At 40.7% G+C, this 72,089-nt stretch overlaps 3 protein-coding genes across 3 annotated transcripts; 2 read left to right on the top strand and 1 right to left on the bottom strand.

Annotated features, from left to right (window-relative positions):
• The first annotated feature begins 19,620 nt into the window (after window positions 1-19,620).
• Window positions 19,621-28,210, top strand: LOC127773550 (xylan glycosyltransferase MUCI21-like). The gene is made up of 4 exons (XM_052299651.1): window positions 19,621-20,220; window positions 20,335-20,460; window positions 20,556-21,176; window positions 27,019-28,210. Exons 1-4 carry the CDS (start codon window positions 19,962-19,964, stop codon window positions 27,744-27,746), a joined length of 1,734 nt encoding a protein of 577 aa, XP_052155611.1. The 5' UTR covers window positions 19,621-19,961; the 3' UTR covers window positions 27,747-28,210.
• Window positions 28,211-30,908: 2,698 nt separating this feature from the next.
• On the bottom strand, window positions 30,909-39,685 carry LOC127773687 (mannosylglycoprotein endo-beta-mannosidase). Its single transcript, XM_052299822.1, has 11 exons — window positions 39,236-39,685; window positions 38,840-38,978; window positions 37,890-38,117; window positions 37,104-37,162; window positions 35,897-35,945; window positions 35,522-35,752; window positions 33,997-34,166; window positions 33,706-33,910; window positions 32,652-33,320; window positions 32,327-32,554; window positions 30,909-32,245 (listed from the first exon to the last, which is right to left on the bottom strand). Exons 1-11 carry the CDS (start codon window positions 39,433-39,435, stop codon window positions 31,454-31,456), a joined length of 2,970 nt encoding a protein of 989 aa, XP_052155782.1. The 5' UTR covers window positions 39,436-39,685; the 3' UTR covers window positions 30,909-31,453.
• A 4,946-nt stretch (window positions 39,686-44,631) lies between these two features.
• Window positions 44,632-49,047, top strand: LOC127774072 (probable glycosyltransferase STELLO2). Its single transcript, XM_052300342.1, has 3 exons — window positions 44,632-46,738; window positions 48,084-48,210; window positions 48,290-49,047. The coding sequence occupies exons 1-3, from the start codon at window positions 44,985-44,987 to the stop codon at window positions 48,764-48,766; spliced, it is 2,358 nt and encodes a 785-aa protein (XP_052156302.1). The 5' UTR covers window positions 44,632-44,984; the 3' UTR covers window positions 48,767-49,047.
• Window positions 49,048-72,089: the final 23,042 nt, after the last annotated feature.

Here is a 72,089-nt window from a genome sequence, read left to right as displayed (position 1 = left end):
AAGTGACTAATTAAATTATTATCCCTCCGCATCAGAGTCACTACTATTGTTTTAAGTTGACGCCAGAATGATTCGTACACGACATCACCTCCAATTAACTAGAGTGCCAAAGTTGGGACGATGCATATCATGCTAGGCCACATCAAGTGCACATCAGTTGGCCTGCCACAAATGACTTGAGTACCATTCACACAATCTTATCATCCTTTTCTTTTTTCTTATTTGTCTTGAAGACCGCAATATTATCATCACATCGCCAAATAAAAGGGACAAGAGCATCTACCCGATGGCATCCTCTCCATACAAACCACCGGTTCATCATCATCATCATCACAGCTAAACCCTACTAGTGCTCACTTAAGTAATGGAAGAGCGGATAAGATCAATCCATTCAATTGATTGCTACTGTTGCTAATTTTTCAGATTTCTCACTGTTGTTGGATGCAAGCTGCGCACAGTGCAACTATCCTTTTCTAAAAAGAAAAACGATGTTTCAATCGATGCCTCACGTCGCCACATACTAACAAATGTACAGATCATTTACAGAAGAGTGACATGGACCCCTGTTACTATCTCAGACTCGGGTTATATCGTGCACAACAGAGTTTTCACGAATCATATCTTTTTTTTAAATCGTTGGTTTTCGGTTTATGAAAATTGTTCAGTTTTAACGGTTTTTTATGGTGTTGACTGAAAGTCGTCGGTTTTTACTGGTTTTTAGCCGGTAGCCCGGCAACCAATGGGGAGCTGTTTTTGTTTCGGAAATGGAAAGGTAAACCATGGCGCACAACTTATATTAATAAAATGCTAGATTAGTTACTTAGCATCGAAATATTATTGACATTTTCAAATATTGTATGAAGCCTACAACTAATCTGATTTGTGTTTTGGTTATATGGAAGTGCAAGTAATGCAAGTCGTTAAAATTAGTTGAGGAAATTGGTTATTTATTAGCAGGTTGTTATCTCTGCTCCAAGGAGAGACAAAATGCAGGCTACCAAGTACGTACCAACTATGCATTCATGGGTGACTAGAAGTCTAGAAGAAGGAATCAGATAGAAAATTAAACCAAGTTTGGTGTCACTCTGGCATCAATCCCCTGTTTGTATATATCATATGCATTTTTTTATATACTCTATCAAATAAAGATGCAATTTTCTATGCATATGGACAAATTAGTTATATTGCTGCCGTTTTAATGATTACAAGTCCATATAAAATAGTCCGCCCAACGAACAATTGAGGGAGCTAATTAATTAAGTAAAGCACAGTCATTAGCCAAAGAGACGTGCTACACCGCTAAGCTATGCTACAGTTGACTACATCTATTTGAAAATTCAAGTGCTACCACTTCTATTATTATTCACGTGAAACTCCTAGGTTCATCAAGCAATCCATCTGCTTCGATCATGATTTATTGTCTGGCTCACCGCTTGGGGGTGAGGTGGCTCGTGAACACTTAGTTAATTGCACCTACTACCACTTCTTTTGAAAACAACCTAAACATATATAATATGCCATTTTAAGCATCCACATAACCCTTTTTTATTCGAGAAAACATCACATAACCTCTGAAATTTTACTGTGACTTACCACTAATTTTCTACCGTACTATGTATTATTGTTGAAACCCAATAAACTTATAACATGTAACTTTTATGCAGATCCATGCATATATATGACATCCATATATCCAATACAAATATTTATAATACGTTGTTAAGAAAAAAAATAAAACTTTGATCAGGTGTATGTCCAAATGACTCGTGACTGGAGGTAGTAATTAACAATTCCTAAAAATCTTACATTCAATACAATTTACCCATTTGCACGAACCAAATTAAGGTGCAACTAAGTGCAAGTAGCATTAACTAATCAACAGTGCCATCCAAATTCAGGGGGTAGCTTGCGTGTACATGTCATTCCTCTGTCTAAATGAGGGAGCACACATGCAAGTAGAACATAACATGCTGGCAATTCGACAGTGTGTGTGCTAATGCAACTGCAAGCATGATTAGAGACTCCTAACAAACCTGGGCCATACCCCCCCAAACTAACCCTTGATTTAATTAATTCTAAGTTAGAAACCATCTGCCGTTGTTGATAATCATCTGGGCTTTCTTGGTTTACTTAATCATCCTCTCTTACCTTTTTAATTATAGCTTTATTTTTTTCCTTTGTCTATGCATTTTCTCTGTACCTGATGCGGTTATAGCACATGCATAGGCAGGATGATGGAGTACCTTGTACAGCAATCAAATGCATATAAACAGGGTGTGATTCTTAGTGTTGACGGACAGAGATGCAACAGACTGTACAGAACTGTCCATGTTTCTCTTCTGCCTACATGTCCTTAACTAGGACACGGTCAGGACTTAGGACAGGTGTTTTTCCTTGTTCTAGTGCTGTGTGTGTCATCCTAATTGGATGATCAAGCGTGTGATGATGTGTTGACTATATATGCTTGATAACTGTTATGCATTGTGGGGCTCCATAGAAGAAGATTACATCGATCAATTATCATTGCAAAATAATACTACTAACAAAACTGTGGATTATTCTGGTGAAGATGTCACGAGAATTTGATGTGTTATAGAAGGCAAAATGTACAAGCTCTTGGGCATATGAAAGAAAAAAAAACACAACTTGATTGTCTATGGGTTAGCTATAATAAATTGTGGTGTATTTATTGTGAAGTCTATTTCTAAAGACAATAATGCAATATTGTATTTATAGTGTTTGTGATCGCTGTACAGTTGTCTTTACAAGATATATATAGCAAGATTGTCTCACCTTTATACATGTCCTAAATAGCATCGCAATCCGTATATATGGCTAACTGCTCAGATACATTATTGATATTGATTTGTCTCATTATCTGTCTTTGTTTCTGTTTTTTAATTAACCTAGCTTGATAAATCACTCACATCTACAACTAGAGGATCTTAGTTTTGTTACCTCAAAAAGGGTTAGGACTCCAACTACACCACCAACTACATAAGGTCATAAAATGTTTCCAATCTATTCTTTCTCTCGTAGTTGGTAAGCCTGAAAACTACCCATCCAATTATTGCAACCAAATTAAACTTGAATCCATTCCCTTTTGCCATTCATTTCTTTGATCGACCGACCATACTCTAGGGTATATTGTATTTATGTTCGTCTTGACTTGTGTGTTAGCTTACCAACTTTTTCTCATCGAAGTTGATTCCTAAAGGTAGGCGTGGTTAATCATCACACAGAAAAACAAGGCAAGGGAAACGGAACTTTAAGTAATTTGGTTCTTTCATTAAAACAGCACTACTTAATTATTGTTCACATACATAACTAATTTTGATTACGACATACTCCTTCCATCTACTTTTGATAGTCATATTTCATATTGACACACAGACTAATGATAAGTAATTCTAGTTCTAAACCGGGAGGTATAAGATCAATCTTATCATCTATTTAAACATGCTACTAGTCATTCCTTATAAACAAGTGATTCATTAATATTTATATTTCTTGATGCCCATGTAACCAATCTTGTGTGGAGCAATGGAAAGTCACGTATTAAATCCGAGAAAGTCATTAAGAAAATAGGTTGTTGGATAGGTTGTTGGATTAAAATATGCCTACCAAAAATAATTTTTTTAGATTTGGAAATATGGTTATCAAAAATAGATGGGGGGAATATATAGTAAGTGCCTCGTAGTATCATTAATTTGGCTAGCTGCTTCAATGGAGTGGTGCGCAACAATTTGGATATGTGATGAGTCATCTTACTAGTCCAATCGATCAACAAAAATCTACAGATAGAGCACACGGGTTCAGCTCATGGGAAAAAAAAATGCTCATAAATAGCCTATCAACATGTGCTTTGCTAGCTTGGTGAGGTAACTGAACCATGGGCACACAAGTGCATAACAATCAGAATCGTACTGTCCTAGTGTCCACAGCTTCGAGACTATATATAGGTTGACACTTAACTACATCATCCAATCACAATTCGAGTTTAACATATCACTTCTCGCACATAGGGTTTAACAGACCGTTCATCCACGGGAAGCTACTTAAAGCAGCTGGCATCCATGGCACTGAATTAATCAAGATCCGGATCAATGGTCCAACACGCTAATATCAATAATTCAATACGAATATAAATATAAATGCACATATATGCAAACATCATCCAATGGGGGCATGCAGGTACCACTGATTACGGAATTCGATCCACTAAACCAATTATTGCCGATCGATCGATGATCAATTCCTTGGGCCCTTTAATTCGTACGTGCCCCCCAGCTGCATGTACAAATCCACATCCATGCAGCAGGTATACAAGAAGGCTACAAATCCCAGGGGCAGCAGCTGATGATGAGATGTGTCGTGTGTGCTCAATTCACCATGTGACGAGGAAACATACAAAACAATACATGCAACGTACGATGCCTACGGCGTATCAAACGCACATACGCGCACGAATACAATTACATGCATGCAACCTACGTATAGTAGCTATAGCGTAGAAACGATTATAAGGGTATGTTTGGAAGAGCTTTAAGCTGCTACAGCTTCTCTAATAATCAGAAACTCTCCCAAACAGTTTAGCTTTTGGTCCAGATTTTAAGAAACTGTAGTTGTACATAGAATCCAGGAAATGAACTAGAAGCCAGAAGCTAGGAAACACAGCTTTTCCATATTCTCAGAAACTAGCTGGCTACCAATTAACCAGCTGTTTCTCAGAATCTTAAGCTTCTCTAAATAGGCCCTAGACTCTCGAGGAGACATATCCCTAGCTGATACATGTGTTACGTACTCGTACGAGATATATATCGATCGTTGTCATGCGTGCATGGATGGATGGATGGATGGATGGGTGTGGGCGGCCGACCGGATGACGGGCTCTCGCTCATCCGACGCATGCACGTACGGGGCCGATGGTGGCGACATCATGCAGAGATATCGTCCGTGCAGTGTGTTGATAATTCGATCACTATAGCTAGGGTCCCATATGTGCGCGCCTGCCGGAGCACGACGGCTCACCCGGTGGTCGATCGTCGGAGGGAAACCGCACTCTTCGTTGTGCCCTGGTTCTCTTCTGGCTGGAAAGAAAACGGAGATGGGGCTGTACTACTGTGCAGTTGTGCTTGTGCACCGACCAGAAACGCTATGTCAAAACCTAAATATTAGAGAATGACTTAATATCAAATGATCAGAAGAGATGAGGCTTAGAATCCAGATCGTCTAGCCCACCACCTTATGAAGCTAGCCAGAAAATCCCTGGTTGTTTCTCCTCAAAATGAAACACTATATCGTCGTTGTTTACTACCTCCGTCCATAAATATAAGTATTAATTTGGCAAAAATTAGAATTAAGATGAAATTATTTAATACCCTTCAAATTTTACTTAAGATTATGTCAATACAACAAGAAAAGCAGTCAATCATCATGGGTGGTTGGACATTACGAAAAGTAGTATTGTAAAACACTTATATTTATGGATAAACTGAGATATTATAAATACTTCTATTTGTGAATGGAGTAAGTAACCTTAAAAATACGAGACAATACTATCTCTTATGTGCTTTTAATAAAAAGGTATCAATTATCACTTTTTCAGAAAATGCTTTAGATCAGACATATGATCTAACCTAAAATATCGAGCGCTTCCCTACTGCCTCTGTGTACGCACTACGAGATAACATGTTGTCTCCATCCACATCCACATATGTTAGTACTATATGTACTCCCTTTCTCTCTCCCACCCATATCTATCTCCTCTTCCATATATTAATATTTTTATTATCAGAATTTTAAATTATTTTTTCTATTAACATATTAATATGATATATAATCTGGTCACAATATTATATTTATTATACTTAAATCTTTATAACAAGATATTATATGATTAATTATATTCTGATGAAAGAAAAAACGTATGTTTCAATGGTTAAAATTAATGTTTCATATGAGTTAGCTAAATGTTTTCACACGTGTTTCACAAAATTTTAAAAGTTTTAGTGGCTAATTTTTGTTCACCATGTACAACTCAATGTTTCAACGGTGTTTTGAGCTGAAATTTGGCCATCTGATTATTAAGAGAAAATCGGGTGCCTAATTTGTAATGGCCTCATACTTTTTCCCATATAACATGTCTTTGAGATTTTTCTGATAACATTTATGACTGACATGTGCCACGAATTGGCATTAGTTAGTTAGTGACAACTTAACTTTCTTTTAGATAATAGAATAAATTTTGGTCTTTAAGACCTCATCTTTTCGCTTATACTTATTAGCCAAAATTTGAAACTTTTAGATATCTAAGAACATGTATATAAAAATTTTATTCACAAATTATTTTTTGTTTACAAATATGCCTTTTTTCTTATTCCCCGAATAAGCGAAACGATGGGACCGTTTGCTTAAAAGAAAATTGCAGCTACTTATTACATAAAATAATTCAGAACATGAGGATATAAACTAATAAACACCAACATTTAAAAGCTAAAACATTTTAAATCTCTATTTAAATTTGGTAAATATATGCATGACTGTGGATTTCAAGTTTTGGTATATGCAATATTTATTAATTAGTTCTTTGTCCTTTTCACAACTTACAAATAAACAAATAAGGTTAAATCCTAGAGTTTCCTTAATTCTTAAATGAATGGCCGTCCGATTTCGAGAGAAATATAAGCAACTCATACATGTTCCATCTATATATTAGATCAGAAGGTCTGAAAGCTTGATACTAGACACAGAGTTTCAGAGAAAAAAAAAACACGAGCCAAAGTATATCCTTTGAATTTGTCTCGTGGTACTTTCAGTATTTTTCTTCCCTATGACGACTTGACTGTTCACATGCCCAACTTTCTTTCAGCTCAGGTATGCAGTGACGTACTCTTTGACGAATTGGACGATTGTTTACGATGGGATTAGCCGCGAAATTGACATGGTATGGGACCAATTAGCGGTGATAATTATTTAATGAACTGACCGTTTCTTGCTCCAATCTCAAGCTGTAGACTTGCCTAAGCTGCAGGGGTTCGATCAAAACCAATCAAGTCAAGGTCGACGCGCGTAATAACACACATTTTCCTGCAGACTTGTCTAAGCGCGGTAAAATTTATTAAAGATCACCCAATAAATTCTCAAGAAATTAATACAAATAAGCGTCGATGTCAATTAGTTTAGTGTATTTTTCACATGGCTTGTTAATAATTAGTACATACAACAACCGTCGTAGCAATGTGACAGTATTATATACTCCTATGCACATGCTGCTACATTCCATAACATTAGGGTATCAACTAAAACTATCAAATGTTTCCAGCTAGCTCTACAAGTCGTACATACGTTTGACGACTAATTAACCCTATCTCCAAGTGGTTTCTTTGTTTGTAAGAAAAGAAAAAAAAATGGCTCGTCCATGACTGAAGGCTCCCAATCCCGCTTTCACCGGCTCGTGGCATATGGTTAGGTTGTGAGCTGTGTTGCCCCCAATTAATGGTGCAAACTTTAATAGTTTGGCACTTTGCCGGTACAACCTGCTGCATTGCCATATCCCCAACTCTCAAGTATTTTCAACATTTTCCGTGTTGCTAAAGCTAATGAACATAAAAAACAATCTAAATGAGACAGCAGCATTGATGTATTGGTTTTCGCGAATATTCAAAAGGATTGCACGTCAGTATATTAGAAGAAAGCAAAATTTTAGTTACACAACGCAAATGGCTAGAAAGCCATTGCCAGGGGAAGGGGGGGAAAAGACTAGAAAAGTAAAATAAACTGAAAGCAAAACTACTTTAAGAAGAAAAAAAAAACTCCTAACACAAGCAAGGGTGGAGGCGTAGCCCCACTGAACTCCTATTGTTCACTAAGCATTGATGTATTGATGTATTGGTGAAGTTGTAGATAAATATTGTTCATTTTGGTTGATGCAAAGAATAGAAGTTTCCATTTGTTTTTTTTAAAAAAGAAATAATCTACTCTCTTCATTATAAAATATAATAATTTTTAGCTTATGAATCCGAACAAGTATCATAGCAAAAAAAATATCGAGATTCATTAAAAAAATCCTATACTTTAAGACGTAGGGCGTATGTTCTTTGATGGTGGAAGTTTCAAAGTTAATACATGAAAAACAATTTTCACTACTAAGTAGTACACCATATCTTTAGTTCAAAATCATTGTAAACAAGCATGGTGGTCCGCGCAGATTGCGCGGCTAGCATCATTATATTTTCTCTTATATAATAGCATATATGTTTTCTCATTATATTATTCAAATATATTAAATTGACAACATAATTTTAAATTTTACAATAACTTTATAAAACTACTAATGTGTAATATTCATATTATATTTTATATACGTGTTAGTTATTAATTATTTTTAATATCAAATTTTAGTTATTTGTAAATTATATATATTCCTATATGGACTCTAGACTCGGCTTTTAATATTTCTTTTTTTAATTCCGAATTTTCTGTAAATTGTATTTCTATATAGACTCTATACTTTTCTTCCAATATTATTTATTTTTATTATTTCTAATTGTATTTCTATGTGGACTCTGAACTCATATTTCAATATTCTTTAATTTTTAATTTCGCATTTCAGTTACTTCTAAATTGTATTCCTATATTTGTATTTCTATATTGACCTTAAATTCTTCTTCCCATGTTTTTCTTAATTTTGAATTTTAGTTTTTTGTAAATTGTATTTTTATACAGACTCTAAACTCTAATTTTAATTTTATTATGTTTATTTCAAATTTTAGTTTGTTTTAAATTCCTATATAGACTCTATACTCTACTTCTAATATTCCTTACTTTTTAATTCCGAATTTCTTTTTTTTTTCTAAATTGTATTTCTATATGTATCTATACTTTACTTCTAATATTCCTTATTTTTAATTCTGAATTTCAGTTATTTCCTAATTGTATTTCTATATGGACTCTATACTCTACTTCTAATATTCATTTTTTTAATTCCGAATTCCAGTTATTTCCTAATTGTATTTTTATATGGATTCTAGTCTCCTCTTCTAATATTCCTTATTTTTTTAATTCTGAATTTCAACTATTTCTAAATTTTATTTCTATATGGACTCTAGTTTCCTCTTCTAATATTCCTTATTTTTTAATTCCGAATTTCAGCTATTTTTAAATTGTATTTCTATATGGACTCTGTTTTTTCTTTTTCTCCGATTAATGTGAGAATTTCTAGGCCATAAGAGCGAACGTGGAGGCTCTATTTTCTATTCCTTTAATAATATAATAGATATGACGATGGTCCGAATACTCACCGTCTGATGAAACTGTCGCTTTACAGAAGTCCTGAAATAGCCGAGGTGCGACGACGCAGCTTCGTGTGGGCAGCAACAGATTCAGGCACGGACAGCTACCTACCGTCCAGATCCAGATGCAAGTATCATATCCCAGCGACGGTCTAGAAACACAGGCAATTATAATTAGGAACTGTGAGCTCAGCCTCCTACTGCTTTGTCCTTTTCTCCGTCTCTGCTTGTGATTGTAAAGACAAAGGAAAGGGATTTGGTGACCCAGGGAGAATAATTTACCGTTGAGAGGGGCAGCCTGACCTGACACACAAAGCGTCTACTACATGTAACACCCATCCGAAAGATGTCGCCAAATAACGGCAAAGGCTTCAGGTTGTTGGCCCACTTCTGTACAAATATGTGCAACAGGACGGGACAAGGCAAACGTGCTGCCCATTAATTTCCAGCCTTCCAGCTTTTTTTTGAATGCTATCGTTAGAAACGTTTCAGGTGGTGAATATAGTAGAAAAAGCACAATTTTTTTTTTTAGGAAGACGATGGCAGGAGTTCTGCTGGAATTTGATTAAGAAGGAAAACAGAATACAAACAGATCCTTGATTACAAAAGATAAAAAACACAGCTCAAGGAGGCTTAAACGCCCAGCTACGTAAGTCTAAGTCCTGTTTCACTAAGTGAGCCACATCTCTTTCCGAAAAAACACAATTTACGAACGCACAGCATGGGCAAGCGCCAGTTTAGAATACAAGATTTTTATATGGAATGATTCGATTTCAGCTGAACAGAGAAATAATTAATTCACGGTTTTTAAACATAGCACGGTGGGTGGCATTGGAAAGATGGGAACAGCGAGGAGAGCTTCTCTTACCGACCGCCAGTTACCGACCGTAGTAGTTGGGTGCGGTAACGGTAAGGTAGCCTAATAGCTCTACCAAATTCAAAATACATTTAAGCGATATTTATTTATTTAATAAATTCCGTCCAATTTTCCTACTATTCGTGGTGATAACTAAACGGTTATCGGGCTTATACTGCCGGGGTACGATAACCTCTACTTTTCTCCTATGTGAATGCTAATTCGGGACTAGTAACTAGTCCCGTGCGCCCTCCCCCACACGACTCGACATGTTTCACGCGCGAAGAGTGGGGGGCGGCGGACAACGTGGTTCCCTTTTCTTTTTATTTTCTTTGGCGCGCAGTTTCCTTTTTTCTGTTTTGTTTGTTCCTTTTTTATCTTTTTCAGTTTTTTTGATCTTTTTAGGCTGTGTTCGGCACCCCTTCTTCCCAACCCATATCTCTCGTTTTTTGCACGCACGCTTTTCAAACTGCTAAACGGTGTGTTTTTTGTAAAAAAGTTTCTATACAAAAGTTGCTTTAAAAAAATCAAGTTAATCTATTTTTGAAAAAAATAACTAATACTTAATTAATCACGTGCTAATGAATCGCTTCGTTTTCCATGCGCACTGTTTCTTTTGGGAACAAGGAATGCCAAACACAGCCTTAGTATACAAAATTTATACGTATGCATGTTATACATACGTATATACATCAACTAGAGGGGTGTAGCTGATTGCGCATGCACGGCTGCGCGACTAGCCGCGGATCAACGCCCCCCACGAGCCTACCCATGAAAGACTAAAAACGACAGATAAGTCATTAGCCCTAACTAGTTATGGGTAATTATTGGTCATATTTAAACTCAAAATTTAGTTTTTTCCGTTACTAATACTAGTTGTCAATTCATACATCACACGAAATACTATCGCTGGTACTATAAATATTAAAATTTTAATATTATGTTAACATGATTCTTACCTTTAAAATTATAGTTGTTTATATTAAACATAAGACTCCATATCAGTTACAACTTGCTAGTTAATACTCCATCCGTCTCGTAATATAGCAGCCTATAATTAGATGAAACATATTTTATAGTATAATGAATCTGGATACGTCTATCTAGATTATTCAGATTTGTTGTACTCTCGTCCTATTCTCGGTTACTATATTATGAAACAGAGCAGAGTAGTAAATTGGAATATTATAATTAATTTTACATATCACTAAACTAACTGAGAGTTCGAAATGATTACGATATCATATTTATTAATTACAAATTTCAAAATTAGTAAAGTAGAGTGCACACTATTTCCAGTTACGTGATTTATTTATTACAAACTCTCAACAGTATCTATGGTCACAATAATACATGAAATCAATGTGTAAGATATTTTTGGTTTACATCGGAGCGCCTTTGGAATTATCCAATTAATTAGCTGTGTTCGGCACAAGATGGCTGAGGTCCTGTTTAGTTTCTCCATAATAACAAAATTTTTTTTTGCTGTTTTGGAGTACTTTTGCTAAAATGGATCTAAACACTAGTAGAAAAGGTTGGCAATTTGGTATTTGTCATTTGGAAGTTTAGAGTAGCAAAATTTACCAAAAAAGTATGTTGGGAACCGTGCTCTCTCTGTCTTTACTAGTAAAATGGTAAAACTTTACCATGCATCTAAACACCAACTAGCAAAACTTCAATGCTAAATCTTTTGCCACCAAAACTTTTTCTAAAAAAAATTGCCACATCAAATTGATCTAAACAGGCCCTGAGAGGAAAATTTTTCATTTTCCGCCTGCACACCTATCAAAGTGCTGCGTGATTTGTTTCTTCTTATAAAAAAAACTTCTATGCGAAAATTGCTTTTAGAAAATCATACTCCATCCGTATTTTAATGTATGACGCCGTTGACTTTTTAACCATCATTTGACCATTCGTTTTATTCAAATTTTGTGTGCAAATATGAAAATATTTATGTCATGCTTAAAGAATATTTGATGACGAATCAAATCACAATAAAATAAATTATAATTATATAATTTTTTAATAAGACGAATGGTCAAACGTTGAAAAAAAGTCAACGGCGTCATACATTAAAATATGGAGGTAGTATTAATTAATCTGTTTCTTAAGTTTAAAATAATTAATATTTAATTAATCGTATACTATAATGTTTCATCTCGTTTTTCTTATCTTTTTAATGTTCTCCAATTCTCTTCTTAATTAATCATACACTTTTCCAATCTCTACTCTCTCTTTTACCACGCACATGCTTCACAATCTACTGAATGGTGTATTTTTTTAAAAAAAATTATAAAGGAAAGTTCCTTTAAAAATTATATAAATCTATTTTTAAAGTTTTTTAGCTAATACTTAAGTAATCGTGTGTTAACACCGTCGTTTCATTTTACGTGCTAGAGGAAAAAGGTTCCCAACCATTAGAAACAAACACAACCTTAGAATTCAAAGGTATAGATATACCCATAGATTTATTGGCCTGTGTTTCTAAAAAAAATATTTTGTCTGAAAACAGGCATTCACCATATCTTTCTCGTAAGGTGTAACTGATATATCGACAACCCAGTGTATGAACCCTACCACGACTTGATCTGGGATCAGATAGTGTGCACTTGAAGCTAGAATATAATCATTCGCACGCATGCACGTACGTACGTAGTAACACCAACCGTGCTAGAAGTAACCCAATCCCTTGCATCCGAAGCCGCCCCCAAAACCCTCACCATCATGCAAGTACCTAACGACCTATCTGCACCAACAAACATTCACATTGACAGCCACGAGCAATTTTTTTTTCTATCCCCCGAGCGACTTCACAGCCCAGATCACAGCTAATATAACGCAGCAGCAGCAGCAGTAGCAGTAGCAGAAGAAGAATTCACCGCGAATTTGCATCGATGTGGAACCTGCCATTCCTCCGGTCCAAAACACCCCGTCATTACGAGCGTTTTTACTGCTGCTCTGCAGATCGATCGGCTGTGCGGCCTGCGGCGAAATAAATTGGCAAAGGCAGGCAGCCACCAACCGTTGGGCTCCCCGGCTCGTGCAGCGTACAGCGGACGTACTACTCCTAATGCCACTCCCAACCCAATAACTAGAATGATGTCCATAGCATTAAATAAGTTACTACCTAAGATGAAAAGTGACGTGGCAAGTGAATAAATGAGAAAAGTGAAGGAAACCATGTTTTGCATGAGACATGGTTCTACACAATATCCAAGGCATCATGTGAGATAAGTAGCACTAAATTTAAGTATGGAATAGTGGTTTTTGCATTGTAAGAGTAGTGTCTAGTACTAGTTTCTTGATGATGTGGAGCTTATGAAAACTATGTTCTAGTGTGTTGGGTTGAGAATGGCCTGAGACCCTTTCAATCAAAAGAATTTAGTAGAAGAATTTTATAGAAATTTTTTCTATTTGATCATTTTATTTAAAGGATTGGAGTTTTCAAATCCTATAAAATTTATCTGCAATGGCTAATTTAATCTAGGTTTTAAAGAAAATTTAGCAAAAGGACTAACCTCTTAGGAAAATTTGTTTGAGTATATCTCTTATCTGATTCCTGTGGCCATTTGAATCAAAAGAATTTAGTAGAAGAATTTTATAGAAATTTTTTATATTTGGTCATTTGATTTAAAGGAACGAAGTTTTCCAAATTCTATAAAATTTATCTGTAATAGCTTATTGAACGTAAGTTTTAAAGAAAATTTACCAAGAGAACCAACCTCTTGGAAATATTTCTTCGAGTATATCTCTCATCTGATTCTTGTGTTTTTTTTTCGGTCCAATCTAATGATTTTTTCCGTGTTTTACAATTCTCTGTTTTACACTTTGTTTTTTCTATTTCTATTTTTTTTCATTCCTACCTAAGCTTCGGACCATTTACTGCTTCCCCCTGCGTCGCTGCAGTAGTTTCCGTGCCCCCGCCACCACCAGCCGCTCGGTCGATTCGATCCACCGTCCGTGACGCCGCGTGCAGTACCCGTGGCTATTGCTGCTACATGCTACTACTACGAGGAGAGAGTACAAAATGTACCACTAGCACTGTGGATGATGGCAACGGTGGCTGGCGTAACTAGGAGATCCACAGCTTCCGTAGCAGCAGCAGCATCAGCAACACCGTACTGCCCTGCAGAGTTAAGTCTGCGTAGACGTCACCGACGTTTTCATTTTTTCTGGAGAACTTTTCCATGTTTTACACATCAGCCCACCGGCGTACAGGACCATGACTTCACCGCGATTTCACCCCGTGCTGTTGTCATGTTGTCATTGAACCATGTGTTCTCTGGAAACACACAGGCCGGATAGCTCACGACATCTCTCCAGAAGGAGCGATGCACACGAACTCCGATCCTCATCAGAAGAAACAAAACCAAGCGGTCCTGAACGAAAAGAAGAAGAAAATAATTCCCCCGGGCGCTATACACGAAACCTATGACAACGCCGGCACGGGCGGCGTTTTTCCACTATTATTTTCGACCAGCTAATGGCGTCATTTCCACTCACTAACCCTCCGACTCCGACCCCAAGAATCTAAGACCACTAGGGACTAAAACTATGACGTCGGATATTTATATACTAATTAAAAATATTAAACGTAAACTAATGATAAAACCTATTTCATAACTCTAGACTAATTTACGAGATGGATTTATTAAACCTAATTAATTCATGATTAGTCTATATGATGTTAGAGTAAACCTATGCTAATCATAGATTAATTAAGCTTAAAAAATTTATCTAACAAATTAGCTCTTATTTATCAATTAGTTTTGTAATTAGTCTATATTTAATACTTCGAATTAGCGTTAAACATCCGATGTTATAGTGACTACAGTTTAGTGTCTGGATCCAAACACCACCTGGTTCCCTCTAGTTCGGCCAACAAAATACTTGTATAATAATCTATCCCTGCCTGCCCATTCATCCACTCTCAATAATCAATCATTTCTTTTTCTTAGTTAGCAGTGGAGTGCTAATCTGTGTCGGACTCCATAATCTCTAGCACACACCGGTTAATTATTCTGTCCTCCTCCTCCGATTACCGATCTCTCCCATCGATTCGGTCTCCTTACTACTCGATCTCCTCCACGTCTCTCGCGATATCCCCTGCGTTCGTGGAGAGCATGTACGCAGGCTCACGCACGCACGCGTGGTGGGTGGGCGGCGACGTACGATAATACTATTCCCGATCCGTCCCACCCCTCGGGGAGGAAAAGGAAACCGCACGGAGAAATCCAAGCATTTCCACCCCGCGCGGCAAACTACCTGGCGCGCGCTAGCTATTCCTTTCTTGGGCTCTCGCGGTCGCGGTCGCGCACGGGAGGGGGAGAAGCAGCCGTGCGGGCGGCGGAGTGGGATGGAGTATGGTGCGCGTCGCCAGCGTACATCGCGGGATGCGATGCGACCCGTTCAGATCGATTCACCCGTTCCCTCTCGAGTCTCGACAGAGTTGTGCTTAGGTTTGGACCGAGCGGCCGCGGTGCAGGGTGTGCAGCGGCGGCGGCGGGGGCGGGTCGAGTCGCGCCACGGAAGTGTAACGTGCACGTACGGTCGCTGTCACGCAGATTTGTGGAGTAGAAAAGCTAGTGGGAAATTGGGAAAAACGGTTAGGAGGAGTGAGATGGTTGCTTATTTGGCAAGATGAAGCGCCGTGCGGCTAAGCTGCTAGCGTGCGATCGGCAATGGTATTGAGGCTAAAAATAGTGATACTGTGATATGTATAGAACTGATTTATGTATAGAATTGCCTGTTATATGCTGACTGTAACTAATTCATCTTACAATGTGTCTCTGCTAATTGTAATTCGGAATGGCTTAAAAAAACATTGGACGGTTTTTTCTGCTCAAAACTTTTGAATTTTCTGATCTTCGGATCGCCTCGAGATTTGCACAGGATGGGAAAAATTACACACGCATGCTGAAGCCAAGAGTCGAATGCCTACACTGGTGGCTGCATGCTTGCTTGCTAATCGTCCACACCATTTGTTTTATCCAATTATATTTGTGCATATATAAGTTAAGTTGTAACTATATTATAGATACAATGTAATTATACCCCAAATATAATATAGTTATAATTAAAACATTCATTAAAAAATGTTGAATGTTTTATAGATACTCCCATTATATTTATGGAAAAGAAAAATAAAAGGCAAGGCAGGCAAAATGATATAGTAGTTCAAAAGCGAACATGTGTGTGAAGATGCACTTAAACCCCTAGTGGGTTTTGGTGATTAATGACAAGGTGGTTAAAGGGGACTAACGTATTTATCAAGTTTATTCACAGGAGTTTAGTCCCAAAGCGAGTTGTGATGGCTAAGAATGCAAGGAGACCCCCCCCAATTCGAATGTTCCTAAGTGCAAAAATCATCGAAGGTGATTAGACTAGTTTTTTCACTTTCGAAATTGAGTTTAGGAAAAACCGTACTATTAAGAGAGGTTTCAAGTGTGGTTCTAGGGTATACAAAGTGCTCTTAGTCTTATCCATGAGTCAAAAGATTTTTGGAATCATTTTTGAAAAAATGATTTTCTCCCCGGGACAGAGAGGGCTACCCGGAGGTTCTAGCCGGAACTTCCGGGCACCGTTTATTTGCAAAAATTTCCTAAGTGCTGCCCGGAAGTTCCTGGCACTTTTGCCCGGAACCTCCTAGCAGGTTTCCAGTTCAAACTTGTGAGTAACGGCTAGATGACGTCACCTAGCCGTTATATATATGGATTTCGTCCTCAGGTCACCTTTTGGCGATTCCACTTCTGTTCATTCATGTTCTAGGGTTTTCTAGCCACCCCCAAGCTTCCTTTGCTTTCTCCACTCAAATCTAGAGCCTATCTTGTGAGATTGTGAGATTAGATGAGAGTGTAGGAGTGTTTTGGAGATGGCTTGAAGATTAGGTTTGATTGAGCACTTTGGATATCTTGTGGGCTGTCACTTGGGCTTATTACTCTTGGAGATCTTCTCCTAGACGGTTAGGTGTCGCCCGTGAGCTTCCAAAGATCTTGTGCATGTCCTGGGAAAGTTTGGGAATGTTTTCCTCACCTCCGCAAGGAAACGAGGTAAGTGAGTAAAGATTCTTGTGCTGAGTTTTCAGAGGTTGTCCTAGGTAGAGCAACTTGCACTTGTGGTCTTTTCTAGAAGAAATTCTGAGTTGGATCTTGGTGGTCACTCAATTCTAGAAAATGACCTAGAAGTGTTGAGTTGAAGGCTGTGGACCTCTTCTGGGATCTTTGCATAAGTGAGGCAAGGGGTTAATCGAGACCCGGCTCTTTGGAGCACCTCAACGGAGAGTAGGATTCGTGTGATCCGAACTTCGGGAAAAAATCGTCTTTGTCTCTCTTGTGCATGATCTTTGTGTGAATCTGCTGATATTCTGCGATCTTCATCTTGTTCCTCTTTGTGCCTAAACTTCTCTTGCTAGGACATGTTTTTCATCTCAGTTTTAATTTATCTCAGCTGCCCAGAAGTTCCTGGCTCAAGAACTCCGGAAGTTCCGGGCTACTCATCCTGCCCGGAAATTCCGATGTTCATCACCAGGAGGTTCCGGGCCCTGTTAATTTAACTGTTGCAATTGTTGAGAAAATTTCAGGAAAGCCTATTTACCCCCCCCCCCTCTCTAGGCTACATCTCTGCACGTTCAGTGTGAAGTGGACATAGCTCTCAACTGGTTAGATTACTTGTGGTGGAACCTACCCATCAGGTTAAATACTAGGCTTGGCAGGGGTGCTCATATTTACAACTAATTATTCTTTCAGTGGTTGGTGACATACCGTCAATTGTTAGGCGCCTGTGATGATTTTATCATTCTTAAGATTATGATACATGTGTTTATGCTCATAAGGATAAGTGTTCGTGTATTATGAGCGTCTGCGTCTGTACTTTTTAAAGAAAAAAAAGACGAATATATATCAAACAGAGGAAGTAGTAATCGTATTTACAAATGTACTAGGTCAGACGGTAAGCACTTAATTTAGAATCTCCAAGACAATATAACTCTCTGTGTTGTGCAGATCATGTCATTACGGATCTCAAGTGGTTGTGAAGATACCCCATTCAGGAAAGCTCATTTATTGTATTCTAACCCATTATTAGCATTTGATTGTATAAGTTGATCGGGCAAGCTCGCAAGGCGCCTATGGTTAGTTTTCCAACGGGTTCATTCTAATTTAAGATGAACAAACCTACTATATATCCAAGCTTACCAAATAATAAGGTTGCCAGCAGATGCTAAGATGACGTGCAATTTGTTATAAAACCATTTAGCCATGTATAGTGTGTTACAAGAATTAATATTTAGGGGTGACATGAACTATTCTTTTGATTTGTTGTCACTTGCCACATTGAAGATTTTTGAGCAACTTGCCACCAAGCGACATGATCATCTAGATAAAGCAAATTGTATGCTCATTAGGACTCAAAATATTCCAATCCATTAGAAACTGTGGTTCTTAATCAAATGTTTTAATGTACTCTTTCTTGAAACATCTATTTAACCATCTAAGTATTATATATGTCGTAAGTAGTATTTATAGCTATTGAGTTATCATAACATCTAGTTAGGAGTACTTAACATGGTCATCTAAAACTTGAAGCTTTGTGAATAATGGCATTACTATAGCCGTGTAGATATCATTTATAAAAAAAATTCCAAAACAACAAGAAAATCATGTCACAAAAGACATTCTATATATTCACGTATTAGACAAGTTGTATGGATACAATTAATAGCCCATAAGGCATATCACAACTCTTACTCATTTGTGAGGGCATGTACAAAGACCATTGTTAACCGTCTCTCTCTGATTTCAATTAAGCAATTTTGCTTACGTGGATGATATAGAAATGAGAGCAGGGTAACATCGATGCTTCATGTGACAACGGCGCAACAACGGCTCATCTAGCGAAAAGAACGAGACAAGAAGAGAGACGGCGTTGTACAATCCATCTTCATGAAGATACGCAACTTCAGATTAAATATATCAATTAGCATGTATAATGTAGAGTCAACTCAAGAGATGGATCTTTGTAGAGGTGATGTTTTTTTTGACGCGGAATATATGAGAGCCCCTACTAGTCTCTATCTTTGTACATACCCTGAATACTGATATCGTTGATTCGTTGGTGTAATCAGTTACCACATCTCAAAACTATAAATGGCACTATAAGTTCAGAGACATATCATTACTATGCTACTATAAGAAAAATAAATATTGAGCCCAGTACAAAAATAATTCCACAATGAAACATGAGCCCCAACGCCACAAGGTTTCTCATAACACATTGGCAGTACCCCCATTTTGAACACATGCGGCATACTACTACGATCGATTTTGACCGCCAGTGTGTGCGCCAATAGTGCGGATTAGCTGCTGACAGCCCAGAAGAAGGTACTGAAGAAAAGAGGGGATCAGTGGGAGAATCGCGATTAGCACCCGCGGGCGGGCGCGCACATAATTAGTACAGTAGCAGTGAGCGTCATCAAATTCGCCCCCGTTTCCCTTTGTCCTCCATGTGATTCCTCCCGACCGAGCCCGGCCTTGTCCCTTCTCCTCATTCATTTTCCTCTTCTTCTTCTTCCCACCTCCCCTCCTCAACTCTCCCCCTTCTCCTGCACCTCTGATCGTGACGAGCCATTACTACTACTAGCTCGATTGCTCGAATCCCTCCTCCCCCACTCCTCCGCCATTCACCCGCCTAGCCTCGCGCGCACTCGCGGTGTATATATCTATCCGGCAGCTCGATTTGTGGCCTTGCCGGTGAGGTTTGTGAGCTGTGGGCGGCGTAGCATGCGGCGGTGAGAGATAGAGAGCGAGAGAGAGAGGATGCAGCAGGCGTCGTCGCATCAGCATCACTATCAGCACAGCGCCAAGCCTCCCGTGTCGCGGAGCTCGTCGTGGATCCGGAGGTCCCCGCCGCCGTCGCCGCCGCACAAGAAGCTGTGGGGAGGCGGCGGCGGCGGCGGCGGTGGGAGGAGCAGGTATGTGTGCCGCATCGTGCCGCTGCTCGTGCTCACCGTGTACAGCATCTTCACCGTCGTCCGCATCCCCAGCTCCTCCCTCGTCGTCTCCACCGCCGATTCAGGTACTCCCCCACCCACCGCCGCCGCCGCGCCCGCCGTCGGCTTCTGGGTTGATTGCTTCGCCCCCCCAACCGATTTCGGTGTCCTTTAATGGCGGTGATTCTTGTGCTTCGCAGAGCGCGTGGAGCGGCGGGAGGATGTGGAGGCGTTCAAGACGCACCTGCCGTCGAACCAGAACAACCTCGAGGCCCGCGAGGAGACTCGCTCTCCGGCGTCGCTCCCCTGCTCGGCGCTCATCAACGGTGAGGAGAGGAGCTAATCGCTTTTGCTCAGCTGGATTGATTGCTGTTGATTCATTGGCGGTTTGGGGATGGTGTGCTAATCGGGTGGTGCGCAGGTGAGGCGGGCGGCGGGCAGGCGGCGGCGGAGAGCGCGCTGTGCTGCGACCGGAGCCACTACCGGAGCGACGTGTGCTACCTCCGCGGCGACGTGCGCACGGACCCGTCCACCTCGTCGGTGCTCCTGTACAACGCCCCCCGCGGCAGCGCGCCGGAGAAGGTGCGGCCGTACACCCGCAAGTTCGAGGGCAGCATCATGAGCACCATCGACGAGGTCACCATCGTGCCGGTGGTCGACGCCGGCAGCGGCAGCAACGGCACCACCGCCGGCGACACCGGCAAGGACAGCCTGCGGCGGCGGTGCGACGTGCGGCACCCGCCGGGCGTGCCGGCGGTGGTGTTCTCGACGGGCGGGTACACCGGGAACGTGTACCATGAGTTCAGCGACGGGCTGATCCCGCTGTTCATCACGGCGCAGCGGTTCGCCGGCGAGGTGGTGTTCGTCGTCCTCGAGTACCACTACTGGTGGCTGGGCCGCTACGGCGCCGTCCTCGAGCGCCTCACCAACTACAAGGTGGTCGACTTCCGCTACGACCGCCGCGTCCACTGCTTCTCCGAGATGATCGTCGGCCTCCGCATCCACGGCGAGCTCGTCGTCGACCCCAAGCTCATGCCCAACGGTACGCCCTCCCCCCCCAAATCCCCACCCTTCGCAATTCCATTTCCACATTCGTTGAATCGCTTTGCTGTTGCGACGTCCATTTGGTTCTTGGTTCGTTAGGATTGTCCCCCACCACAATTCCAATTTCATCCCACGATTCCGGTTACTAGTAGTTTTTCCGTTAGAATTTCGGGATCCACCTGTGGTGGTGGTTGATGCAGCAGCAAGCTTGCTTGAGAAGAGGGGGAGTAGCGTAGCGATGGCGATGCGGTGAAAAGGCGTGCGAGAATGAATTCACGCTGATCTCCTCTCTCGCCGTGATCGAGAATTCGAGATCCGTGCTAATGCTGGTCGGAGAAATCATTCGTTCCTACGCATCGAGGCATCGTGCTCGCCTATACTACTAGTTACTGCTACAGTTAATTTACTCCCCGTTTTGTCGTGGCAGGGGCTAATTAATTTGCAGCGATCAGTTAATTTGCCTTGTTACCATTTCGTTTTTTTTTACCCCTACAAGTCGGTAGTACAGTTTGCTGTTACGGCTAGTAGGTTCGCAGAGCAGGGTGGTACAGTGGATTGCACGCGACGCCATCCTTCCTGTGCCGGTGCGTTTCGTCATCCGCCGCGCGCGCGCGCGTGCCCGGCGTCTCGCCAGTATTAAAACGGCATTGGCAGTGTGGGCTTTGTCACCTGTGCGTGTGCGGCGAGTGGGTGGTTTGGTTGGGGGAGAAAAAGAAAGCGGAGGAGGAGCTAGCGATGGTGGGTTGGGTTGGGTTTGTGTTTGCTAGGGGAATCTTGCGGCGATCATGAGGCGCGGGCGAGATAATGGCGCAGATTATAATACGCCGCGGTGGATGGATGGACGGATGGGTGAGCGAGTGGATTGGCAAGAAAAGATGGCTTTTGCGAAAGCGCTGCGGGGAAAAGCGGGTTTGTTCCTCACAAATGCGGGGGTGCGAGACGGACGCCGGTGGTCGCATCGGCCAGCCAATCGGCGCCTCCACCACCGCTGCTCAACGTGCTCGTGTCCCCCGCCGTTTTTGTGCTTGCTCGGAAATTAGGGCCTCCTTGGGAACAAAATGATTTTTGACCGTTTCCTTATAAACCAAAGCCAGAATTTATAATTTGGAACTTAATTGCCTTGTTTAGTTCCAAACTTCCAACTTTTCCATCATATCAAAACTTTCATACACACAAACTTTCAATTTTTTCGTCACATCGTTCCAATTTCAACCAAACTTCTAATTTTAGCGTGAACTAAACACAGCAGAGTTGATTTGGTTCGTTTATTTTTTATTGATTCGTTTATTTTTGATTCGTTTCCTTACCAATTCTGCTCATCAAGCAGTAATGTGTATCACCACCTTGGTTTAGTTGGTGGTGTTAGAAGAGTACCTTGATTTGAATTTTGAAAATGGCTATGCTAATCGGAATGAGGGAGAAGTTGAATCTCAATTAAGTAGTCCAACTGAGATTTGAAATACTTTATGTCAGATTTGGGCATCGTTTATTTATGGGGGTAGGAAACGCAAGAGGGGCTCCACAGCAGCAGTGTACCTACCTCCATCCACTCCACGTCCAGCTTCACATAGAGTTGGTTGCACAGTCCAATTAATCTGGCCGACCCGAGTTATTATAGTGTGTTCTTCCATTTATAGCCCAATGAAATCCATGTACCGCATCTAATAAATAAAGAATATAAGATAATCCCAGCCACCGTTACTGTAGCAGATCTTGGGCTCGCCGCAGTAAACTACAGTGTCCCCCCGGCATTGTAAATCACACCATTTACAGCACGTTACTCCTGCAGAGGCGAGATTAGTATATTGGTTAAGCCTGGGTTAGCAAGAATAGAACCGGAGATGCTGCATCTGCATGTGCGTGGAATTGTTTTGATCGACCAAGCATGTAGGGGCGAGGCGTGTCTGTGTTCAGAGAATCGGCTTGCCTCCGTTACATGTCGGAGGCAAGCCGTACTTCCTAAAATCTCAGAAAATTACAACTGGGTCCCCTCCCTAGGCGCGTGTGGTTTTTGTTAATCAAAGTGAGGATTAAGATATAGAAATGGACAGGGCATTCGTTAATCGTGATGCGCTGTGTTGATGTTACACAGTTTAATTTGTTTAAAACTACAGTACGTCCTTATGTTGCCCCTTCTTTGAATAGCTGTCCAGGGTTAGGATCCCCAGTCTTTTATATGTTTGTCTGTCAGTTGTAGTGAAGCTACACAGTCCATAGCATGAGAGCCCGGTACAGCAACGGCATCTCTTTCTTTTTCTCCATCACTTTGTGATTGGAACTCACTAGAATCCTTGCCTTCAATTTGCTGCTCCTAAGCCCTGTGCTAGTGTGCTACAGCCTCGTGAAGATAGAGTAGCCATTAATTCGAAATTTTCGTTTTTTAGTAGTACAAGATTGCACGCAACATCTAGCTGAAGAGCACGGAAATGATATGCATATAGTCTCCTGCATTTTGTGTCCATAAGTCGTATATCTGATTATGATGGATAATAATATCTTTGCTAGGAAACCAGTGGACAATCGTATAGTGAACACTTTTTAAGTATGAAAACCAACGTTTGTCCATGCCTAACAATGGCTCTAGTTGCGTGGGAATCCACAGCATATATTCTCCATCATAAATTTCAGCTCTTTTTTCTTTCATAAAACAATAGAGAAGAGGAGCCTTTCATAAAGTGATAAGGAGATATGTCAAAAACTTTGGGCTTGACTGGGACATGTAGGGACTCGGAGGCGCCGGCCCTTTGCTGGTGTGGCTCTCTCTCTCACTCTCTGTAGTCTGTAACGACCATGCATATAGAATGCCGTGGTGTCCTAATCATCTGAGTGGGATTAGTTGTTGTTTGGAGTACCAGCAATTCATTCGAGGTGATGCTATGTAGTACTAGTTGCTCGGAGAGATGGGCATCACCCCGGCTGGTAACACATTACTGTCAAGAGTGGCATCAAACAGGCCTCTATTTCTACGTGCCTGCTGCGATGTGTTTCGATCGCTTCTGCTGAGCTTGGCATGGAGGGGATGGTGACCTATATATCTTGCTGGGACCATATGCCACGCTCTGATGCAAGGAGAGAGAGGTGTGTAGTAGAGAGAGAGAATTTGGGCGGTTAGCTAACCAAAAACCGCCACAAAGGCAAACGGCCTCCGGATGCATCATCCTTTGTTTCGCCCATCAGCGTTGGGTATGTGATGATGCATCTGGTCCGTGGGATGACGTTTTGTGTAGGACAGGTCACATTGGTGTGTGGACCTTGTTTAAGGTAGCTAGCTGCTCGTGTAATGTAATGGCATGCCTTTTGTTGATCTCGCTGATGCGTGGGCCCCCGGTCACTTTTCTTGAGCCCCTTGAGGTCCAGTAGTTTTGACTTTTGAACCTCTATAAAAGTACTAGAGTGTAAAAATCTCGTCTTAACTCTTAAAATTATTTGTGATTGCGTCGACTTATTAAAAAATGTCTTCCAAACAATAGTGCACAGCTTGCATGGTAGAAAGAACGTCTGGTTTTCTGGATTGTACTGTGCTATTCTGTCTCGGGATGCCGTCTACTGTGACACTTGCTCGTGTCACATACTCACATGCCGTAGACTGGTGTATTTTACTAGCGCAAGATACCCGTATCTAGAACTGTAGCAGCAGATGTCACGTGAGTTTTCAGGAGTGCACAGTGATACTGTGATAGTAGTATTATGGACTAGTGGCAAATGGATTTGCATATCCCCTAGTAACAGTAAAGTTAAAACGATGGTACACTAGGCAATATCTGATTTGGTGGTGGGGGTTTACCATGTGTAGTTATATGGAATTAGTCAATAGGATGCATAGGATCGTGCACTCAGATTATTTTGAGCTTGAAAAATTCAACCTTTGATACTAATCTCAGAGATATATAAAAAAACGAAATACACCACAAGCTATAGTCACAACACAAGGCAAAGCTGGCTAAAGTAGCGCATATAGTTGAATTGATAAAGTCCATGTGATCTGAAGTAAAAATCGAGTCGATTTAATAACTGGGAACCCCAAAGCAAAGGTTCGTGATTGACCTAAGGGTTGGAACTCTTTAATGAAAGGAGAGCTGAGAGCCTGAGAGCTTGTGATTACCACTGAAAGGTCATTGGACTACCAAAAGAAAAGCCCTCAAAAGGAAAATTTAAAAGCTCTAAGAAAAGAAGGGAAAAGAAGTCATGATCATTGATCAGAGGGTTGAGCTGAGTGAAAAAAGAGCAGTAATGATAATAATGGGTTTAAAGCAGGTGCAAAGTTATGGCCAGGGTGTCGGTGGGTTTGAGTCGGTACAGTTTGGTGGACACATTTTAGGGTATAAAAATGATTGCACAGTTTTTTTTTTTTTTTAGATAATGGATTGCACAGTTTATATCCGTAGGTTTTCTGTTTGGATCTCAATGTTTCCCTTTCGCTTGCTTAATTAGTGTTAGCCTGATATGCATTGATAACCATGAAAGTATCAAAGTACTAGTATGAGGTAAGTCCCATTAGTCTTTTCCACGTTGATATTCAGCTGGTTGCCGAATCTTCAGTGCTTGCGAGATTCATGCTAGTGCTATTCTTAGGCACATGATTGGTCGGCCATTGGTGCATACTGAAAATGAAATAGTACAAACTAGTCGAGACAGTAAAACACATTTGGTTGGTTTGTAGTGTGCTGAGTGAATTACTACCATCCTAGAAAGAAACTAGAGTTGACATAAAAAGAAAAAAAACAATGTACTTAGGTATATTTATCAGATTTTTTTATGCTCCTCCTGAACTTTAAGGTTCGTTACAAGTCCCAGCCTTCAAGAATTGGACAGAAACATTTGAGGGGAGCAGGAAGGTCTTTAGGAATTGTGTACAAAGACTACGATCGTAGTACACCAAACCACTAAAGTATACCAGTAACCAGCCTAGCTACCACCAGATCAGTTTCCATGGCCGGAGAGGCTGCGATGTGAAGCAACTTTGATCAAGCTGTCACGCCCAGATCTAGCCTGGTCAGGCGGTACAATGTGATGTACAGTGCAATGGAGCAGAGAAAGCCCTGGAGAGCAGTTGGATCAAGTGCCATGGACCCAGCCATCGTCGTGCAGGTTGGTGGTAGCTTTAGGTTCACGATGGTTGTTGGTCGTCGCCGGAGGCTAGCTAGCTGAGCTAGCCGGGCACGCACGCAAAGGCGTGGCTAGCGTGGAGCTAGCTGGCTGGCTGGCCAAGTGAGAGAGCGAGTAGTAGCTAGCTGCTGCCCCCTGTTTGTTTGTCCTCGTTTGGGTAAAGCCATCGAGTGATCACTGATCAGTTTGGTCAATATGGGTGGGAAGAGCAGACGCCATTGACGGGACCATTCCGCAGTTGCGCCGCTGGATCGCCGGACCGTCGTTGGATGCTGTTTTCCACAGGCGACCAACCGATGATTGGTGTTTGGAGACACTCGTAAAACTGCTTTCGTACTACACAGGATAAGCTGTACAAGGAATAGTGAGGCTCAGAATTCTGGACTGAAATTTTAGAAATTTCGGGTTTACCAATGGGTTCTAGGAGGATGTGATTATAGATGAAAATTTCGAATCTTTGTGAACTTATTAGATTAGCAAAAAAAAAACATTCTAAAAATTTAAATTCAATATTTTTCTGAATTTTCTGAAGCTTTTGAAATTTCGGTTCCCTGAAATGCGCATGTGCATGTCATATATTACTGGAATGGATCAACTGAAAATGTGAAATTGTATCATGCGATTACTCAGAATTATGCAAAAACTATGCAATTAATCTTGTTTGGAGTATATTGATGGTACAGTAAAAACTATGCAAAAAACTCTAAAAATGTTGTACTTGCACGTGGTTTCAGGCAAGGGCATCCAGGACTTCCAGGCGCTGCTCCACCAGGGGTACAGCCGGACGCCGTCGGCGACCGCCGCGGCGGCGGCGGCGCAGCCGCCGGTGCCACTCGCGCTCGCGGCGCCACCGTCGCGGCCGTGCCTCCGGCCGGACGACCACGCGAAGGTCGCCAAGCCGAAGCTGGTCATCTTCATCCGGAAGCAGAACCGCGTCCTCCTCAACCTGCCCCACATCGTCACCGCCTGCCGCCGCGCCGGGTTCGCGCCGCACGTCATGAACCTGCGCCGCCAGACCCCTCTGACCGCCATCCACGCCGCGCTCTCCTCCGCCGACGCCATGGTCGCCGTGCACGGCGCCGCGGTGACGCACTTCCTCTTCATGCGGCCCGGGTCGGTGCTCCTCCAGATCGTGCCCGTGGGGCTCGACTGGGCCGCCGACGCGTTCTACGGCAAGCCGGCGCAGCAGCTCGGCCTCGGGTACCTCGAGTACAAGGTGGCGCCCGAGGAGAGCTCGCTCGCCGCCGAGTACGGCGTCAACAGCACCGTCGTTCGCGACCCCTCCGTGATCAGCAGCCGCGGGTGGTGGGAGATGAAGAAGGTGTACATGGACCGGCAGAACGTCACCGTGAACATCAAGAGGTTCGGCGAGCTGCTCCGGTCGGCGAGGCTGCACCTCAAGAACGCCACCGCCTGCGGCAAGGCCGCCTCGGCGGCGGCGACGACGACCGCGGCGAGGTAGGGGTGGCTGGCTAAACCAAGCTCTCCGTCAATTAGGTGTTAATTAATCAACCAATCAATCAATCACAGCTGTTAATTTGCCCATGTTTTTTTCTCGGTTTATTTTTTTTTCATTTCATTTTTCTGCTCGTTTTTGGTTGGGGGGTTTGGGAGGAGTATAATTAAGAAGGGTAAAGAAAGGGAGATCCTGTAAATAGAATTGGATTTATTGGTAGGGATCGCCTCCGTGCACAGTGCATTCGTTTTCAGTTCGGTGTTGTTACTAGGAGGGAGAAGAATAATTTATGGTTAGGGGTTCTCATAAATCATCTTCTTTTGTTAGTCTATACTACTAGTTGCAAGAGCTTTTTTCCTTCTTTCTTATTCTTCTGTTTCTTCTTTCGTTCATTCTTTGGGGTGTCCTGATGTAAGAACAACATTCTGTAACAAAGTGCAATAGAATCCAGACTCTCTTTACAGATCATATATGAACTGTCAGTTTGGCGTTTCTTGTGTGATTACAGTGCAACTAGTTGGAGTTAAAAATGATCACTCCAAAGCCTGAAGGAGAAGTACTCCAGTACAGTGCAGCGCACACATTGTGATGCAGAAAGTGTCAAAAGTGACCAGGGAAAAGTAAAGGCGCGAGAGGGAGGCCCACTTGGAGACAGGACGTTTATTTTGTCCATTTCCGTGTTTTACCGTCGCGGATACCGAGGCGCGAGCAGCACGTGGCGGCCGCGGCTTGTCTTTGGCTCGGACAGCGTGGCTGCTGCGTGCTCCGTGCAGCTGACAGGTGTAGGAGTAGTAGAGGAGAGGGTGTGCGAGTTGAGTGGGGACGTGAACGGCAAGATGGCGCGGTTTACCACGGAATCTGACGATAAATCACTGTCTTTTCCGCTGCGTCCGAAATCCGCAGTGTCGGTCGTGTAGCCTGTAGGGTAGGGAAGACAGGCAGGAGACAGCCACTGAAAATGCAGAAACTGTGCAAGATAACTCGAGGAAAATTGGGGTTGAATTTCCCTTGGAATAATTCTAAACGAATGATGTTTGTTGGCAATAGAGATATTGCATTGGAAATTCTTTGAGGAAATCACGTGCTCGCGATCTACACATTCCCATTTTAAGTGCATCCGTGTCTAACATTTAACTGTCCATCTTATTTAAAAAAATTATAAGAAATATTAAAAATATAAATCACACATAAATTATTATTCATATCTTGTCATCTAATAATAATAAAAATACTGATCATAAAAATTTTTTAAATAGATGGACAATCAAACATTGCCATTGAAAGCCACAATTGTACTTAAAATGGGGCGGTCCACACTTTCAAAATATAGTACTCTCTCCGTCCCACGATAGTTGTCATTCTAGATTATTTAGAAAAAAACTAAGGTTTAGCAAAAATAACTATAGTATCTCTTATGAGGTTGGGAGTAAGAGAATAGTTATGGGTAGAATGGAGAAAATTTTAAATAGGAGGTGACTGATGTGACAAAAGTTACTCTAAAATGATAAGCTTTTGTTGAAACAATTTGAATCCTAAAACGACAATTATTTTGAAACGGTGGGAGTAAATATTAGCCTTTCGCATAAGCATTAAGGAGAAGGACAAGAGCATCATCAACAATGTCCTTATTCCGTTTTCAATCCTGATATTTTAAAGATATTATTAGTTGAAAAAACTGCTTCAATAGTTTTCCTCTTCGAACCTATTTAGCACAGCTCTAACTTCTAAATTTAACTCCAAGAGTTAGATTCGGAGTAGAGTTGTGAAACAACCATAACTCACATTCCCCTTTCTAGTTCATTTCGTGAAAACATCCAGTCAGCTCCACTCCCTTTTCAGGTAAAGCTAAGACTATTTGACTGAGATCTAACTATAAGAGAGGTGAAGATAGAGCTAAAGTTCAGCCAAACAGACTCTTCCTTAAAAAAAAAGTATTTCTTTCTCCTTTATTTTTGCTCTTCACAAGTTGGAAATCATTATCGCTCAAAATTCTCATCTCGAGACTGTCGTCTGAGAAAAGTGACAAGGGTGGAGGGGGTCCTAGATGGGTGAGCCAGATGACAAAAATATGGAGGGAGGCCCATATGTTTATTTTAGTGTTAAATATAGGCTATATATATATTAAAAGAAAGAATATATTTAATCCTTAAATTTAATGATTATCTAAAAAGAGATTCAGAGAGGAGATTTGTAACATCTCTTGGATGTGCTCTAAAAGGACTTGATTGTCTTCTCGAGTTGGGTAAGTTATGGGCCCTGACTTGTTAGGACCATAATAAAGCCAAAGGATTGTAGGAGTATATAGTAGTTTAGTGATAAAAGTCATATTTTATAAGTAGTAAGTTTTTAATTTCTTTTAGCAAAATTTAAACTCTAGAAGTTGTAAAATTTTAAGGCATAGAAAGTAAAATATAAATATTTCTGAGGTCTTTACGAGATTTAGGAAATGAGTGAAATTAAATGAGTCGTAACTATGATTAGCAGATATGTGGAGATAGGTGAAAAAATCAAATGAAATTGTGGTTACAGTGGGTTGAGATAAAAAAAAAAAGGTGGATAAGTATCTATGTTCTAGATAAATTTTAAATATCAATATTTTGAAATGCAGGAAGATAGACATCTACGGGTGCTTCCCACGATATGCTTTACCTTGTGCCAAATGGAATTTACCTTGAAAGTTAAGATAGACATTAAAAAAAGGGGTTCCCGTAAACCTTTGAAATTGGTCCTTCAAATATAAAATATCTCAAACAAAGTGAATGTAGCTTAATTGTTTTAGTTGAAACCAGCCCACCCGAATTTAAATCATATACTTTACACATGTATTTTCATTTGTGGATAATTCTTCATTCATTGATAGATATATACTCATCAACAACGAGATATCTATGGTAACTTTATTAATATCAAGATATACTGGCTCAGTCATTCGGAGGTGACCACAAGGATACGATGTGCAAGGTGACCACAAGGATACGATGTGCATGTGTATTCATAAAAATGAGTATGTGTGCTGTGAACATCTACGTTTTACTATGTTTCTAAAAAAATAATAGTAAAAAATCCTTCCTTACAAACTCCACCTTTTTTTTTTCTAAAGAAAGCCACGAAGCTAGTTATATAAAAATACAGGAGCTGATCTTCAATGTGCTTAGACTCATAAAGCCATATTTAATAGGAGCACACAGATTCCATTTTCTTTACAAAGAGCCGTACAAAAGACCTCCTCTGTTAGTTTTGTTTACAAAACTACCCGTATGATAGTCTTACAAACGCCAGACGGAGGAAGTATCGGAGTAACAGGAATGCCATGATTCTCTCGTCCAGATTCAATGGAAATGAATGGCAGCAGAAAAAATGGATAGAAATGCATATGCTACCCCCGTTTGCGTCGCTGCATCTGGATGCAGGGGTCGATGATTGTACTACGGTGACCCTTTTATTAATGGTTCTGGCCCAAACAAACACTTACCCAAGTTGTTGGTTGGCGCCGACACCGTCAACAACGCAGGAGCCTGAGCGTCTGAGATCGTCTCTGACGGAATCACGGAGGTGATGGGCACCACAAATAATTCACACCCACTGCTCATGCAATGTCACGATTTGAAGTCGCTACCTGCACTTTATTGTAGGGAGATGTACTACTTGCTCTGTGGGATCTTGTCCCGTCCCCGACACGGCCACATTTTGACAGGCTAGTTGAAGTACTCTTACTATAACGTCACTGCATGGTCCAGGTGATAGTTCCAGCCTTTCAGAATGACCCTGGGGGTGGATCCCTGGGGGGCCTCGAACGAGATGTCGATGGCCATCTTCTCCCCCGGTACGAGGGAGAAGTAGTTGTCGGAGTAGTGGACAGGGAGGATTCTTGTGTCCTTGTAAACATCCTGACTGGATGATGGCTCAGATGTGTGTACCGAGAAATGGAGGAAAAACGAGACGCCTGAATCGGCCCCTTTCACCTCCACTGTTCTTACGTTGTCATCTGACCTTGTGATGCTGAGGCCTCTGCGGATTTTCCCCCACAGGCCACTGCTATGTCCATCCTGGATGGCTTCTTCTCCGATTCTGTCGGAACCGTTTGCATCGGCTAGATTCATGGTTGATACGGAGTTAGCGTTTTCTGGTTTCTTTGATCTGTTCTCTATGGACATTCTGACCTTGTATCCAGAGCCTGAGATGGAAATCTTAGAGTTGATCTTCAGTGGTATCTGTTTCTGACGATACTGTTCCAACAACTTGTAGTCTTTTCCAGGAAGATGTAGCCAGTAAAAGTTCCTGGAGAGTACCTGGTTGTCTGACAGCTTAAAAAGTTTGAGAAGTAGAAAATATACAGGCTTTGGGTTCTTCGTCTTAGGATATGACATCTTCGTGACTTGCTGCACTTTTTTTGGTGGCACTGCTATTTTCTCAGTAACTCTGTAATATGGGGACGCGCCATCTAGATCCCATGCTGAAATTTCGACAGCCACATCCCGAAGTTCATCGGCTGTAGTGTTTACCACCTAGAAAAAAAGTCACTTTTCATGGGCTTATGTCATAGAATGTGTGGTTGGGTTCAGATTTTGCAAGTTGTAGAAATGTACCTCTATGAAGTAACTATCCAAATTCAGCTGTACATGAATTGGTTCAGCAGCACAACGGCAACCATAAAACCCAGCTGTTTGATCTAGGAGATGATCATAGAACTGTCCTCGTAGCCCAGTCCATGGATTTTGTGTCTTCCAAATTAAAACACCTGTAAACTTTGTCCACATGAAAGAAGTCCATCCTTCCAGAAGTGCTCTGTACTGAACATAATTGACCAATTGTGCCTGAAGGTTAAAAACACAATTTAGCAATGAAACTAAAATACATATGATACTGAAGCATAAATATCCTGGAGACAAAAGGATGGTACTCCAAAATTACTTTTTCACAGAAATCGTCGAGATCACTTGGATGGCCATACAGTTCAATCTGATCATGGACTTTCCCTGGTTTTGAGTAGGGGATGTACTTGTGGTAATCCCATATTGGATTTGGTACTTCATTTATGTACCCATCGATCCTCTTCTTAAAAATTGGAATGCTCCAACCTTCTGAGGGCATTGTTGCTCTAATTGTTGCTGCAACTGGAACCCCAACAGACCCAACTTCAGGATTAAACCCATATTTGTAGAAACTGTCCTTGAAAAAGCTCTCTGGATATTGAATCTCATATGGACCATCAGTAAAGTCGCCTTTCCCATTGGCAAAACCATCCCACATTGATCCTTGGACGTACACTCGAGTGCCATCAAGGTATTTACTTGGGTCAGTTGGGTCTTCTGATTTATCCTTTCCTGGACTTTTTGTTGTATGGTTACTTACAAACATAGGATGTAACTTCAGATCATTCTTCAGTGCTTTGTTAATGTCAACTGGTGGGACTTGTTCATTTCCACCAACCCATAGAGCTAGGCTAGCATGATTCCTAAGTAATTTGACAGTATCTCTAGCACATAGAAGGAAGAGATCATGGTCCAAAGGACCATTTGGATTTGATATTGGAATTCCTCGTCCATCAACATCTCCAGTTATCCAGAATTCCTGCCAAACCTGCACATAATTGTTGATCCTTTGAGTATCATTTAACATGCCACAGAACCAGGGGAAATAAGTTAACAATAACTAAGGATTTAACTATAATAAATCTGCCACTAAAATATAGAAGAGCATTTAACACTATATCTGGTTTACAAATCCATTCAAGACAATGAATTCCAACAGTGATTATGATCAGTTTTCTGAATCCTAGAAGTAGACAGTGATTATGATCAGTTTCCTGAATCCTAGAAGTAGAGAATAATTGATATTGCTTCAAGAAGGCAACAAGTATATACATAGAAACTTATTACTCTTTATTATGACCCAACGTATTGTAACTTGAATGAGGAAATACAGCCAATCAATTGACAATGATGGAAGGGAAACTTAAGCATACCATCAAACCATAGATATCACAAAAATGATAAAAATCAGGCCTTTCTGCTAATCCACCACCCCAACAGCGAAGCATATTAAAGTTCATATCAGCATGAAACTTGATGTCAGTCATATACCGCTTCCTTGTTAATCGAAGAAGGCCATCTGACAATATCCAGTTCCCTCCTCGGATGAAAACAGGTTCACCGTTTACCTTGAAGATCCTGCAGATGAGATATTTGGCAATAGCACGTTTTCACGAGCTCAAGTATTATGTACTGTACTAGACACATAAAATAATCAGTTATACCTCCCACCGGTAGAACCATCAATTGTACTCTCAATCTTACGGAATCCAAAATGATGATTCGATGAATCAGATTCACCGAATCCATTGGCATCCACACCAATCTCAACATTGTATAAGGATTGCTTTCCCATGCCATTCGGCCACCACAGGTTTGGCTTATAGAAGAACAACTGCAAATATTAATACAGAACAGACTTAGCCAATTCGCGCATTTGAGCCTCTCTTGCTATATCATGGCTTCCTGCTGAAAAGAATTATCAATAAACGATTGCACAAGGCAAATGTGTTTACAACAAGTTTCGTGTGCCTTTAAAAAAGGGAACTATGCAAAATTGTTTTAGCAATATTGGATATTGTCCAAAGTAGGACATTAGTCATGGGATGTACTTCCTGACCTAATATGAAAAAATTCCAGTTTGGTGCTATAATGTGCTACTCTGATGCAAGCTAGTTAGTTGAGAGTATGTTCACCGTTTTTAGTAAATATCTCTTAAAGATCAAAATAGGTAGTATCAATTAGAAGGAAGCGAACAAACTGAAAATAGCCATGATTCCAAACAAAGAAACACATTAGTCCCTTCAAAAAAAAAAAGAAGAAAAAGAAACACATTGGTACCAACGTTATTTATCTGGTGAATCCCTTTAGTGCTTTAAGAATTCATTGAATTGCAAAATTTCTTAATGTCCCATAAAATTCTTTTGTAAATTAGTGGTGAATTCATTGAATTGCAAAATTTCTTAATATCCCATAAAATTATTTTGTTAATTAGTGGGTATTACATCCTGGAGGAATTTACACACTCAGAATAGTGAGACATAGGGGCTGTTTGGTTGGCTCCCAAAGGTTGCCATGCCAAACTAGAAGAAAGCTAACAAATTGAGAACTGCCACAATTGCAAACTAAGCAACACTAATTACAATAACTATTCATCAGGTGAATCCCTTTAGTGCTCAGAGAGTCCATTGGCAAAATTTCTTTACATTCCACAAAATTATTTATAAGTTGGTGGGTATTACATCCGGGAGGAATTTACACACTCAGGATAGAGGATATATTATTTTTTGTCGCTAATTTGTTAACAAATGGCATCTGCTCAGTACTACAAAAATCTTTAGCTAGTCAACAATGTTTTTCTGAGATAGCTAATTTTTAGTGTATCAACATCTTCAAGATCAAATACAATGAGCAATACTGAATAATAACTGGTAAGTGCTAAATGGTAGTCTGAAAATTCATGGCCAGAAAAGAAATGCAAAAATACGAAAGTGAAGCAAATTTCCCATTTGCAAGCGAAAATATAGCTGTTAATTACCATGTGTATCACCTCTATTGCTAGCTCAGGACAAATGGGCAACAAAATTGAGAACAAGTACACGATTTGTTCCACCTAGGACAAATTGATTGGCTGAACACACTACAATAGTGCATCTTAGCTATGATGAAAATAAGAAATTTTAAAAAGGTAACGACTGAGTTAAAACTAAACAAAGCAATGTCCGAGTTGCTTAAGAAAAGGAAACTCACAGGAGGAATAGTGTACTCTAGAACTGAGTTAGGAGGAACTGATATCTCATAACTCTGTAGATGTTCCACCAGGCAAATGTTCCCCTCGAGTTCAGTTGAAACTTGAATTTTCAATTTACAATCTGAAAGCCATGAACTTCTGTTCTCCAACTGAAGCGTGCAGTGCAGATATGACCTCTTAAAATCATCATAAAAAGTTGAAACTAGGTGGGGGTCCATTATCCTCACAGGCTGCATAAAAAATATGTAATACACATAAGCACCATCATTGGCTCAACAACAAAAAAACTCATATAATCAACAATCAAGGAATTCATGCAAGTAAAGTTAAGTATGAAAATACTCATAAAAGAATGCAGGGGTGGAAAAACTCACCCCAGTTACGGATATTGATACTTCATCCCAGATACCAGTGTTTCGATCCCTAGGATGCCGAAAAAGAAATATCAATAAATGTTACAGTTGCGAATTGCTTTTAAGAACCATTAGATTGGTGCTAAAAAAGGAAAAGGTAGCATAGGTCATTCTTGTCATAGGTAGCATATGTCTAGAAGAAACTATAGTAAGTAGTTGTTTGGAAAATTTGATCGAATATTACAGCAAAACAAGACATTGGATACTGTTGGTATCTAGTAGTAATCTTCACTATATAGATTATGAGCTTTGCTGAAAACTAAAATAATTCTAAAACATTTTTTTCACTCAATCTTTGTGATGCTAAGATGATCACCGATCAATCAGTCATGCAACTAAGATTCAGAGTTTAAGTGAGGTAGGCCTACATTAATGCAAAAATAATTCCGTCATGGCACCTAAATTGTACTGCAGTGGTCTTTGATAATAATAATAAAAATGTATAATGATCAAAACAGGCCTTTGAAACTTCAGTACAAAGGCCTTCCTAGATTTGAACTTTGAAGCCAATCTTTAAAAGAAAAAATACAACCCATCTTCAAAAATAAAAATTTAAAAGTTCATATATCAACTGGACAACTAGTTCATTGTATCAAGTTAGATGCTTTTACCCATAACACACGGCGACTACTAAACTCTTGGGCATGTCTGGTTTACTTCCTGTAATTGTTAGCACCGAATAGAGGCTTTGTATCCGAATAGCACTCAAACAGTGCACTTATGGATCTTAACATTATGTTGGACAAAATATGCTGGTTCAAACATACCCAGCATAATATGAGCATATTTGGTTCAAACATATGCCCACTGTCATGTATGCCTCCAATATTGTCCCTTGGCTATGAGATATTAAATCAATAATAATAAAAGAAACAAATATGCTGCAGCATGTGCTATGATAGATCACATAACCCAGTGGAAACACTCCATGTGAACCAGTTATAACACAATGCTAACATACAGTCTGCACTTAAGCATTTGGCATTTTGAAATTTTCACAAATTTGAACGCCTGCCAATTTCTTTTCGCAGATGTGAACATCTATCAATTTCTAAGATATAGAGTCATAAAAAACAATCAAGGCGTCTGAAGAGAACCAAATGGAACAAAACAATGTGTCTAAAGAAAAAAAAAACATAGAAAGCACTAAAGCAGTAGCAACTACTACCTTATTGGACACATCCAGTCCCATCCTTCAACATATTGAGTAGCAACATCCTTCCCAATCTGAAAAAGACCACCAATTTGAAAGGTGTGACCATTCATATGCCATGAATTTTCCTTTTCATCAGTAATATTTCCATTTTAAAGAAGAATACTGAACAGAGTAATTTTCCATCCATACTACATAACCATGACTCATTGATATCACTTAGTCTTCACAATGATCTCTTAAAATCGCAATTCCTCAGTCTCTTTGGGTATAAACTACACTACGTTGCACGATTCAATTCCCACTTCTCAAAGGAGGTCAAGAGTTATGACTCCCTGAAGTGAGAAAGCCTAGTTACAAAGAACAAAATATGTAAATCATTTTGTAAAGTCATTGCGATATGTATTATAAACTACACTAGATTACACTATAGATTATGGAATGTTCACTTGCAAGCAAGTGCAACTGACTAGATGTTAACTTATTGTAATCTGCAGAGCAATATATGTAAAGCATATTCTAAAGTCATCGCGATACCAAAAATGAACATTTTAGAAACACATATCACAAAGAACAAAATGCACTGGTGGTCCGTTGACATGTTGAAGTAAAATGGAACTAGTTACGTCTATTATTTAGAGACTCAACTCCTGTGAAACTATAAAAAGAAACACATGGGTCTAAGTTCAAGCTTTGCGAATAAGGGGGAAAATGGCAATGGAAATCTTGGTAGTTAGATGAAGTACTCTACTTTCACAGCATTAGAAATGCCATTAGAGATATCAAAGACATCTGACTAACCTCATGATCACCACCCTGACCTCCTTGAGGAGGAATTGCACCAGGATGATCAGGAGGATGAACAAGAACAGCAAGCAGATTTTTACCATCCGGACGAAGAACATCAGTAATATCAAGGGTGTGCCTTCGGAACATTCCTTTTGGAAGTACCTCTTTATGCCCATTCAAATACACTTCAGCTGAATAGTTTATTCCACGAAAGTTTAAACTCACATGCTGGTGTCCGGCCTACGGATGAAACATTGCAATAAAAAGTTCAATGTGTCAGCAATTTAGCACAAGAACTACACCCCTATTCAGTATAGTGTTACAGTGTCCTCGTTCCTGTAAGAGTCAAATACCACATACATTAAGAGCAGTTCCGGTGGTTGACAATCGTTAAAGCCAATAGTTGGAAAAGGGACAAAACCAAGCAGGCCCAATAGTGCTGCTGCAGTATGGCTTTATGGAAGGCTTCGGTACAATAGGACCTAAATGCAACGTGGGTCGATTGAACACGCAATGTTATTTAGATCACAAGGATCTGATCGATTAAGCTAAGGAACACTTATTACCCAATCACCTCGATTTACAAGAGTATTCAGGCTAGCTTCATGTCTATACAATTTCTTTTGCAAAAGGATGAACTGTAAGGCAATGCAGCAGAAGAAATCCATAGACAGACAAAGTTTAGCTCAACAGCAGGCAGCTTAAACTCTTCCCTTGGAATTACCCGCTGTGGCTCCCCACAAAAAGTCTAAACACTGCAGTGCAAGTGTGCAACTGTCCTGCATGATGAACTTCCCCAAGCAACAAATTGCTTTTCAATTGTAAGTAGACAGCTTGACTGTGCGTAATTAACAACTCACTGTACCACATGCTACAGTACAGGCATTGTCGAAGGAACAGATGAATTAACAACTGCTGCACGGAAAAAAAAAATCAGTGCGTGACAGCGTGTGATTGCGTACCGGAGCGCACTGGAAGGTGGTGAAAAACCAGAAGGTGTAGTGCCCCCTCCCGGATTTGGCGATGTCTATGATCGACTCGTTGTTGAGGCCGTAGAAGGGGTCGGGGATCAGCTTGTTCTTCAGCAGCGTCCCCAGCACGCTGCATCCTCATCATCCAACAGAAACGGGGTCAGCTAAGCGGCGGAGCACGCGAGGGATAAACCAAAAAAAACCTGCAATTATTCTAATGGCGAAGCACACGCAACAGCAACTGGATAAACCACCGCACCGAGGCGCAAACCGCGCGAATCCCCCATGAAATTGGAGCTACTGTGACTGCGAGTGGTAGAAACGTAGAAATTCTCGCGGGGGGAAGGAGGGGGGAGGGGATCGGAGAGGGGAGGCGGAGAGACGTACGTGCCGGGGACGGCGGCGTGCATCCAGGGTGCCGTCGGCTCCGGGTCGGCGGGCGGCGGGTCGGTGGTGGTGAGCTGCTCGCCGGTGAGGGCCACCTCGGTGGAGCGCGCGGCGAGCCAGCCCGTGTCGAGCACCCGCTTCCCCACTTCGGCCGCCGCCGCCGCCGCCGCAGCCGCAGCAGCAGCAGCAGCAGCAGCCATCTCCGCTCCCGATCGCTAGGACGCCACCTATCTACGGATTTCTGGGAGGAGTCCACGCCGCCGATGGCTTTGGCGTTGGCGAGTGGGGTGTGGGGGTTTTGGAGCTCACGCAAACGCAAGCATTCCGGTTGAGTGCACGGCGGCGACGAGGGGTTTTTGGTTTGGAAGGTTGCGGGAGTGGGCCAACGCATCGTCACGGGGCGCCGCGCCGCGCGGGGGAGCGCCGTGTCGCGGGGGCAGTGAGACACGGTTGCATCATGCGCGATAAGTCGATTTTGGGGTGGGGGTGGGGGTGGGGATGGGCAGCGGCGACGGCCGATCTCGTGGGTGTGCCGCGTGCGCGGCTTGGGATCGGAGTCGTCGGAGTGTGTTTTGGAGCACAAAATCGTGAACGGGATTGCTAAAAATACGTCGCCATAGAATATGATGTATTTCAGTCGGTTGAAACCAACCGTCAGATGTAGATGTAAAATTACGCCATGTCACATGTGTACGCATATCGTCCCTCCGATTCACTTCTCTTCACGGCATATGCTATAGTTGATTTTTCTTAGCCACTTACACAGTAATTACACCCCATATGTAATTAGTATGTAATTTTCGAATTTACATATGTAATTTTAGGACTTATATATGTAATTTTGAGATTTACATTGTAAATACACTAAAATTAGATATGTAATTTAGAAACTTACAATGTAAATACATACCGACTATTTTTTTTTGAAAAATATGGCGCCATAAATATAACTACACCCATTGTGAAAAGCACTAGGTTTCTCAAAATCTAAATCAGGATATCCAATTCATAATTGTTTAGAGAACTTCTGGTTCTGGTAGAAGCTGCAGCAGTTAAAACCTCCGCTAAACCCTCCGCTAAACAGGTCTGGAGTACCTTATCCGGCTCGGTTTGTAGCTTTACATTTTTTTTATCCGTCATCTCGTTGGGCAGGTTTACTTTTTAATATAGGTTTTTAAATAGTTAAAAACACATGAATAAAGTGTTTGTATGTAGTAATTGTTTTCTTTTTCTAAACAGGCATACGGCTTGTAATCGTATTAGCCCAACAATAAAATATTCGTCAATGGTTTTTATGGATATTTTTGTCCAGTAGATAGGAAAAGAAGAGTTATCCAATTAAAAACTACAACACCATGGTTTGTCACAACCATCTCTGCTTTGGATAGCAGAGAATAATGTAGCTTTATATCTCCCTAACCAATGGTAAAATGGTGATGCAATGGTACATTTTGTTTTTATCGGATTCTGACTATTTCCTTTGATACTTTTTTTGTACTATTAAGTCGAGTACTTAATAAATTAGAACTTCTCCTAACACGGTGACACTTGTGTTTGATTGCTACGAAACATTTGTGCAACGTGGCATTCCTCTTATCTAACCAAAAAAGTACTATGAAATGGGACCCACTAACATTACATATCCCTTTATCACTTATATATGAGCCCATGGGTGATGGAGTTTGCATGTTAGTGATTATGTTACTCTGATTTTACGTTAGAGAATCTCAATCCGTACTATATATTACTATGGTATTTCCTTTGTCCCAAAATATAATGTATTTTCCTCTTTAATTTATCTCAATATATAGCATATTTTGAGTTCCCAAGAACTGAAGCACATCAAACATCAAGTCCACTTTATCCATGTCCCCGTTGTGTCCTCTTGGGAGTGTTCGTAACATGTAATGTTTTGTAAGCGCTAGGTGATTTAAATTTGTATGTTTAAACTATGATATGTGTAAATGGAGATAAAAATAGTGCCTGGTAGTGGCGGCAATTAAGTCCCACGCTGGAGTACTAAGTAGCAGTGATAATGACCACTATTGCAGCCACAATAGCAATAAACCATCAGTGGGATGTTCTTACTACTAGGATGATATTGTTGCTAAAATAGGGGCGGAAACATTATGAGTGTTAAAATAGCGGGCTAGCGGCTGTTATTGTGGCAAGAGCTATTTTACATGTTATAAAATGTTTTTATTTAACTTTTTAGGCTTGGCTATACGACTAATAAGTTGTATAAATGATACCTTCTGACTAAATTAGCTACAAATTATAATTTCAAAACTAAATTGATCTCACATAAATTAATATACACAAACAATTTACTTATATTTTGACTAGTATTTTTTTCGCACTATTGAAATATGTCCGCTATCCGCTATGACAATGAAAATCCACAATAATCATCCCACTGTCCACTATTGTAGAGAGAGCTTTTAGTTACCCACTGGCCACTGCAATGTAATTTCACGTTGTAGAGAGAGCTTTTGATTGTGTTAAATATACATGCCCATAGTCATTTTTAAGATAATGAATTAAAAAAATTGGTCTCTCCACCTATAACGGGTGAACACAGCCAGCATTGAAACAAATTACAAAGACCTTTACACAAGGTTTAACCAAACAAACACCATTTAGCACTTAGACTCAACCTCTTCCATAACACCAAACAACTCAATAACAAGCACCCAAATAAAAGAGAAAGATAAACATGAAGCTACACTTCTAATCTTCTCGTCAAGTTCCATCTAGACTTTGAAGAAAGACGAAAAGTTCTAACGTCCAGTAATTTGCACCCCCCCTTTACCATATCACCCTCTCTTCCTCCTTAGGCAACGAAGATCATTGACGAATCAAATATATTCCCCTAAAAATTACCTGAAAAAATAGTTAAACTTAAAGTCATTGAATACTACATCATTTCTACAGAGCCAATCTACAACAACTTAAAGTTGCAGCCTCTACCAAGGTTTGGTACTTAAGCATTCTATACCATTCAACCAGCTGTTGAATTTTGGCGGACCATTAGACGCGTACGTTGTGCACGCGTGCCGCCACGCCATGCGAAGCGAGCAAGCGCACGTGTGTTCCCCCTATTCTCTCCACCTCACATGCTTCAAGTGGCTAGGAGAGCATCCTCCCTTATAAGAATGTCTCCTTCTCCTATAATAAGTAAGGTAGTAGAGGTGGACTTTTGTGATTTTCCAAATAATTAATCTTCGAATGGGCTAAAACCCATTTATTAATTCCAACACCAATCACCAAACATATTAGCAACACTCATTGGAGAACTAAAAAAAACATTCATGGGCGGCTAGTTTAATCCCAAAAGTAATAAAGACGGCATTCCATACAAATCTAGCAACTTGGCAATCAAAACAAATCCACCGTCATAATCAATAGGAATAGAAAAACTATCTGCTATTCATCAGTCATCTCAAGGAAGGCTGATATGTAGGGTTCATGAATATTTTCTCCACTAAATCAGGGTGCTTTCTTTGAGACCTGCATCAGTACTAGCTTTGACACCCTTAAAAAAAATCCACAATGTTAACACACACTAAATATTTGGTTAGCTTATCGCCGATTTTTTTCTCATCAGTTTGATGCGCAATAGAGCTCCTAGGTGCAGCTGGAATAAACTTGAGACGAATGATAAAATTTGGTGTTGATTTCTATTGAGTTGCATGCATTGATTAGATCAACTCAAAAGCTTAAGTAATGAGAAAAGACGGGTATTGAGTTGCATGCATTGATTAGTCTAACTAAAAACTTATAAGCTGATGAACAAATTTACTTATACTCCAACTCTTTCTTCTTTGTTACCATTCCAATTATGGATACCGAATTATTGCGTGCATGTTTCTGAAGCTTGTAAAAGGTGCCTTTTTTTTAAGAAACAATTCTTCATCAGTATCTGTTGGAAAACATTTTAAAACAAACTTTTCAACTCTAATATTGAATTTATTTATTTGTGCTCTTAAACAATTGTCACAAACTCAACTTAATCCATCATTCATTTGTATCAACACTTTAAACATGTCCAAAGGCAATTTTTTTATGAATGTAGTGGAAAAAGAATACGTGTCATATATATATACTCATTTACTCCCATTTTAAAATTTTCCATAATGCAACTCTGATCCATAATTTGACATGACCTCAACAGTTACAGCTGATAGGGCCCATAGATTGCACCAAGTCACCAACTAACTACTGTTCAACAAATTGTCCACTCATATATGGCATATAGCACAGGAGAATAGGCAGCTATATATTGGCGATTGTTGAGTTTTTTATACGCGATTTTATTGACCTTTATAACTTTAGCGGTCCAAAACACAAGGCCCTGAAACATATATATATATATATATATATATATATATATATATATATATATATATATATATATATATATATATGATGAAAAAGACTCCTAAATTAATTCTAAAAATCGAAAATAGCTGTAGTTGGATATGAACTTAGCCTAATCACGTGCTAATAGACCGCTCCGTTTTTCATGCTTACTGTTTGTATTGGGAACCTAATCTTGCGAACAGAGCCGTAATGTTTCATTCTATTATCTAAAAAAAATCTTGCAAGAAACTACATCGCTACAAGTACTACATATAATGCCATTTTAACTCCAAGATTGCTTAGCGACAACACCCTGCAGTTCACCGGCATTCTGCAAGGTTACAGTACTTAAAAGCACGATATATTCCTACTGTTTTTCTTTACTCCAGGATTACTTAGGGACAACCCCTTGCAGTCCATCGGCATTGCCAAGTAGAGTACTATACTACGGACCACTCCGAGTACTAGGTTGTGTTTAGTTCAGCGTAAAGTTTAGATTTTGGTTGAAATTAAAGATGATGTGATTGAAAAGTTGTGTGTATGATAGGTTGATGTGATGAAAAAAGACTGAAGTTTAGATCCAAATACAGCACTAGTTTTGTTTTCTAGAAAAAAACTGCCGAGTACCAGTAGTAAAATGTACTGTACTAAGTATCTAGATCTACATGATCTCCAAAATATTGCCCTCCTAATCCCATGTGCAAGGAGTGCCACCGATGGTTAATGTTTCTTTAATGATCAGATGATTATCATTCCAGCCCATTTTGATCCACATTCCATAAAACAAAACTATAAACGTAAATAAAAACATCAAATCCACGGGCTGTGTGCATCACATGATGCACAGGTTGGAATTTTTATTCCATTATCTAGAAAGAAAAACATCAAATCCAGCAAAAAAAAAAAACAAGAAGAAAACCAGAAAACCCCGATCCCAACGAACTCCGCTCACCTCACTGTTCACCTCTCTCCTCCTCCTCCTCCCCCGTTTCGTTGCGTTTCTCCCCCACCGCGAGCGACCACGAGCTCCCACCAACCGCTCCACCTACTGGGACACCACCACACACACACACCCCACCACTGGACTGTGGAGTAACGCACACTCCAGCTCTCGCCCTCGCCCTCGCCCTCGCTCTCGCCGCGACCGACCGACCGACACCGCGCGCGGCCGCCGCGCCTCAGGCTCAAGAGATCCCCCCCCTCCCCGCGCGGATCGCGACTCCCCACCCCACCCCACCTGTCGGCGCGCGCACCCACCGCCCACCGCGCCGCGCCACCAAATCTCGCCTCGCGGGTACTCGCGGCGCCCCAAATCCCCAACCGCTGCCGCGCGCCCACCCCCGCAAACCCATCAGATCTCGGACTCGCGTCGTCGTCGTCGTCGAGGATGCTCGTGCAGGACCGCGTCTCGCCGCACGCGGCCGTGGCGGTGGGCGGGGGCGGGGGGCAGAAGACGCCGACGTCGCCGCGGGGCGCGCCGGGGGCGGACAGGCGGCACCCGCGGCCGTTCGCGAAGAACCTCGACTTCGCCTCGTGGGCGTCGGAGCACTCCTCCAAGCTGCTGCTGCTGCTCTTCGTGGTGGCGTCCGCCGCGGCGGTGTTCCTCCTCCGGGGCGCCGCGCCCGACGCCGCGGCGCTGCTCTGCCTCGACCGCTCCCGCTCCTCGTCCTCGTCGGCCGCGGGGTCCGCCAGGCTGCCGTACCCGGACGTCAAGTGGGCCGCCGTGCCGCCGCTCGCGATCGCGGCGGGGGCGCCGTTCGCGTCGTTCCGCGCGGAGAGGTGGATCGTGGTCTCCGTCTCGTCCCCGCCCACCGCCGCGCTCGGCGCGCTCGCCCGCGTCAAGGGGTGGCAGCTCCTCGCCGTCGGCAACTCCCACACGCCCTCCGGGTGGGAGCTCAAGGGCGCCATCTTCCTCTCCCTCGAGCTCCAGGCGCAGCTCGGCTACCGCTCCGTCGACTTCCTCCCCTACGCGTCCCACGTCCGCAAGACGGCCGGCTACCTCTTCGCCATCCAGCACGGGGCCAAGGTGATCTTCGACGCCGACGACCGCGCCGAGGTCCCCGGCAACGATCTGGGCAAGCATTTCGATGTCGATTTGGGATCTGGGGTCACCAACCACCCCGTGCTTCTGCAGTACAGCCACGCCGATCCCAACAGGACGGTGGTGAATCCCTACGTGCACTTTGGGCAGCGTTCAGTGTGGCCACGGGGGCTGCCGCTAGACAAGGTTGGGGAGGTGGCTCACGAGGTGTTCTACACTGAGGTGTTCAGTGGCCAGCAATACATTCAGCAAGGGCTCTCAGATGGATTGCCGGATGTCGATGCCGTGTTCTACTTCACTAGGAAGCCACCAACTGCGGCGTTTGATCTCAGGTTTGATGCAGAGGCGCCGAAAGTGGCACTGCCTCAGGGCACGATGGCACCGGTGAATTCGTTCAACACATTGTTCCACACGCCAGCTTTCTGGGGTCTCATGATGCCAGTGTCAGTGAGCTCAATGGCATCAGATGTGATCCGTGGCTACTGGGCGCAACGGATCTTGTGGGAGATTGGTGGGTATGTGGCTTTCTATCCGCCGACTATTTACCGGAAGGATCATATTCAGGCATACCCGTTCGCTGAGGAGAAGGATCTGCATGTTAATGTGGGTCGGTTGATCAAGTTTCTGAATGAGTGGAGGTCAAACAAGAGAACTCTATTCGAGAGGATTCTTGATTTGAGCTATGCCATGGCTGAGGAAGGGTTCTGGACAGAGCAAGATGTGAGATTAACGGCTGCCTGGCTGCAGGACCTTCTTGCAGTGGGTTACCGGCAGCCTCGGCTCATGTCATTGGAAATTGACAGGCAGCGGGCAACCATTGGAGAGGGTGACATGAAGGAATTTGTACCCAAGAAGCTGCCATCTGTGCACTTGGGAGTTGATGAGATTGGTACAGTGAACTATGAGATTGGAAACCTGATTAAGTGGAGAAAGAACTTTGGAAATGTTGTGTTGATCATGCATGTTAGTGGGCCTGTGGATCGCACGGCACTCGAGTGGAGGCTGCTATATGGAAGGATTTTCAAGACGGTTATCATACTAGCTGAACAGAGCAACACAGAGCTTGCTGTTGAGCGCTGCGCGTTGTCACATGCATACAAGTGAGTGGTTATCCACCAACCCCCCCCCCCCTCCCCCCCCCGCCCCCCCAAACCCCCAATAACTCTTTATCTGACTTGCTCATAACTATTCTGATTCTTAATTTACCAGCCTGTTCATCTTGAAAGTTGTCAGTTAATTACTTAAGGTTGCAAATAATTACAATCCAGTTTTTTACTTAAACAAATGAGTATTGAAACATTCATCTGCAGGGTTGCATTTTATAACCACATGCACATTCTGAACATGTTCTCTGGAATTTGTTAAATAATCCAATATGAAATTCATTAATGACAATATCGTTTATGCTAATGTCAAATACAGTTAGGACTGTAATGTCGGGATTTTATATTGATGATTGCATCCAGACTATATGTAAATGAACACATTGCTTGAAGTACTTAAAGTCATTATTATTATATCATTACATATCACTAGATAATTCCTGCTGGTGTTAAATTGAACTTTGCTAGAGGATTCTTTTTTTTTTGTTTGTTTGTAGGAAGACTCAAATTTTTCACTCTTTAAACGACATTGAATGTTGGCTGATTGTGTCATTATATATATGATGTTATTTTGGCGATAATTAACCATTTTTGTTTGAATAATGAGCATCAACAAATTATGATGGTACTGCCTCCAAGACTCTTCAGTTGTTGTGGCTGAGCTGGTTATAATGGTTGTGACATTTGAGTGTGTCTTCACTGAAAAGGCTAAATAGAAATGCACACTTGTATGATGGAGCTTAGCATAAAAATAATTTACAATATTTGCTACTCCCTCCGTCCCAAAATATAACAACTTTTAGCCCTCAGGATTTGTCCCAAAATATAACAACTTCTCCACCAACATTCTCTTCTCAACCAATCACAACCCTCCAGCATTCACTTTTCCCACCTATCTCCACTACTCATCCAATCACAACCCTCCACCATTCACTTCTACTTACTTTCTTAATAACCGTGTACGACTCTAAAACTTCTTATATTCTAGGACGGAGAGAGTAGTTGATTGTCAGAGTTCACTAGCTACATGTTCTGTAATGTGGTCTTTTTAGTATCAAACATGCCTATATGAATATAGTGGTCCACCAGGGATTCAACTGAGAAAGGACTAACTATAGTTACAAATTTCTATTTCATTTTTAAGTTCAAGTCTTCAGGGGCCTAGGTTCATATGGCTGAACCAAAGGGGTTTGCATGATTGTATCAAATTGTTGGTTTGCAACTTTTAACTGCCTTTAAGTTGTTTTGATGTTTGTCGTGATTATAGCTGATCAATAATGTTATGAATTTGAACTTTCTTCCATGTGCTAATCGTGCTGCCAATATTGTGTAACTTAATTAGGTTTCTGCCCAAGGTGTTTGCGAGATACGGTGGTGCTGATGGATTTCTCTTCCTGCAAGATCACATGATTCTTAACTACTGGAACCTGCTGCAGGCTGACAAGGAAAAACTTTGGATAACCAACAAGGTTTGTAGGCTTCATGTATTTGCTATTAATCAATTCACATGATACGTTATTATCCATAACATACTTTCTCATACTGCAGATTGCACATTCTTGGGTTACTGTTCCATTGGAGAACAACAAAGAGGAATGGTTTGTAAAGCAAGGGTCAATGGTTAAGCAGGTCATTGGCAGTTCCCCAGTTCATTTCCAGACAAACTATAAAGAAAGCATGGGCGAAGATAAGATTGCATTCTGTGGCAGTGAGCTTTTTTACATACCACGTCAATTTGTTGAGGATTTTGGTGACCTTGTGGGACTTGTCGGCGATTTGGAATTGCACCACAAAGTTGCTGTCCCGATGTTCTTCCTGGCGATGGACTCGCCTCAAAATTTTGACTCTGATGCTCTGGCTGGAACAGTGTTCAGGAGCAACTTGGTGGGCAACGAGACTTTCTCAAGTATTTATACAGCTCAGGCACCTGCTGTTTTCCCAGTGAAAGTACAGAACGAGATTGATTTTATAAAGCTTATTCGGGTTATGTCCACGGGAGACCCTCTTCTAATGGAGTTGGTATAAATACATATTCTGTAGTTGGAACGAAACTTCATCCTTGTGACAGTGTGGACAGAGTAGACAGCCATAGATTTCTGTTTTCAGGGGGTTCTCCATTGTTGTAATTTCATTTATTCTGTTTATTTTGTAGCTGTTTTTTTTTTCCTCTGCTGTTGTATATTGTTGTATCAATAGTGACATTGTTACTGAGGATCATCTTGGTCCAGCTGCCCTAGTGAAGGAAAGGACAGCTAAGAGTTTACTGAGAAGAGTGTCACCACGGTCGGCTGTTTTGCGAGCTTTCAGGGGTTGCCTTCAGTGAGATACACCATTGAGGGATACAATTTGTTGTACCCTTCAAATTTGATGAAATATTTGATAAACGGAAAACCATACATACCCTTTTAAAGGAGTATAATTGTGTTTCGAAATCCAGCATATGTTGATGAAAGTTGGTTATTGTTTGGAACAAAAAGTTCTCAATAGTTCGGACTAAAGTCACTGAACTATTTGCCATTTCTATTGTGTAGCTTTAAGCCTTTAACCTTCTAGATATGAAATTTTAGTGGAAGCTCCTTTGACGTAGCTCTACTTGTCCACCAATTAGGTTGTTCTATGACATGGTCAATTCCTCGGCATGCATTTGCCTTTCTAGTTCTGTATAAAAAGGATAATAAAGCTATTTCCAATGCTTAGCCTTTCTGAAGCTTGCTGCTCCAAACCTTGGGCCGATGCTTAGCCTTTCTGAAGCGGAATAAGTTCACTTTGGGTCCCTATATTTGTCGCCCAGTCCGATTTTTGTCCCTTGACCGCAAAACCGGGTACGACCTGTCCCTCAACTTACGAAAACCGGACAAACAAAATCCCTCGGCGGTTTTGAAGGCGGTTTTGGCTGACGTGGCGCCTACGTGGCTTATTTGACTAGATCTCCGTCCCACGTGGCATTGACGTAGCGCTTACGTGGCAATTATATCCCGAAAAAATAATAAAAAGCTTGGCCCCACATGTCAGCTGCACACAAAAAAGTATTTTTAAACTGGTGGGGCCCACATGTCAGCCTCACTCCTCACTTCTTTCCTCTCCCTTCTCTCTCTTCTTCCCTTTCCCCTCTCTCTCGCAGCAGACGACGCGGGTAGGCAGCGGAGCAGGCGAGCTCCGGCCCTCCGACCGGAGCGCCGCGGACAGCGCGGCGTAGGCGGTGGGTGACCGGAGAGGCGTGCGCGCCGGGAGGTCGGAGTCGGCGAGCACAGCGACGTAGGAATCGGCCGACGGCGGAATCCTCGAGCTCTCCGACCCGCGCACACCCAGCCCCAATGGTGGTGGTGGTAGCAGTAGCACCGTGACTGCGCGCGTCCCCTTCCACCTCCTGATACAGCCGCCGCCGGCCGAATACATCGATATATCCTAAGAAGCAATTTAAGCTAGCTAGCTTCGAGAGATTGATATTCAACAATGGCGTCAGCTCCGACCGCCTCTTCTGCAGGGCTCGTCGTCGTGGTCCTTGTGGCGACCCTCGCCGCCGGCGGCGCCAACGCGGCGACCTTCACCATCACCAACCGGTGCTTGTTCACGGTGTGGCCAGCGGCACGCAGCTGAGCCTGAGCCAGACGTGGACCATCAGCCGCCGGCCGATTCTGACGTCGCGGCGCTCACCGACTCCGACTGCCTAGCGCTCGCCGACTCTGACCGCCCGGCACGCTCGCTTCTCCGTCACCCGCCGCGCTCTGACTCCGACTCTGCTCGCCTGCTCCGCCGCCCACCCGCGCCGTCCGTGCCCAGGAAGGAGAGAGAGGGGAAAGGAAGAAGAGAGAGAAGGGAGAGGGAGGAAGAGAGGGGTGAGGCTGACATGTGGGGCCCACGCGGGCCCCACCATTTTAAAATTATTTTTTTTGCGTGCAGCTGATACGTGGGGCCACGCTTTTTATTATTTTCCGAGTTATAATTGCCACATAAGCGCCACGGCAATGCCACGTGGGACGGAGACCTAGTCAAACAAGCCACGTAGGCGTCACGTTAGCCAAAACCGCCTTCAAAACCGCCGAGGGACCTTGTTTGCCTGGTTTTCGTAAGTTGGGGGACGGGTCGTATCCGGTTTTGCGGTCAAGGGACGAAAATCGGACTGGGCGACAAATAGAGGGACCAAAATGAACTTATTCCTCTTGGCACTGCTCCTCTGCTTCAATCTTTCGGCCTTTTTCTAGCGAGTAAATTGCATCCACTCTACAACAACTTAAGCAGATGGGCGTAAAAAAACCTGAAAATTGAATGTCTAGGTGCAATACCTTGTTAAGTGAATGCGTTCTAGTACAAGAACTTGATAATTTAGTATTTTTATGCATCAGCTTGGCTAATCATGTGGTAGGTCAGTTTTTTTTTCACGATGTCACTATTTCATCCCAAAGCAATTCTATATATTAAGAATTACAGTGCACATCCAATTTACATCACCAGTTAGGATTTTTTTCTTCACCTTCTCAAATCTCAACCGAAATATAATATTTTCTACGTAGTAAATTTTAATTTATTGAAGTTATTAGAATGAAAATTTGAATATGCTTATACAAATCCGTACTAGTATATTATCAAAATAAGTACTTCCTTCGTCCCATAATATAAGGGATTTTGAGTTTTTGTTTGCACTGTTTAACCACTTGGCTTATTCAAAAAATTTTGGAATTATTATTTATTTTTTTACTTACTTTATTATCCATAGTACTTTAAACACAACTTTTCGTTTTTTATATTTGCATAAATTTTTTGAATAAGACGAGTGGTCAAACAATGCAAGCAAAAATTTAAAATCCCTTATATTATATTATAGGACGGATGGAGTACTTAAAAGTTAAAATACAATTATTTTATACTTTCAATACAATTATTTTATACTTTCACAACCTCAACGCGGTGATTACTCAAAAATGTACTTCCTCTGACCCATAAAAAACCAAGTGATGTGGATGAATCTAGAGTAGTTATTTTGCAAGAAATGAGATGAGCCAAAAATAAATTTATTATGGGAAGGAGGGAATAGGTAAGAAATATTGAAGAAATAAAACTCATCTATTTACGGTAAGGTATGTACTAGGATATAAATGAGCTTATTTAGTACAAAAGTAGCCTAAATATAAACTTATTAATTTTTATTAATTTTTAGTAGAGAGGTAGTATTACATTTTTATAAAACACTGAGTAACATAGCTACACACTCAATTCACTATAGGAATTTGGCATCCATATAGCATATGTAGGGCTTGTTTGGTACATGCGTACAGCTCCAACTTACCTAGAGTCAAAAGACCAACCAAATAACGTAACGGAAATATTTATCGTCTGTAATTTTTCGTTTAACACAAAGTCTGGGGCACCAGTTCGTACAAGATCCGACAATTAGTCCACCATGTCTACACTCATCACAGCATTGCAGCGTCACCGTCTTAATTGTGCCTACAAAAAACGTACAGCCCGACCACACTACGTACACTGCTACCAGTAGCATTCTCACACTTGTTGCTATGCTTATATATGGGTGTGTTTACGTCACGCTAAAATTGGAAGTTTGATTGAAATTGGAACAATGTGTCGGAAAAGTTGAAAGTTTGTGTATGTAGAAAAGTTTTGATGTGATGAAAAAGTTAGGAGTTTAAAGAAAAAGCTGGGAACTGGCCTGTTTAGTTCGCGAAAAGAAAATTTTTGGATGTTACATTGGATGTTTGACCGGATGTCGGAAGGGTTTTCGGACACAAATGAAAAAACTAATTTCATAACTCGCCTGGAAACCGTGAGACAAATCTTTTGAGTCTAATTAATCCGCCATTAGCACATGTGGGTTACTGTAGCACTTATGGCTAATCATGGACTAATTAGACTTAAAATATTCGTCTCGCGATTTCCTCCCTAACTGTGCAATTAATTTTTTCATTTATCTATATTTAATGTTTCATGCATGTGTCCAAAGATTTGATGTGATGTTTTTGGAAAAAATTTTTGGGAACTAAACAGGGCCTAAACTAGGCCTATGTAGAGAACATGAGCTGACCAAGAGGACGCATGCATGATTAGAGAAAAGACTTTAGGAAGTTGCTCGCAGCTTTCTGCCGCTATATATTCACATTTTTCAACTGTTCATGACCAGCAATAATAACAGAATCACAATCTCCCGCAATATCCTTGTGTTTGGATGGTGCCCTGAAAAGCTCCAGCACCAAATCCCTGCGTTCAATGTACCACGCATTCAATCAGATTAGGTGCCTCTCGCAGCGTATATATTTGTCGAATTCGGTGTATATATACAAATAATGTGGAACTGCTGATGTTTTGCTTATTCGTTCATATTTTATAATCTAATAGATTATATATATTTATACTACTATCTTAACTATTATAGTACAATACGATATTAGTAAAATTCATAAATTAATTGTTAAGATCACTTTTACTTATAATATTGATATTATAATACTATCGATGAGGAGTCCTTATGTTTTTGTCCTTTCCTCGGGCTGAATATTTTAAGGCTATTTTAATTTGTTATCCAAATCAACAGTACTACAAATTTGATAATGCCAAATTCTATTAGGTAGAAATGGAAGCTAATGTTTTAAACTTTATCAAATTTTGGTAGCATTGGTACTAAAATGTAATATTTAAAATTATTCCTATAACAAAAACATATAGAAGTTTCAATTGATCAGTGAAGACTCATGGCATAAAAAAAATCAATGTGAAATTAGTTTATCGGGGGAAGTACTTATTTCTAGAGGTAGCTAGGAAGAAAGTACTGGAAGTACACAAAAGCAGAAAAAAAGGCTATATTTAGGGCCTGTTTAGTTGGCAAAATATTATATCAGATATACGAACATATATTTAAAGTATTAAATGTAGTCTAACAATAAAATAAATTACATATTCCGTCAGGAAACTACGATACGAATTTATTAAGCCTAATCAATCCATCATTAGTAAATATTTACTGTAGCACCACATTGTCATTTGTCAAATCATGGCGCAATTAGGTTTAAAAGATCCGTCTCGCAATTTCATGACGAACTGTGTAATTGGTCTCTCACAATTTCATGACGAAATGTGTAATTGGTTATTTTATCTACATTTAATATTCTATACGTGTGTCTAGATATTCATTGTGACAGCGTGAAAAATTTTAGTCGGGGGACTAAATAGGCCCTTATTGGCCATCCCGACCGTAGAACCACGTGTGTGCACGCCGCGTTTCACCGACAAGCAGCGGAGTCAAATACGTATCAGATCAACCGATCCATCCATCCTCGGTGTGGACTGCATCTGCAATGTCACTAGTTGAGTAGTAGTAGGAGTAAGAAATTCAGTGATCTGCAGGTTTTTGCCGTGTTCTCCCACATGTATTCCGTGGGGACCACTGTCACCAGCCACGTCGCGGCAGGAGGCATCCTATGGTCCTAAGGTGACAATGGAGAATCAAGAATGGACTCGTCTCAGTTCCATCCTTAATCACAGTGAGCTAGAGGGGTCTCTTTGTTAGATCTCCAACTTATAAATTTAGTTCTAAATTCAGCTCATCTCTCGAATTCATCTTACGAGAACGCTCCACTTAGCTCCATTCTCATTTTAGGTGGAGCTGAAATTGTTTGGCTGAGATTCAGTTCCAGGAGAGGTGGAGCTGAAGTTGGAGTTGTGCCAAATAGACCTTAGCTTCAATTAATAGACATACATAATTCATAATTTAGTGTAAATATATTGAAATCTAGAAATCCCCTTCCCAAAATGAATTAACTGTTACTCTAGATTCGGTTTTGAATACAAGTAGAGTTTCTACAAAAGAGTTTCAGAGTGGATTCTTAAAAGACTAGCCAGATTCATATAAAAAAATGAATTTTGGAACAGCGAGAGTACGATCCAACCTTCGAGATTATCTTTCTATAATTGCAAGAAAAATATTCATCGTTTTAGAAATGTGGTTGCAGTTGTGAGGTGTCATTTACACTACAACAGAACTCCTCATCAATGATGAATAGTACTACCTCCGTCCCAAAATAATTGTATTTCTAAGATTAAAAATTCGTCCCAAAATAATTGTAATTCTAGAGTACTAATTGCCCCATCAATCATCTCTCATTTAAATTTCTCCCTATTTTACCCTCAGCCATCTTTCCACTCTCACATAAACGCCATTTAATGAGGGGCACCATAGTATTTCTTTTTAAACCTTAATATATGCTAAACAATATAGAATTACAATTATTTTGGGACGGAGGTAGTAATATTCTTGATGGGTATAAGCCTCCTTAGTGATTATTGGTCAGTGATAAAAAAAACCCATGTATGACATGTGAACACCTGTCACAGATTTATGATGTTATCTGTGACGGTTCATAACATATGGGTCATAATGATGAATCGGGTTGCAATCACGACTTTTTAATTTAAAAGACACCAAGAAGTATTTTAAATTTTACTAGGAGTATTCAACTATAGTCACGCATCGCACGCCGCAAATTCAAGATTCTTTATGCAAAATATGCATGAATGCGCTAAATGGGGTTCAAATCCAAGAACTCCCAATCCCACTGCATATTGACCATTTTTACCATCTCATCTATAGACCACATATTGTTAATGTTTGGATGTTATATTGATTGTTTCTGTCTGAAATGTGAAATATTAACTTGATTCTCTATACAACGTTGAATGAGATTTCATTGAACTTCATAATTTTAATATAGGGTATATCTACATCCGAGGTCATTTGAAAATTTTGAAGTTTTTTTTTCAAAATAGATCTCATCATTATATGTAAATTATCTTAAATGTAAATATTATCAACTAGAACATTAAGTACATCTTGTCTAGATCTACGACTTTGATATATGACACATGAGGTTGTTTGAAATTTTCATCTTTGAAAAATAAGATCCCATCAATTTATAACACATATTCAAGCATACAAATAAACTCAAATAAAAATACTGTCAATTATAAAGTTATTTTTTCGGACCTATACAGTGAAGGTTTAAAATGTTGATATAGATATCTCAACTCATGGACTATTGACATATTTGACTTTAGAGATGCTTCACCTTTTTAAGGTCATATATACCCAATTTCAGTGTCGCGTTTCCCTTTCTACAAGGAAGAAAAGAACGACCACCTAACATTCGAGCAAACCTCAACAACAAATCATGAATATACACCCCTTTCTGAAGTTATTGAATCACTCGGCACAATCATTCAGCAAAACAGAATGATTGCTGTTTGATCCCAAATTTGTTGGCACCCTGTTATATAATTTGGCCTCTTTTATGTCTTTATGAAATCTGCAGTGCATCACGGGTTCGATTGAAGCCTCCCAACAGCCGTACGTACGTACGTACATGCATCAAGTAAACACGTTAACAATTAAGAAAAGAAAGAAAACAATTCTAAATTTGTCGGACAATTAGATGTGCCTGCCGAAATTTTGACAAACTAACCCTTTAAGAAAACTTATTTTGAGATTGATCCATACTAAAACATAATTGCAAAAATGAGCCGTCGGCTCAGCGTCATGGAGTTTGGCGCTAAGATCCAAAATGAGCTAGCGACGAAGGTTGGCGCCAAAATCTTTGGTGCTGACCCCATGTACCGGTTAATAATGGAAGCAACAATTAGCAATGTGTGATGCAAGTGTAGCCTAGTGGTGACTGGTGAGAGATGAGCTCTTGCATCCCCCTACTATGCTTTTTTTTCTTTATTTTCTCATTGGTGCAAGTTCTCTTTCTGCTTTCTTTAACTAGCGTCGCATTTATTTTTTACAAAAAGCAAACAACTGAGAATAAACAATCTTATACATGCGACAGAATAAAAAAGAAGAGAGAAAAAAGTATAGAAAATGGCTTATACATGCGACCAATCGAAATCGAACACAAGACCTGCAGCAAGCAACTAAACCATTATACTACTACCAGTTGAAGAGGCAAAAATCACGTTGTTAAAAGCTAGTATGGAGTCAGCGCCAAAGAGTTTGAGTTGACCCCTGACACGTGGTACTCATCTAGGATCTCAGCGCCAACGATAACAGCGCTGAAACGTTATATGTTGCGCCAAATTTGATGGCGCTAAGCCGATGATTTATTTTTGTAATTAGTTTTTTTGCAAGGTTCAATCTTAAAATAAGTTTTCTACAAGGGTCAATTTGTAAAAACTTCATAATTGAGGCATGCCTCAGCCTCACATTATTGTATAGGTATATGCTGTAATTGACATTTAACTGCCCTAAGACAATTAAATCAGTACTCAATTTTATCGATCGTCGCTACATTTGTAACGGTACACGCGAACTCCTTTTTATAAAGAATACAAAGTATAGAATATTTGATCGAGCGGTGCATATCGGAAGACACTATAATCATGATGGTGAAGTCATGGATGCATGACTCCACTTAGCAAGTTTACATATTACATAATAGTGTAAAAATTGACCTAATACCCATTTAGATTATTGAGTGTATTATTGTCCCAGATTATCTCTCATTTTATGAAATAAACTTAACAAATAGCTTAAAATAAGTCGTCTAAGCAATGCAGTCAGGACTAATCCCCATTATTTATTGTATTCACCTGAACACCGATAAATTTTTCTGTGAAACATACTATTTATCAATATATAATATTTTATATCCTAGTGGCTCCTGAGTAAAGGATTTAAGTTACATGTCTTGAGTTCAACTCCTAGAACTGCATCCCTATCATTTTTATCCTTTTATTTTCAATAGTTTAGTAACAATATCTTCATTTTAAGTTTTTAGCCAAACACATCTCCAACTTTCAATATTCTTTTTCTTTTTTTTAGCTCTTCTATCTTTTATCTTGAATAGCTTAGTGTAATAATATCTTGTAAGTTGTAACAGATTTTACTTAGGTTTTGTGTGGAATGTGTCGACGGGGGATACCCGCAGACCGGATATAGAGGGTATTGGGGTCCGTTGGTACGAGGATCTACGTAGTACGACATCAAGCAAACAGAAGACAAGAATTATACTGGTTCAGGCCCCTTGATAGGTAATAGCCCTAATCCAGTTGGTATGGGATTATATGATAGAAACCACAGATTACAAAGGGAATAGCAGAACTCGATGATACCGACGAGACCGTAGTCGAGTTGGTCCGACTAGATCTCCCGGCGACTTGGTTCCTGTGCGCTCCGGCTCCGTAGGTTGTGGTGGGTGTGTTGGCAGTAATATTCGATGTCCTAGGTCCTACCCAGGGGGTCCCTTATATATCGCGGGTCAGTTGATCTCCAAGTAGAACTCGGAGATATCGGACCCCTCACGATATGGTATAGGCCCAGTCTCGTCCGAGTAGGACTCCTTCCATCCGTAGATTCTGTTTCTATCACGTGATAGATTTCCTTAACGTATACGGAAACTATCCGTATACGCGCGAGTATACTGTATCAGTACCCAGCGTACATCCAAGGATAGAGGGTATACCTTATCAGTAACTTTGACAGTATGCATTTTTTTTTACTTTTTTCACTTCTTCCACGCTTTATTTCAATAGCTTAGTGTGATAGCATATCTTCTAATGCACGTGGCGCCCTTTCCTTTTTCCGTGCGGAAATTGGGAGTGAGAGCGACTCTCGACTTATGGAGAGCAAGAAAGGAGGAGAAGGAGATTCCAATTTTCAAAAACTTATATAGGGAAGCTGTTAGAGCAAGTCTTTCACAAAATAAATCTTAATTTTAGAATTGGATCTCATTTAGAAATTCTCAATTTTATAAACACTTTAAAAATCGTCACTAGAAAAGTACCCCTACTTAATGTTTTTACTAAGTGAAAGAGGTGCTCGGTTTGAAGTCTCAAATATATTTTTTTATAGTTTATTGTGTTGTTCTAAAATTCAAATTAATAAATTCCAAGTTGTAATCAGTTTTGAGTCTAATTATTTTTACTTCAATAATATACAAAAAATAAATTAATAATTAGCACCTTGTAAAATGATGAGAACTCATATACTCTCTTCGTCCCATAATATAAGGGATAATGGGTGGATGTAACACATTTTAGTATAATAAATTTGGACAGACGATATGTAATTATGGGACAGAGGGAGTAATTAACAAAGATAAGGTCGTTGTACTCTGGCGCGGAATTCCTAACCAAATAAATTTGAATTTAGAAATATCAAGCACAAATTGCCAGTCGGCTTGTAGTAACAGTTTTAGTTTTATCATTATTTAACATTTCCAATGTTAAAAATTGATAAAATATGAGGTTGTATCTATATATCTTAACGTCTCAAGATTCAAAATTAGTAAAATTGCCCTCCTAATTAAAGAGGGTGTTTATTTGAGTGAGTACTTTGCCAAACACTGTCAAACCTTTTAAAACTTTTAAAACTGTTGTTTGTTTCGCTGTCACAAGTGTATATATCATGCCACATTTTTGCAGCGGACTCCACACGTGATACTCTATTTTTCTTGTCACCTTAGACTTAATATGTGGTCAACATATTCTTGCGCGTCTTTTAATGGTCGCCACACCTTAGCTAACACACATTTTGGCAAGTTGGTGTGACTTCTTTTTTGACAAGAAAAGACTGTGTGGTATTTATTTGATATGAACATACAAGTAGGAATGAAAACGACTCAAAAAAGACGGGAACCATATCTATCATTTTCGTTTACATTTTTTTATTAAAAAATATGAATAGAAAACCTCGAATATCAAAACAGAATAGAATATTATCGAATGTGAAAACAATGATGAATATTTATTGGAAACCGAGTTTCCAATTTCTTTCTAAAACAATAGATAAAAATTTAAAATTTTAGCAGCTAATAGTACCACTTTCCACTTTGTATCATAAGGATAATATCACGGTTCATAAACACTTTGTCAAGTTCAAATTTTCATCTTTGAGACGGTAAACATTCTTCAAAAAAAGTTTTAAATTAGTTTTTCAGATATTCTCCAAGAAAGTTTTTGACCTATTTCGCTTTCTGACAGATAGTGCTATTATTGCATCCCTTTTTGTTTTCAAGAAAAGAATTCCAAATTTATTTTCGGTTTTGAAAATTTCCGTCCAATGTTTCCCGTTTACCAAAATAGTTTGGAATCCGGAAACTTTCTGAACCGTTTTCAATCATCCAGAAATTTTCCGAACCATTTTCAATCGTATGTATGGAGAATAGTGATTAAAGCAGGAGTGATCATGGTACAAAGTAATAATTTGTGAATGTACAATACTCCCATTTCCTATGTTATGTTTGAAGTGGGCAAGCTGTCGAAGATGTTTTTTTCATAGAAGTTTGAATCAACAGTGAGGTTTCATCAGGCCCGTGTATATGGGAGTTCAGGGTTAACTACAGGGCTCCCAAAATTCTGGGTTATCCAAAATTTAATTGTAGTAATAGTATGATGAGTTATAAGGATATGTTCAAAGGTAGATATTCTAGTATAGGCTTTTAATTAGTACGTTTAAAGACTATTCAGAGATAATAGTTGAGACGATAAAGGCTCTAACAATTAATGTACAGACTACAGAATAATTGTTTTTATTACTCTTTCCTTTTTTATCCTCCTACAACAAAGGTTCCTTTTATAAATTTTAAGAGTTGATGTTAAGTCATTGTTAACTTTAATATCAATGCTTCTCTCCTTTCTCCTCTCTTTCATATCAGCAAATTTACCTTCTTAATAATCCTAACAGTGTGCGAAAATTGTAGCTACTCCATCTGTCCCCCGTCCGTCCCAAAATAAGTTAATTTATTACAAGATAAGACATATCTTAGTACTACAAATCTAACTACCAATCAACAGCAAATACTGCATTATGCCATCGTCAAATATGGTTCGCTCAAACGCCATTCCATATTTGACTTTGCTAAATTGCTACTCAGATTTGGTATTCATATACTAGAATGCCATCACAATGAAAATGCCTTTGAACTTCCCTAGTGCATTTTTGTCGTCCGCCAAGGCCTTCTGGCTCTTAAGCACTAATTAAGAGTGACAATTTAGTGAAACCAAAATCCAAAATGGCAACCCATATTTGATGATAGTAATTTTCTAGAATTTCTCATAGCTTTGCAGACTGCAGCTATATCATTCTTCTCAACAGCTAGTCGATTGATTTCTTGCGCCAATTCACACACAACTCCTCAATCACCGTATGTGAAAATCATTTCCTCCCCCTCACAGTTTTCCTCCTACCAATGAATCCACTCCTCCATCTCATCTATTTTTCTATGTTTTTTTTTTCTAAACTCTAATTGGGGTTTTGAAAGTTTGCCTCGACAATGACAATTGATGATTTTTTTTTCTGTGTTTCCTATTATTGAAAAAATGCATCAGTTATATAATTAAGAAAATATATTTGGTTATTAGCATTTACCAAATGTTGGGATTAATTTTGCATTAAGCACCAGGCCTCTAATCCTATCTTACTGTAAAGTTGATACACACTAACTTTTAAAACACAGTATGCAAGTGTGTCACATCATCACCCACTAGCAATTATTATCTAAAGTATTTTAAATCACATGCAAAAGTGCCGCATTATTACTCACTAGCAATTATCATCTAGTGTATTTTAAATATCATGCAAATATGACATATCATTTACAATTTTATTGTATTTTTAGAGCTCAATATGTAAGCAATGTCAAATCATTATCTCCACGTCATTTTTATATTATTTAAATATATAAATCTATCATTTGTTTAATGTATAACATGCATTTATCGACATGTCCCGCTGGAAAGCGCAGGGTATCAACTAGTTACGAGGTAGCTTCTGCCCATGAATTGAACTCATGTTTTAATATAAATCATTATGGGGCTGTTTGGTTCTTTACCCTATCAAATCTTTGGTAGTGTCAAAATTTTGGCATGTTTTGGCACTACCAATTCTTTGGTAGGGTAGAGATGCATGGTACATATTTAAATTGCTACCAATGTAAAGCCAAATATTGATGATATAGAGAAGAAAGTTCTAGATTAGTGTTAAATTGTTAATGGGTATTACCAATGATTTGGATTCAATAAAAAATACACTATCACTATTCAAAATACAAATAAATTGGTAAGGTCACATTTTAGCTTTAATCTAAAATGGCCCTACAATTTGGTCCAGAGGCGGATGGCCCCGTACGGTAAAGTAGTGCGCTTGGCCCAGCTACCGGCGGCCCGGACACCCCCTACCCCCGCAAGCCACAGTCTGCAAGTTGGGCTACATATGCTCGATCTGCTCCCTGGCCTTGTTCCCGATCTGTTCGATACCTAGCCCCAACCTGGCGACCTCCTCTCCTAGCGTCACCTCAGTCACCCCTGGTCCCCTAGCTTCACGAACTTCAGTAGCGCCGTCCTTCGCTGCTGTGTCACGCATCGCTACTTGCCTACTGCCTCCGTCCAAATAAGCTTAGCACTGGATATTCATATCCACGACTGTCCGTCTTATTTTAAAAAAAAATTAAAAAAATTAAAAAAGATAATCACACATAGAGTATTATTCATATTTTATTATCTAATAACAATAAAAATACTAATTATAAAATTTTTTTAAATAAAACGAACAACCAAACATTGGACATTAACAGTGTAACAAAGGGAGTACTTACCCGTAGCCTCGGCGGCCGACGCCCCATGAAGGACGAGAGAGGACATGAGGCACAAAGGCAGCGGGATTGCCGGCCGCAGGCAGTGTGCGGTGGTGGCGCCAGTTCAGAAGTTGCAGCTAGCGCCCGAGGCTTCTTTTTTTTTAATAATAGAATATTTCGGCCTTTGCTCAGAAGAGCTACAGCCAATTATTATAATCTAGTACTCTAAAAAGAGTAGTTAAAATAAAAATTGAAAACACCAACCAAAAATAAGAAATAATCAATATAAGATAAGGAGTACACATTTATTAAAGTTTATTTGTAAATCTCCATCAATAGTTCATAAAAAGTTATATGAGGTGTGTCACCCGATTGCCGCAACACTATTCCAATTAGAAATAGAACGGTAAGAAGAGATAATGCGCTTATTTAACTGAAAGTCGTTAGTCACTAGAAATTACCCATTACCATCGGTAGGTTGCAATTTAGCAGATTCAACAAGAGAACAAATCAGGAGCTAGAAGCAGTAATGTGTTTATCATTTTTTATCATTTTTGGTAATGGATTAAGAATCTGCCCTACAGTAATGTGTTTATATTTATCTCTTTTTTTTAATGGATTAAGAATTGGTGTAGATTTTTAGAGCCATTTTCAGGTTTAAGTGTCAGCTCAGGCTCGTCTTCACGTTCATGTATACATGTGACTTCAATATATGCCTTGTGGGTTTGACCCACCTAGTTTTTTTTGGCGTGGTCAGTCATTGATTTGGTCTCACCTTAGGCCTAGTTTAGTTCCTAAAATTTTTTTCCTAAAACATCACATCGAATCTTTGACATATGTATATAACATTAAATATAAATTAAAAAAAACTAATTGCATAATTAGGAGGGAAATCACGAGACGAATCTTTTGAGGATTAATTAGGCTCAAAAGATTCGTCTCGTGGTTTCCAGTCGAGTTATGAAATTAGTTGTTTCATTCGTGTCCAAAAACCCATTCCGACATCTGGTCAAACATCCTTTCGTGAACAAAACAGACCCTTAATTGATGATCAGATTTATTTACTATTCCCTCCGTCCCATAAAAAACGAATCTAAAACTGGATGTGACATATACTAGGATGATGAATCTGGACATATGTATGTCCAGATTTATAGTACTATGATATGTCACATCTGGTATTAGGTTGATTTTTTATGGGACGGAGGAAGTACTTCTCAAACTATTGCGGTAATTTTCTCAGGGTGCCCTACAGAAGCACAGATAAGAAGGCCCAGGAAATAGTGATTAAAACATGAGTGATCAGGTACAAAGGTAGTAACTAATACTCCAATTCCCAAATGTGCAGTACTCCCATTTCTTATGTAGTATTGCTTGAAGCCGCGGGCAAATTAAGCTGAACCAAAGACGTTTCTGTCAAACAAGTTAATTTGAATCAATGGTGATGTTGCTGTCTTCTGCCCCACGAATTGAACGCCCTAACCACGTAAACAATACGAGGAGGGCCACCAACGTACGCCCTCGAACGACGTCTCCAAACAGTCGTCGTCCATCTACGGGGACCTCACAAGTCACAGACGAGCGTGTACATGCCATTGGATAAGAGAGGAAGGACGAGGCCTCTGGGAGACGACGGCGATGCCATGCCAAAGGGGTCAAATGCCCTGAGGCCCAGTTCTTTTTTGCAATAAAAGTTGGATGAAGATTAAAATTTTTGTGGCACGCTTTTCAAAATGTTAAACGGTGTGTTTCGTGCGAAAACTTTCTATATAAAAATTGCTCTAAAATATCATATTAATCTATTTTTTAAGTTTTTAATAATTAAAACTCAATCAATCATACGTTAATACCACCTCGTTTTACGTAAAAAACTTAATCTTCATCTTCATCCTCATCCTCAGGAAAAAAAGAACACCACCTGAGGAGGTTTTGGACACTGCCATTCCCAATAAGTGGTTTCGCTGGAATGCCACTCCGCCGAATCGATTCGCTAAAAAACCATCCCCAAGCGTTGCCAACCCGCTGCAGTGCCATATTCACCATTTCATTGGATTTTGACCTTTTTTTTCCCAGATGAGCTGACTGAAATGCCCTTGCGGTCGGTTTAACCGAGTTGAAATGGTGCGGTGCAGCCCATTCATCCTCCCGTCCTCGCCGCGTCGCAGTCCTCGCTGACGGAGGCTGCCGCTGTGCTGAAGCATCATCGTCGGTGCCGGCGAGTTCTTCTCGAGCCATCGTTGTCGCTGTGCTGTGGAGGTTTCCTTTCCGCCTCCGCCCCTATGGCCGAAGCCCGCCGTTCCCAGTTGGGAGGAAATCCTAACCCTAGAGCCATGCAGCGAAGATTTGGAGTGGCAAGTGAAGAAGGTAGCTCCTCATTACCTGGTCTCATTGGGGCAACTCGGTATCCTATAGGTCGCAGTGGCCTCACCCTTGTTCGTTGCCCTCGTTGTGGAAGTGCAGTAGTGGAGTGCAGATCTTGGAGGCAGGGGAACGCGTTTTCTTCAAATGCGAGGATAACGAACAATTTGTGAGTCTTTGATTTATTTTGTGTATTTGATTTGTTTTTGTTTTTGGTTTGAAATTGGTCTGTATGCAATTTTGTAGGTGCCAAATTGTTGTACATTCTTCAAGTGGATTAAGAGCTATAAGAAGATGGTGGAAGCAATGGAGCTTAATTATCCTGATGAGGCCGTGAGTGATGTTGCAATGCCTATGGTTGCAGATATTGTTGAGAAGAGGCCAAATTCGGTTACTGATGCAAAAATTGAAAAGCTAGCTAGGTTGATGCAAATATTAGTGTTCATGAACTGCAGCACACTAGTTTTTGTGCTTGTATGTGTGTTTGTGATGGCACTAAAGTGATGTAATCCAGCTGCAATGTATCTAGTTAGAAGGGTTAAATGGTAGTAGTGTTAACGGCCAAATTTGGTAATATCAGTATCAGAGATAAAGATGGGATCGAAGCGGAATCGAAGATGAGGATTGTTGCGGAAACAGAGTAAGGATCGGCTGGAGTCCGGATCGGCTACGACTGGGATCGGCTAAGTCTGAGTTGGACTGGTTAAGTGATACAACCAATTTCAGCAATACGACCCGTGTGCGACATTGGGTTCGAGTTGATGTGCTTCAAGATGATTGCCACACAAGGATAGAGTCCTGGGAAGGCAATTATATTTATTAATTAGGATATTTTATGTAAATTCCTTAGAGATAAATGTGGGCAAAAGTCTGCCGCAAAGACTTATGGTATCTTAGAGTTTGTTAGAGATAAGAGTCGTATCCAATATGGACATATCTTGTAATTCTCGGGTATAAATAGACCCCGAGCCCTATGTAATGGTTAACACACACGTTCAATACAATTTCGGCGCATCGCCACCTTTTTTGTTTTAGTTTTATTTCGACGAGTTCTTGCTTTCGGGTTGAGCTGCATCGGTTTCGATCTTCAACAAGAGGTAAAACTTGTTATGGCGGCTTGTGTTCTCGAGATTAGTGCTTCCATCTTTATGATACTCTAACCTTGTTTATGTAATCCGTCAAGTTATCATATATCTTGCATAATCTTCGACAATATCGTCATCTAACTTATAATCAGCTAACATCTGCTACCAGAAGACAACCGATTAGGTTAAATAACGACGTTGGCTTAGACTATATGAGATATCCACCACCCTATGAAACATCCAGCGGCTTGATCGTCTAGATATTGTTCTTCTTTTCATACTTAATGCTGCATCAGTTGAGTTTGATCTATTAAGTCGTGCTTAGAATTTCAATCTCTAGCCTGCTTACTAGTTGCCGATTAGGGTAGTATCAGAGTTTCAGCCGATCTTATCTGATCTAATTGCTCTCGCTCTATATGCTCAATTAATATGTTAGATCTGCCCTTCATGTTAAGATCTTGTGGCATTTAAGTATATTAGATCTCTGTTTAGTATATTCTATTTGCTTTAATATCTTAATATAAAGTAGTATCGGAGTATTAGCCGATACATGCTAGATCTATTTGATCGGCTATGCTATGAATATGTATAATCTTATTATTAATATATATTTCAACCTAAGTGATTTATACTGTCTCGGCAAGGTGACCGATCTATCCCAATCACTTGATTTAAGTATATGTCGGTATAAGGATTATATATCATTGATATCTACAGCCGATCGGGTAGATTTAGTTCCGACTTGTTTCCTTAACAATTGCCGATCGATTCACATATGACATCGGCTCAAAGATAAATGATATGTCATCGGCATCTAGCCGATCGGCTATCATTTATGGATTTAATCACGGTTTCTTTATCTTTGTTTTCTTGTTGATTGCAGGATCAAATCAACTGGCACGCTCATACATCCGAAGGCGAGTTTTGGACCTGCACTGGAGTTAAGCAGATCTCCCAGGCCTCGTGTTTTCCATCAACACGCTTTTGGCACGCCCGGTGGGACCGATTAGAAGTCAGAAGAACAGCTTCCTTCATGGCTGAGAAACCACCACTGTCTCCGTCGTCGGCTAGCCCGGGTAGTGGTAAGGAAAAGACCCAGAAATTCGGTCTGACTGACGTCCATGAAGGAAACGTTGTACCCATCGATCCAGAGAAGTTCACTCCTAAACAGAAGAAAGACTTCAATGCAATGATGCAGCAAGCACGAGATCAATTTTTAAGTTCATTCATGCAAACTCGCAAGGGCACATTTGTTCAGAAGTACAAGCTGAAGGTGGTTCCTGAGGATTTTAGGATCGGTTCTTCTAAAGAGGGAGAAAAGAAACAAGTCCAGACGAATCAGCCCAGCTGAGTAACAAAGGTTCTACTGATGGCTCTCCAGGAGATAAAGGCGACGACCCTCAAGGGGTCCATGGGGTTCAAGGTAACGGCACTCAGGGACCGCAAGGGGGAAATCTTAATCAGAATGACAATGCATTCCAAGATTTTTTTCAATAACTTTCAAGATCGAGTTGACTATGCTGTGTATAATGCTTTGATTAATCAATCTGGAGTGTTGACTAATACCTTGTCAAATATGATGAAATCGGTAGCCGATGGCTCAATAGTTGAACATCATGCTGCAGGCCCAGTTTACTTGCAAGGGGGTACTTTTCCAAATTATCGAACTTTGATCACCGATGTTCATCCACTTACTCAGGGAGTTCCTCCTGTTGCATCATCAACTCAGCCGACGGCGCCAGCATCAGCTCCAGCACCTGCAACGCCGTCATCGGCTCCAGGACAATTAATCAATCCTCAATTATTGGTGAGAGAGCAATCACAGTACCCTGGACCGAATGTGACTCAACTAACACAAGACCAGGTTGCATCTATGTTTCTACCTCCTCAGAATGCTATTAATTCGGCTCAGCAGCAGCCGATTCAGCAAACACCGTCCAGGCAACAGGTTGTGCAGCCTATTCAACAAGCATCCCAAATTCAGCAGGCCGTGCAACCAGTTCAGCAAACACCACCAAAGCAACCGGCTTTACAGCCGATTCAGCAGACACCGTTGAGATAACAGGTCATTTAGCCGATTCAGCAGCAAGCCTCAATGAATGCATCGGCTGGGTTTGCAATGCCTGGTGGCCAGCCTGTGCAGTACACTGCAAATCAGGCGGTCCCGGAACACTTGGTTCATCATATGCAACCGGATGGTTCGGTGGTGCCTCAAGTTATTCCTGGGCATTTGGCGCGTGGTATTCAGCCGAACCTTCACAATTACCAGGGGGGCAATTTGAGTTATCAGTATCAGCCTCCATCGCCCCAAGTTCAGTACAAACAGGCAGGATCGGTGCCGCCTCAATTCTACAACCAGTTTGAGCCTACACCACAACAAACACCTCAGCAGCGACCATGGGCCGATGTGATAGCTGATGTAATGAGGGAGCAATTTGGGCTTAAACCAAAAGAGACTGGGAATTTGTACCGACAACCTTATCCTAAATGGTTTGAAAGGGTTCCTTTACCTAACCGGTTTAAAATACCAGACTTCTCAAAGTTCTCAGGACAGGATACTACATCAACCTATGAGCACATCAGCTGATTCTTAGCTCAGTGTGGTGAGGCATCGGCTGTAGATGCTTTGAGGGTTAGGTTATTCTGGTTGTCATTAGCTGGGTCGGCTTTTACTTGGTTTTCTTCTCTGCCATATGGGTCGATTAACAGTTGGGCCGATTTAGAAAAGCAGTTTCACAGTTATTTCTATAGTGGGGTCCATGAGATAAAGCTGTCAGATCTTACGTCAATCAAGCAAAAGCATGATGAGCCAGTGCATGAGTATATTCAAAGGTTCAGGGAAATGAGGAATAAATGTTACAACTTGAGTTTGACCGATGCCCAGCTAGCCGATTTGGCGTTTCAAGGGATGATTGCTCCGATCAAGGAAAAATTCTCATCTGAAGATTTTGAAAGTTTGTCGCATCTTACACAGAAGGTAGCTTTGCATGAACAAAGGTTCGCGGATGCTAGGAGGAACTCTAGGAAGATCAATCATGTCTATCCTTATATGTATGGATTGGATGATGAGGATGATGATTCTGAAATAGCTGCAGCCGAGTGGGTCAGGAGCAAAAAGGTTATACCATGCCGATGGGTGAAGAGCTCAGGAAAAGAGGAAAGGTATGACTTTGACATAACTAAGGCTGATAAGATATTTGATTTGCTACTTCAAGAAAAACAGATTCAACTTCCTGCCGGACATACAATTCCATCGGCTGAAGAGTTGGGCAAGAAGAGGTATTGTAAGTGGCATAATTCTGGGTCTCATACGACTAATGACTGCAAGGTCTTCAGGCAGCAAATCCAAACGGCTATTGAGGGAGGAAAAATCAAGTTTGATGATTCGAAGAAACCAGTGAAGGTTGATGGTAATCCTTTTCCTATTAATATGATACATACAGCCGATAGGGTCCGTGCAAAGGGTTTTCAAGTGAATTCGGCTAAGATGATCAACAAATATCAGAGGAAGTATGACAAGCAGCAGGAGAAGCGTTATGAAGAACACGATCATGGTTTTGATCCTCATTGGGGTTGTGAGTTCTTTAGATTCTGCTAGAATGAAGGAATGAGGTTACCGTCCATCGAAAACTGCCCTGGGTGCAGTGATATCATTGAGAGCTCAAGCCAGTCATATAATAGGAATAATCGGCTGAGGCAGGAAAGAGTGTCTGTTCATCAAAGATTGGGCCCAGTGAATCAAGGTCGTGGTCAGAAGGATGAGGTAGTTAGGACAAATCAATGGTGTCCTTCTGGTATTTTCACAAAGAACCAGAAGAGAAGGGTTCAAAGGTTGAGAAACAGGGAGCAGCTTCAAGAAGTTGAACAGGAAATTAATCATCGGCTAAAGAAAGCAAAGCCAAGACAGGAATGGCGTGTTAAGAACCAGGTTCCTGTAGCTGATGATGATGCAGCCGAAGAGGCAAAAAGGTTGGCAAAAGGGAAGAGTGTTGTAACAGCACCAGTTAACATGGTCTTTACATTGCCAGCCGAATTCGGGATTGATCAAGCCGATGTAGATGAAATAGAAGAGGAATCGGCTAAGTTGGTTTTGTCACCGGAGCGAGCAATGTTCGAGAAGCCTGAGGGGACAGAGAATCGGCATCTTAAACCATTGTATATAAACAGTTATGTCAATGGGAAGCCGATGTCTAAGATGATGGTCGATGGTGGGGCTGCAGTAAACTTGATGCCTTATGCTACATTCAGGAAATTGGGTAGGAACGCCGAAGACCTCATCAAGACGAACATGGTACTTAAGGACTTTGGTGGCAATCCATCAGAAACCAAAGGGGTTTTGAACATGGAGTTGACAGTCGGCAGTAAAACAATCCCTACAACATTCTTTGTCATCGATGGGAAGGGTTCTTATAGCTTGTTGCTTGGAAGAGATTGGATTCATGCTAATTGTTGTATTCCTTCAACCATGCACCAATGTTTGATTCAATGGCAAGGCGACAAGGTAGAGATCGTGCCAGCCGACAGGTCAGTTAATATTGCTAGTGCCGATTTAGCTCTTTGGGAGATGGATGGCCTTGATTGTTTATCTGGAAAGGTTTGGAATGGAGATTTTTTAAAGGTATCCGATTCTGAACAGCCAATTGACGATGGAGAACCCAAGCTATTATTTTGAGGGCGTCGTGGAGGGTTCGAACGTCTACACCAAGGATACAGTAGATGATCTCGATGACAAACAAGGTTAAGGTTTTATGTCGGCCGATGATCTGGAGGAAATTGATATAGGTCCAGGCGATCGGCCAAGACCAACATTTATTAGTAAAAATTTATGTGCAGAATTCAGAACCAAGTTGATAAAGCTCTTAAAAAGAATTTAGAAATTGCTTTGCTTGGGAATATTATGAAATGCCAGGACTCAGCCGATCGATTGTTGAACATCGGCTACCTATCAAACCCGGGGTTAGACCACATCAGCAACCGCCGAGAAGATGCAAAGCCGATATGCTGGAGCCTGTTAAGGCTGAGATTCAACGCTTATATGATGCTGGCTTTATTCATCCTTGCCGATATGCTGAGTGGATTTCTAGTATAGTTCCTGTTATCAAGAAAAACGGCAAGGTAAAGGTATGCATTAATTTTAGAGATTTGAATAAAGCTACCCCAAAGGAAGAATATCCAATGCCAGTGGCCGATCAACTGGTTGACGCTGCGTCAGGGCATAAGATTTTGAATTTTATGGATGGAAATGCTGGATACAATCAAATTTTTATGGCTGAAGAAGACATTCATAAGACTGCTTTTAGGTGTCCCGGTGCAATCGGATTATTTGAGTGGGTTGTAATGACTTTCGGCTTGAAAAGTGCTGGAGCAACATATCAAAGAGCTATGAATTATATATATCATGATTTAATCGGCTGGTTGGTTGAGGTCTACATTGATGATGTGGTTGTTAAGTCTAAAGAGATAGAGGACCACATAGCCGATTTGAGGAAGGTTTTTGAGAGAACCAGGAAATATGGCTTGAAGATGAACCCGACGAAATGTGCTTTTGGTGTGTCGGCTGGTCAGTTCTTGGGATTTCTTGTTCATGAGAGGGGGATTGAGATTACGCAAAGAAGTATCGATGCGATAAAGAAGATTAAGCCTCCGGAGGATAAAACAGAATTGCAAGAGATGATCGGCAAGATTAATTTCGTTAGAAGGTTTATTTCTAATTTGTCTGGTAGATTAGAGCCTTTTATGCCATTATTACGATTGAAGGCCGATCAGCAATTTACTTGGGGGGCAGAGCAGCAAAAAGCTTTGGATAATATTAAGGAATATTTGAGTTCTCCTCCAGTTTTGATTTCTCCTCAGAAAGGAGTACCTTTTCGGTTATATCTGTCGGCCGGTGAGAAGTCAATCGGCTCAGTCTTGATCCAAGAGCTTGAAGGAAAAGAAAGGGTTGTGTTTTATTTAAGTCGTAGACTCTTGGATGCAGAGACTAGATATTCTTCTGTGGAAAAGTTATGTCTGTGCCTATATTTTTCATGTACAAGGTTAAGGCATTATCTGTTGTCCAATGAATGCACTGTCATATGTAAGGCCGATGTGGTTAAGTACATGTTGTCGGCTCCAATTTTGAAAGGAAGGGTTGGAAAATGGATATTTTCATTAACTGAATTTGATCTTCGGTATGAATCGCCAAAGGTAGTCAAAGGGCAAGCTATAGCCGATTTCATAGTTGACTATCGTGATGATTCAATCGGCTCGGTTGAGATTGTGCCATGGGCTTTATTTTTTGATGGGTCGGTTTGTGCTCATGGTTGTGGTATCGACTTACTTATAATTTCGCCT

This window comes from Oryza glaberrima, chromosome 5 (genome assembly GCF_000147395.1).
Source record: "Oryza glaberrima chromosome 5, OglaRS2, whole genome shotgun sequence".
Taxonomy (NCBI): domain Eukaryota; kingdom Viridiplantae; phylum Streptophyta; class Magnoliopsida; order Poales; family Poaceae; genus Oryza; species Oryza glaberrima.
This window is presented reverse-complemented; position numbering and strand designations above follow the sequence as displayed.

Coding starts and splice junctions, on each gene's coding strand:
- LOC127773550 (XM_052299651.1), top strand. CDS start 19,962: ATGCAGCAGGCGTCGTCGCATCAGCATCACTATCAGCACAGCGCCAAG. Junction 20,221..20,334: donor CGTCTCCACCGCCGATTCAG/GTACTCCCCCAC, acceptor TGTGCTTCGCAG/AGCGCGTGGAGCGGCGGGAG. Junction 20,461..20,555: donor CTGCTCGGCGCTCATCAACG/GTGAGGAGAGGA, acceptor GGTGGTGCGCAG/GTGAGGCGGGCGGCGGGCAG.
- LOC127773687 (XM_052299822.1), bottom strand. CDS start 39,435: ATGGCTGCTGCTGCTGCTGCTGCTGCGGCTGCGGCGGCGGCGGCGGCG. Junction 35,946..37,103: donor GACTGGATGTGTCCAATAAG/GTAGTAGTTGCT, acceptor TCGGCATCCTAG/GGATCGAAACACTGGTATCT. Junction 34,167..35,521: donor TAGAGTACACTATTCCTCCT/GTGAGTTTCCTT, acceptor TAATATTTGCAG/TTGTTCTTCTATAAGCCAAA.
- LOC127774072 (XM_052300342.1), top strand. CDS start 44,985: ATGCTCGTGCAGGACCGCGTCTCGCCGCACGCGGCCGTGGCGGTGGGC. Junction 46,739..48,083: donor GCGTTGTCACATGCATACAA/GTGAGTGGTTAT, acceptor TAACTTAATTAG/GTTTCTGCCCAAGGTGTTTG. Junction 48,211..48,289: donor AACTTTGGATAACCAACAAG/GTTTGTAGGCTT, acceptor CTCATACTGCAG/ATTGCACATTCTTGGGTTAC.